This window comes from Rana temporaria, chromosome 4 (genome assembly GCF_905171775.1).
Source record: "Rana temporaria chromosome 4, aRanTem1.1, whole genome shotgun sequence".
Classification (NCBI taxonomy): Eukaryota; Metazoa; Chordata; class Amphibia; order Anura; family Ranidae; genus Rana; species Rana temporaria.
In genome coordinates, this window is record NC_053492.1 from 351,362,759 (window position 1) to 351,434,847 (window position 72,089).

General features: G+C 45.5%; 1 protein-coding gene across 1 annotated transcript; it reads left to right on the forward strand.

Moving 5' to 3' along the window:
• Positions 1-20,553: 20,553 nt before the first annotated feature.
• On the forward strand, positions 20,554-50,977 carry YIPF4 (Yip1 domain family member 4). Its single transcript, XM_040350815.1, has 6 exons — positions 20,554-20,877; positions 32,256-32,418; positions 36,859-37,030; positions 44,620-44,697; positions 46,973-47,086; positions 49,860-50,977. Exons 1-6 carry the CDS (start codon positions 20,793-20,795, stop codon positions 49,995-49,997), a joined length of 750 nt encoding a protein of 249 aa, XP_040206749.1. The 5' UTR covers positions 20,554-20,792; the 3' UTR covers positions 49,998-50,977.
• Positions 50,978-72,089: the final 21,112 nt, after the last annotated feature.

The following is a 72,089-nucleotide window of genomic DNA, read 5'->3' on the forward strand; positions in this document are numbered from 1 at the left end:
CAGTATCCTCTTCCGAGCTAAGCTTAGGGTGGTGGACGGGGAGACAGCCCGTTTTTTTTCCACACAAGGGATGCTACTGCTGGAATCCCTGCCGCCGCGGGGGTGATAATGATTCTCCTGACAGAGGCTTTCTGCTTTAATTAACACTGATATTTGTTACCTGTCATTACCTTTTATGGTTGCTGCACCCTGAAGTGGAACTTCTGCCATCTTGCTACCTGTTTGAATCAGCCCTTTATTTTTACCTCCTTTGCTTGTAGGGGGAGATGGCTGCACTAGGGGCTTCTGATGACTGTACTGTATGGAAGTCTACATGTTTAAGTTTGTGCCCCTGGCTTCGGCCAGGTGATTGCTGTGACTACTGTTCTCTTCAGTATTTCTACGGTTGGAAACACAGAATCAGATGTCCTAAAATGGGGTGTTTCCTATGTACAAATTAACATATATAAATAGGAATTGCCCATGGAAATATGAAAAAATCTGGCAACCATGGTTGGAGTGCTAAATGTTTGTCCCCGCATGGGATGAGTCTATACTTGTTTTCTTTTCTTTGCTGGTAATTTGTAGGTCTGTGTTTCTTATGTATTTCCTTGTGATGCACCACTATGCCTTAATTGATGGGATGACTTCCCCTCTTTGATATGTTTTATTATCTGGATACCTGTTATCTTTGTATCACTTACTGTATGTGCTCAACAAAGAGCAATGCTGCTTGTTAAAAAAATGCAGCTAGGAGGTTGTGATTATAGGTGATGCACTTTTTGGGATTCTGGAAAGGGGGTCACTGCTGTTATGCATCACTTATTTTACAAAAAAGCGGTTTGGCTGACTTAGGAATTCTGAACAACATGGCTGTCCTGGGCCCTATTGCACAACTTTTTGGGGTGCCCAGTGCGCATTATCATCACAGTGTCAGGAAAGGGTTCACCCGTTGGGGGGCACTGTCGGTTCGGTGGATCGCTGTACCGGTGTCCACCAGCAGGTGTCTTCTAACACTCAGGATCTGTAGTGGAAGGATTCACCTGCTGGTGGCACTGTTAGATTTCAAGTCCTGCGCTACTAGCCAGGCCTTAAGGGTTACTCGCCACCAGTTGACCCAACCAATCCCTACCCTGCACCACCCCTAATTCTGCCCCTAAACACGCCCTCAAATTATCTCATGAAATGACATGTACATGTTTTATGGCAAATTAAGTTACAAACTTTATCAGTGCAGCCACACCTGTGCCCACCATTGCAGCCTCTGTCCACTGTGCCCACCATTGCAGCCTGTGCCCACCATTGCAGCTTGTGCCCACTGTGCCCACCATTGGAGCCTCTGCCCACCATTGCAGCCTCTGCCCACCATAGCAGCCTCTGCCCACTGTGCCCACCATAGCAGCCTCTGCCCACTGTGCCCACCATTGCAGCCTCTGCCCACTTTGCCCACCATTGCAGCCTCTGCCCACTGTGCCCACCATTGCAGCCTCTGTCCACTGTGCCCACCATTGCAGCCTCTGCCCACTGTGCCCACCATTGCAGCCTGTGCCCACCATTGCAGCCTGTGCCCACCATTGCAGCCTCTGCCCACTGTGCCCACCATTGCAGCCTTTGCCCACCATTGCAGCCTCTGCCCACTGTGCCCACCATTGCAGCCTCTGCCCACTGTGCCCACCATTGCAGCCTTTACAAACCGTGCCCACCATTGCAGCCTTTACGCACTGTGCCAACCATTTCAGCTTTTGCTCACTGTGCCCACGATTGTAGCCTCTGCTCACCTGTGCAGAGGATAGCCCCAGGGGAAGAGGAACTGGGAGTGGGGGGGAGCGCGGGAACCGCCGGCATGCAGGGATTGATTGGGAGCCCTTCTCCCATCGATCAAGAGGGAAGAGAAAAGCCGCAGGATTACATAGCTGATAACCCGCTGTTACAGCTTACTTTACATTGCAGCTCCCTCCGCTCCGCGTGTGGTTACACAGCCCCGCCTCCTGATCCCGTGCCTGTATCAGATTGACAGAATGCCAGTCCAATGCTGGGATGTGTTCTGTCTATATGATACAGGCACGGGGTCAGGAGGCGGGGCTGTGTGTAACCGCGAGTGGAGCAATGTAAAGTAAACTGTAACAGCGGGTTATCAGCTATGTAATCCCGCGGCTTTTCTCTTCCCCAGGGTGATTGATGGGAGAACGGCTCCCGATCAATCCCTGCATGCCGGCGGTACCCACGCTCCCCCCCCCACTCCCAGCTCCTCGCCAGAAACGATTTTGCACTCGCAAAATGCAAGTAGGCGAGTGGAAATATTGAGGCCTGCACTAGTGGGTGTCTCCCGGCAGTGTGGAGCAGACAGCACCTCCTGCAATCAGGTGTCACTTGAGGCTAATTACAGGCATGCATATAAATATCCGGCAAGCACTCACATGCTTGCCTTGGTATCGTTCTTGCGCCCTGACCTGCTAGCCTGTTATCTGAGCCTGTACCCGATCCTGATCCTGATCCTATCCTGATCCTGTCCCTCCTGTGTTCCTGCTCCCTGGCATCCCTGCTCTGTAGCCTGATCACGTCCACCTTCCCCCACTCCTGTCCTGCCCTTTGTTCATCTGCTGATCTCTGTGTATAACCCTGGCCTGGCTAAAGTTTTATGATTCTGGAACTGCCCTTTGTTCATCTGCTCATAAGCGTAATGCTGCATGGTTAGTGACTTTATAACTTTGTTATCCCCTGACAGAGTCGTTGTAACAATATTAGCAATCGCTTAACGTGGTTTTGTTCCCACGGGGCATGAAAATCCCTAAGAGGGGTCATTTATATCCCAAAGCACATTTATTTTAGGCTGGTGTACGTTTGGATGCTGGAACATGCATTTCATAGCAAACCACACCTGTTAGTAAATTCAGCTTATATACACTGTACAGTAACCTGTGTACGTGTCTGCATGCAATGCAGGCACACAGTAAATGTCATTTGTTTGTCCTCACATGATTGATGCCTGTCTTTTGCACACAAGCTTTAATAAACCATGCCAATGTCTCTGACGTTGATTTTAATAGAAATTTGACATGGTACATTATGATTTCCCAAAAACAATTTCACAAAGAAAAAGTAAGGAATATGTCACATATTGTCTGTGAAATATTTGCACAAATTAAAAGAAAATTTTTTTAATGCCCAAAAAATGCTCTCTGATATGTTAAGGAATATAGTTTGTAGAAGTATTTATTTTTTGCCATTCTATAAAATAATTTATTATTTTCCTACTGATTTAAAAAAATTGTGAGGTCAGCATTTAAAGAGACAGAAAAGTAAAAAAGTAACATTGCTGCACACTTGTGGGCATGCATTGTAGTGTGCGTTCACACATGCTTTCAATGCAGCATCAGTGTAGCATAAGGCTACTTTCACACTGGGGCGCTATAGAGCTAAAAATAGCACCTGCAAAGCGCCCTGAAAGAGACGCTCCTCTCACTCCAGTGTGAAAGCCAGAGGGCTCTCCAGTGTTCTCCAGGCTCTCCAGTGTGAAAGTAGCCTCAAGTATGCAATAAGAACTGGCAAAAATAAGCTGGCTTTTTTTGTGGGGACATGCATTGAGGCCTCATTGCAAATTAATTGGTTTGCTCAATGTAATGGACATCAAAGAACTAGAAAAAGCCTGAGCCTGAGCCTTTGAAGAGGGGGCTGATTTTAAGAAATTAAGACAAAAAGTAAAGCTTTGCATGAAGGTGAAGGGCAGGATTAGTCTTAAATTGGAGGAAATAGGGGAGTAGGCAGAGGTGTTATAGGGTAAGGAGAAGGAAGAGATAGAGATGGCGGAGGTGAAGTAAAAGAAGGTAGTGTAGAAGGAGGAAAAGGAGAAAAGTCAGTCATACATGGATCGAAATTTGTCCGTTTCGTCAGGGACTGGCCAAATTTCAATCTATTTATGGGCAAGGGAGCTGATCAATTAGTAGATCGACTTCTGTACAACCGCCCTGTCGGATATTCCCTGCTCAATCAGCACTGCAGGGTATAGCCTGCAATGCTTATCAGTGTATTCTGACATCGGAGAAGCCTCCCCGCTGTCAGAATACAAAAGCTCAGCAGGGTGGACCACCCTGCAATATTGTTTTGACCCCTGATGAGGAGATGGTCGCCCGGTGTATACAGAGGGAACAGTTGGAGGGCGTTGAGGGCTTTGATTCCCGTGATGATGCCTCGAGGACAGGTAAGTGTTTTATATCCCCTATCCGGTGTGTAGCATGTGAGGGGGTGGAAGGGAACATGTGACAAGTGTGTGGGTCCCCCAACATGTGACTGCTTTGTGTCCACAGATGTGCAGGAGGGAGCGGGCCCATCTGCTGCCAGTGGCCGTCCCACCACATCGTCCCCGGAGCAGCCTCAGCAAGACGCCCAAGATCCAGCGGGGGAGGGGAGTGCCCACACCTCTCCTCTCGAGGAGGTGGTGGAGGAGTCGGTGGACCTAGGGCAGATAGGCCTGATTATAGAGGAGTCCATTGTTCTGCCTGGGCCCTCTCACAACACCCCCCCCCCATCAGGGGAGGCCCCTCTGTGTCTGCCACCAGCAGGGGAACCCCCTCAAGGGGCTCACCATACACCCGCTCGCAAGAGTCTTCTGCCCCAAGAAAGGCGGCAAGGAAGACCAGGTGTGTATCTATCGGTGTCCAGGACCAAATAGCCCTGGACCAGGGCCAACATACCCGGCATATGGGGGATATAGCCGCAGCGGATGGCACATAACAGTGGCCAATCACCTGCCAGGAGTGGCACACCCGGGGATGAGCCACCTCCAGATGTCCCACCCCCCACCCCAGGCTCCCCCCAGGCAGCTGAGGAGCCAGAAACCTGCCACCAGGCACAGCCCCCGTCAGCCCAAATAAGTGGCTTTATTTTTTTTTTTTAAGCACACAGTGAGGAGTGCTGGCTACAGTGTGACTAGTGTTTGAATGGGGGGGTGACACTCCTGCCAGTAAGGGGTGTCACCCTCGGTCGTTGGGGAGAAGTTATCCCCACGACCCGTGTGAATGTGGTATGAGTGTACAGCGACATAATTGGAGCCTTGGCGTGGCGTTGCTGCTCCCAAGTCCTGCATGGTGGACTTGGGCTAATCCAATGTGATGTGGATGTGATGTGTGTGTGCTAGGGACCACAGTGGTGTGCATGCGTGCATTCTCCTTGTGCCATGATGAATGTGTGTGTTTAACATGCAAACATGTCTTCTGTGAGTTGTCTCCTGACTGCTGCTCCCTCAGCAGACGGGCCACCCTCGGTTAGGGGGGGACTGTGTGGTTCGGGGGTCAGGTCATCACGTAGGTCAATCTCCAGGCCCTTTCTCATGGCGTAGTTGTGCAGCACGCAACATGCACCAATGATCTGGCACACAAAGTTTGGGGAATACAACAGGGTCCCCCCAGACTTATCCAGGCATCGGAAACGGGTCTTCAGGAGGCCAAAGGTGCGTTCAACCACTGCACGGTACGTATGTGTGCAGCATTGTAGTTTTGCTCTCCTGTGGTTTGGGGAGTCCGGTATGGAGTCAGGAGATGGGGTCCAAGTGCATATGCAGAGTCACCTGGAAGGGAAAAGACAGGAGGATGTTAGTCATGCATGTGCCCCTTGTGATGTCTGCATCATGGGGTCGGACAGTCATGCCTGACACCCATGTCACTCACCAACCAGCCAGCTGTCCCCATACACGTTCTGTTCAAAATCCGTTGGGATGGTGCTTTGACTGTATATGTAGCTGTCGTGACTGGACCCTGGGTGTTTGGCACGGACATGCCATATGAGGCATTGGGCATCGGCTATCACCTGTACGTTGATGGAATGCCAATGCTTACGATTGCGGTATATGTGCTCTGTGTCACGGGGGGGCCGTAGTGCCACATGTGTGCAATCAATGGCCCCCACAGTGCCTGGGAATCTGCCAATTCTGTAGAAATCCTCCATTGCCTTTTGCTGCAGATGCTCATGGGTGGGTCTGATGATGTGGTGGGACATGCATTTGAGGATTGCGGGGACAACCTGGTGCACACATCTGCTTATGGTGGATTGTGACATCCCAGCCACTACTCCACTTGTACGCTGAAAAGATCCACTTGCAAGGAAATGCAGTGTTGCCAGGACCTTGACCAGTGGCTGCACTGCATGTGCACGATGTGTCTTGCTAGTGATCATGCAGGGTTGTGGCTAATTCTAGGATGGCATCAGGGCTGAATCTGAAGATGCGATACACCTCTGAATCACCCATGCCAAAGACGTCCATGCGTGTGCGGTATATCCTCTACCGTGCCCTCCTACGAGTCGGTGGACCCATTAGTAGTGCTAGGACCACGGCTGCCCCTGGCATGTTGGCACACAGATGTGTTGTCCTGCAAGTGTGGGTGCTTAGCTTGCTCAGCTCGTCCGTAACGGTGCTGCTGTACCTGCTCTCCAGCTGACCTGTGCACGCCTGGTGCAAAGATATTCCAGCTTTTTGATGGAATAACTTTAGGCCTGATGTACGACTTACGCGCACCGCGCGTAGCCTGCGTCGGGCGCACTTACATGCGTGAATCGGCGTATCTCCCTCATTTGCATATTTGAATAGGAAATCAATGTGAGCGCAAGACGCGTCGAGCGTAAATACGCGCCCACGATACGCCGGTGTAGGAAAGTGTAGTCGGTCGGAGGAAGCCTATTTTCAGGCGTATCTTGTTCTGTGGGTACGGAACATAAATGCACCGGTGCATATTTACACTTACGCCGCGTATCTGTAGATACGCCAGCGTAAGTCTTTCTGATTCTGGCTATCTGTCACCAAATATGAGCCCTACTCTACAGGGCTCCCTACTCTGACATGTACCGAAACTCAATCCAGGGTAACACCCTTGAGCAGGCTTGAAGCGTTACACAGTACAGAATAGCCAGACCTGCTTCAGCTGGGTTTGTCATCTAATCAGCTCCCTCACTTAACCACTTAAGCCCCGGACCATTTTGCTGGACAAAAACCATGCCACTTTTTGCGATTTGGCACTGCGTCGCTTTAACTGACAATTGCACGTGGCTCCCAAACAAAATTTACGTCCTTTTTTCCCCACAAATGGAGCTTTCTTTTGGTGGTATTTGATCACCTCGTGATGATCTGCGGTTTTTATTTTTTGCACTATAAACAAAAATAGAGCGTCAATTTTTAAAAAAAATCTATATTTTTTTACTTTTTGCTATAATAAATATCCCCCAAAAATATATAAAAAAACGTTTTTCCTCAGTTTAGGCGGATACGTATTCATCTACATATTTTTGGTAAAAAATCGCAATAAGCATATTGATTGGTTTGCGCAAAAGTTATAGCGTCTACAAAATAGGTGATAGAATTATGGCAATTTTATTATTATTATTTTTTTTTTACTAGTAATAGCGGTGATCTGAGATTTTTATTGTGACTGGGACCATTGTCATTTTTACAGCGATCAGTGTTATAAAAATGCACTGATAACTGTGAAAATTACACTGGCAGTGAAGGGGGTTAACCACTAGGTGGCGCTGAGGGGGTTAAGTGTGCCTAGCGATGTGTTCTAACTGTAGGGGGGTGGGCTATGTGTGACACAACAGTGATCACAGCTTCAGATTACAGGAAGCTGTGTACACTGTCCTGTCACTAGGAAGACTCTAAATAGCCTTCACCCATCCCGGCGGGTAGTGTTGTGCCAACCTTCAGGTTTATGGGTTCCTTCTTAGGATCCACTTACCTGGACCTGTAGAAGACTCTGCCAGAACTTTTCGTGCCACTGTTGTATTAGTACACCAAAGCCTGGATCCCAGAGCCCAGACCTCCGAACCTTGTTTCTTCTTTACACGAGGCCCGGGTACCACCCATCTTAGGCGTTTAGTATTGGCCTGAGGTATGGATCCGGTTGTATGGCTCCTAGGTCTCCGCAGAAACCATCAACAGAGCCCTCTTCTTAGCACATGTTCAATGTGACCTACCACCTTAGATACTGGCGAAAAAACTGAGGTGCTCTCCATATGGGAGGGGTTATATAGGGGAGGAACTTGCCTTGTAATTAGGGTCGCCAGTGTCCAATCACCTGTGGTGACTATATAACCCACTAAGTAATTATCAATGGCTCTGTGTCCCGTGATGTATGAACAAAAATTGCTTGTTTACATAAGCATTTCCCCCTTCTTCCTCACCGTGATGTCCGCGCCGCGGGCATACCCGTGATTGTGTCGAGTCTATGGGACCTGCGGTCAGAGTCACGGAGCTCCCGGCGGGCACGTACGAACCCACAATGCCGGCTTCTTATAGGGGACATATATATACGTCCTTCTGCCTGTCCGTGCCATGCTGTCGATGTAAATAGTCATGCACTGGTCGGCAAGCAGTTAAGCAAAGAAAAATAAAATTATTACGCAAACTGTCATAATCTGAGATAATTTCCATCATGGAAACAACCAATATTTTTTTTTTAAAAGCCTTTTGTCACATACCTGTTTTTCTTGTTTCAAACTTGGGGTTGGAATACAGGTTATAAGACACACATGAATCAGGGATAAGGCATCTGTAATCCTTGCCTGCTTTACTGTAAAGCTGAAATTACTCCTATTGGTGTCTTTGTTTCTGGCCATCCTCTTTAATGGATCGGCATCAGTTATCAGATGCAAATGTCTACTCAACAGGTATTATCTGAGGGATTCTAAAGCCCACTTTACAGCTAAGCACTGGTTTTCATTGCCATTACTTAAAGGATCACTAAAGAATTTTTTTTTTTTAGCTAAATAGCTTCCTTTACCTTACTGCAGTCCTGGTTTCATGTCCTTATTGTTCGTTTTTGCTTTGAAGTTGCTGTAATTCTGCTCTGATCTCCACACTTCCGGCTTGTCTGGCTCCTTATGAAAAATCTGTGGTCCAAGCTGTGTGTCTAAAACTCCTCAGAACCAATCAGATTCATTTTAAAAACAAAACACTGCCCTGGATTTGTTTGTTTTTGTTCTGTGGGTCTCTCTACTTCACAGAAACATTAAACCAGTTTAAAAACGAAAGTGAAACTAGAGGCACATTATATGATTGAATTTAATAAATTGTTAATCATTTATAAAAGGAATCAGTTAACTTTTATGTCTCTATACCCTGTAAACAGTAATTTCAGCAAAACATTTTTTTCCTTTAGTGACCCTTTAACTCACAAAACTTTAATTTCCCACTGAGGTAGACAAGGAGGCGTTCTTCCCCATTCCAAACCTGGCACAATACAGCTCCCAAGATCTGACGCATTGGTCTTTACTATGAAGTCCTTGGTGAATTCAAGAAAGTACAACACTGGCTTACCAAACAAGGGCACTTTTAAAGATTCTTTGGGAGGGGGCGGGGGGAATAATCAGGACAGACTTCTTCCTATTTGTCAAATTGGTAAGGGGAGCCGCCTGTGAAGCCAAATAATGAATGAAATATTGGGGAAAGCCATTGATCCCTAACAGTGCTCGAACTTGCTTCTTGGTGGGATGTAGCCAGTTTTAGACAGCCTCGACTCTGTTTACCTGGGGATTTCTTATACCCCTCCCAATTGTACACTCCAATTATTTTGCCTCCTCTAGACCAATAAAAACCATTTGAACATTTATACTGCAGAAATTGGTATTGGTACTCCTTGTGCCTGAAGTTGACTCAGGGCACCCTGTAAGTCTGCCTGTCTTTGAGATGAAGCTGGCAGATTGGAGGTTAGGAATTGAGGAGGAGGCAGGGATAGAAATTCTATTGTGTAGCCCCTGGCAATGACAGACTGGACCCAGAGGTCCAGGACTTCTGATCCAGACTAGTCCAAAGGAAAAATAGATGCCCCCCCCCCACTCTGAAGAGCTTCTGGGTAGGCTTGGAGGGTTTTGGGGCCTAAGGCTTTCAAAAAAAGAATTGACTTGTCTTTGAGGATGGATGCCTGGGAGAAATTAAAAGGCTCCATTCAGTGAGGAGAGATAGTAGCTATAGCAGCAGTAGGCTTAGGCTGTTTTTTGTGGGGTAAAAGTACTTTCCCCCATAACTTCCTTGATAAATATATCAAGTGATTCACCAAACAGCATCGAAAGGCATGTGTGGTGCCTGGTTACTTCCCAGTACCGGTGCTGTTTAAATTTAGAGTGGGATCAGAGTGTTAATTGACTCTGATCAGATTAATGTGTTCAAAACAGGGTCTCTGTCTCAGCTTGGCTGTGCTGTGGGCTCATTCTGTTGTTTTTGGGGTGTTGTTCCACCCCAGGACGACAGGTGGCAGCAGTGGAGTCGAGACTTGGGTGCTCTTTCCTAGCAGCCAACCAGGAGGGAGTTTCCTCGCTGGACATGTGGGGAGAGGGTATTTATGGGGCAGACGCCATTAAGCCGGGGTTGTCTTCTTCACCACGTGCGGCACCGACCTTTAGGGTGACTGCACCATGGCGTTATGGCCTACTTGGCCGGGGCGCGCGTGCCACGCGGTGTTCCTAGACCATGTTGGTCCGGAACATCTGAGCTGTGGCGGGAGCCCAGTGGTCGACTGGGTTCCCATTTCTGAAGATCCCAAGCGGTATAGCTGTTCGGTGAGGAGTCCATCTGCGGAGAGCCAATGAGAGGCTGATGATCCAAAAGGATCTCGACAAACCACCGGGGATTAAGGTAGCCGGACACTGAAGGATTGATCACCTGTCAGTTGGTACCTGAGCGTCTAGAAGAAGGGGATCCAGGTGTAATTCTTTCAAGGAGGATCGTCTCCGTTAGCACAATCAGTGAGGGCCTGTGGCAGAGGTTTCTCCCTGAGTTCATTCCAGGAGGGTCTGTGGCAGAGACTTTACCTTACAAAAGGTTTGAGTGATACTCCGGCTGCCAGGTCAATGAGGGAGGCCTGTCCGGGTACACTAAGCCCACTCAGGCAGGAGTGGCGCAGAAAGTGTTACATATGTGAGCAGGACTTTTCCTATACTACGCCTGAATCTGCTGTTCTCCTTCTTCCTTCAACTCTTTCACTTTCACCACCAGTTTATTGTTTTTATCTGGCTGGGTAATAAAGAGCACAGAAAAGAAACTTGTCGTGGACATTCCATTACTATTGCCATATGGTAAATGTGCCACCCAAATCAAACCAGCAGCTCCTCCGGCGGTAGTGCTACACATGTGTAAAAGATTCCTGTTAAAAGAAGGCTCAGCAGACCAAGGGCCAAATCAACAGCCAGCGGCGGAAATTACGTTTTTCTAAACTTATGTCATTTAAGTTACGGCGCCCTAAGTTGGTCTCGTAAGTGCCGTATCCACAGCGCATTTGCGCACAAAATTGCGCTTACGTAACTTAAATTCCGAGGCGTAAGGCGGGGTTATTGCAAGTGGGAAGGAAGTGGGCGTGCTTCATTGTAATGAGCCGTGACCCCATGCAAATGAAGGGCCGGCTGTACTGCGCATGCGCGCACGAATCTGCTGCTCACTGGGCATGTGCAGAACTTTGCTCGGCGCAATCAGTGAGATAGGTAAAAGGCCAAGCATACTTAGTTTGAGGATCGCCCTGTGTGTAAATAGCCCCAGTCAAACACACTTCCCTTGCAAAAGTATTTCCCTGTGTTTCCCTTCCTAGAGCAAGTTGCTTCTGCTCTAAACGTTTGTCAGTGTTTGTTGGTGAGTTGTGTGTGATAGAGAAGTTTTGGAGGAGTATTAGATAGTAGTTGTTGTTTGTTTCTGATAAGTGTATTTTTTGTTTGATTGTTTCTGCTAAGTGTTATTTTTTTTCTGCTTGTATTTTGTGTTTGTTTTTTCCTGCTTGTATTTTGTGTTTGTTTTTTTCTGCTTGGATTTTGTGTTTGTTTTTTGTGTGTTTGTTTTTGACTTTGTAGTAGCTGTCTGCTTGTGTGTTTTGATTTTTGTTTCTTTGTTGTGTGTGATTTTTTGTTTGTTTGTCCTGTGAGTTTCTTGTTGCTGAGTGGTGTCTGTGATGGCACCCAAGCGCAGGAAGCTTAATTTTACCCATGTGGAGAAGCAAATCCTTGTTAGGTCCATCGTCCGATATGGGCGATATTTACATGGGCCTGAGAGCCGGAACACCTCCCCGGCCCAAAGGAAGAAGATATACCAAAAAATTACAGATCAGATTAATTCGGCGGGGGGGGGGGGGAGACGAGGACCCCCGCTGGCATACAGAAAAAGATCAATGATCTGAAGAGCGTGGTCCGCACTAAGGTGGCCAAGCTCACTGCCCATAGGAGGGGCACTGGAGGAGGGGGACCATGCCCCATCCGGCTGACTGAGGAGGAATGGGCAGTGGCCCGGTGTTTCCAGCCAGAGCAGGTGGTGGGCCTGCGTGGCTTTGACTCTGATGTTCCTGTGGGGCCAGGTAAGTTTTGTTTTTTCTATCTGGTGATTAGCATGTGTGGGTGGGGGAAGGGAAGATGTGCCAAGTGTGTGGATCCTCAAACCTGTGATTGTTTGGTGTCCTCCACAGATGACCAGGAGATTGCTGGCCCATCAGGCCAGGAGGTTGCCGGCCCATCAGCCCAGGAGGATGCTGGGCCATCAGGCCAGGCTGCTGCACCACCTCAAGGACAGGAGGCTGCTGAGGATTCCCCAGGGGAGGGGAGTGGCCAAACCTCCCCTCATGAGGAGGATGAGGGGGAGGAGGATGAGGGGGAGGGGGAGGAGGATGAGGGGGAGGAAGAAGAAAACCTGCAGCTTGGCAGGGAAATCCTTCTGGCCTCAGAGCTAATGACATTTGAGGATACCCTTGAGGCTACCCCAGAGGCTACCCCAGAGGCTGGCAGCAGTCAGGCCACCATCAGGGGTAGCCCCTCCCACTACTCCCCCAACAGGCTGCAACCCGCAAGGGTCACTCTCTCCCCTCCTCCAGAGCCACAAGCCTCAGGGGCAGGCAGGATGGCGACCCAGGAGACCAGGGGGGTGTTTGAGCGTCTGCCGGCCAGTCTGCAGAAGGACAATGCCCGGCAGACCCGCAGTCTGGGTGAGATACAAAAAAGTATCAACTAGATGGAGCACAGCCTGGGTGCAATGAGGGAGTCACTTGGTGATGTGGCCATAAACTCTTTGGGGGTCATCACCTGTTTGTGGGACCTGAAGACCGCCACAACAGGCGTGGCCCAGGAGGTGACTGCCCTGACCCAGGCTGTGCAGGACAATACCCGGGCTGGCCAGGCCAATACGGCTGCCATCACTGGCTGTCTGAACAGAATAGCAGTGGCCTTGGAGGGCAGGCCAGCAGGAGGACAGACACCAGGGGAGGCTCCTTCTTCCCCTGCTCACTCACCGCCCCATGAAGATACTCCCTCCCCTGCTCACACCCCCCCCCCCCGTGAAAATCCTCCAGTTGGCCGTGCCCGTGCCCTTGGGCAGCCCAGACGGAGCACTCGCCGCAGGAATTAATAAGCAGGGGTACTTTTTATTTTTTTTTGTTTTATTTTTTTTTATGATTTAGTTTATTATACTGTACTTATGATTTGGTTTATTTGTGTGAATGATGTGTGAATGTGGGGGGGTGGCATTCCTGATAAAATAAGGGTGTCACCCTCAGTTTTGGTGGAGAAGGGATCCCCAGGACCAGGGAGAAGTGATCCCAGGTTCCTGAATGGTGTATGAATGCACAGTGACATAATTGGAGCCGTGGCGTGGCGTTACTGCTCCCAAGTACCAAAGGGGGGGGGGGTACTTGGATCTAATCCAATTCGATGTGCATGTGATGTGTCTGTGCTAGGGACCACAGTGGTGTGCATTCATGCATTCTCATTGTGACATAATTAATCTGCGTTTACTAGGAATAAAAAACATTCTCATTGTGACATTATTCATGTGCGTTTACTGTGAAAACAAATATTATCATTGTGCCATTATTCATGTGCGTTTACTGTGAAAAGAAACATTCTCATTGTGACATAATTAATGTGTGTTTACTGTGAAAACAAATATTATCATTGTGACATTATTAATGTGCGTTTACTGTGAAAAAATGCCTTCTGCGAGGCGTCTCCTGGCTGCTGTGCCCTCAGCAGACCGGGTAGAGTGGGTTAGGGGGGGAATGCCTGGGTGGGGGGTCAGGTCAGCACGTATGTCAATCTGCAGTCCCCTTCTCATGGCAAAGTTGTGCAGCACGCAACATGCACCGATGATCTGGCACACAAAGTCTGGGGAATACAACAATGTACCCCCAGACTTATCCAGGCATCTGAAGCGGGACTTCAGCAGCCCAAATGTGCGTTCCACAACTGCCCGGGTGCGAATATGAGCCTCGTTGTAGCGTTGCTCTCCTGGGGTTTGGGGGTTCCTGAATGGGGTCATCATATGTGGTCCCAGGGCATATCCAGAGTCACCTGGAAGGGAAAAGACAGAAGGATATTAGTCATGCATGTGCCCCTTGTGATGTCTGCATCATGGGGGGGAACATACCTAACACCCATGTCACTCACCAATCAGCCAGCTGTCTCCATACATGTTCTGTTCCAAATCTCTGGAGATTTTGGTCTGCCGGAATATATAGCTGTCATGGCAGGATCCCGGGAATTTGGCACAGACATGCCAGATGAGGCCATGGGCATCCACGATTACCTGGACATTTATGGAATGCCAGTGCTTCCGATTCCGGAACAGGTGCTCTGTCTCATGGGGGGGCTGGAGTGCCACATGGGTACAATCAATGGCCCCGATGGTCCGTGGGAATCGGGCAATGTTGTAAAAGTCCGTCATGGTTTGCAATCGCTGGTCCTCCTGGGTGGGTTTTTGAAATTGATTGGCCATGCGTCTCAGTATTGCAGGGACTACTTGATGGACACACCTGCTCATGGAGGATTGTGCCATCCCAGCCAGACCTCCACTTGTGCGTTGGAAAGACCCAGTGGCAAGAAACTGCAGTGTTGCCATTACTTTGATGAGAGGTGGCAGGGCATGGGATCGTTGGGTTGGGGTGGTGAGATCATCCTGCAGGATTATGGTTAATTCCAGGATGGCTTCCCGGTTAAAACGGAAGTTGCCATAGACCTCAGAAGCAGGCATGCCAAAGAGATCTCGGCGTGGGCGGTATACCCTCTCCTGTGCCCTCCTCCTCCTCTGTGCCCTCCTCCTTCTTTGTGCCTCTAAAGTAGCGAGTGCTGCTAGGATCATGGATGGCCCGGGCATGTTGGCAGACAGTTTGAAGTCCAGCAAATAAGTGTTCTCAGCTTTTCCTCAATGCTGTTGCTTCAGCAGACCTTTACACAGCATGTGTAAAATTAGGGCTGCTTTTATAACGTGTAAATTTGCGCAGGGAAACTAACAGGTGCGCACAGGGCATAATCTACGGCGCACACACTTAATTATGTGGATCGCCCTATCTCCCTCATTTGCATCTTTGCCTATTAAAAACAGCGGCGTGACTAGCGTAATTTGCATCCGAGGATGCGCCGGTGTAATCATTTTAGGTAGGACGGAAAATCCGGATTTTAATGCGTAACTCGTTTTGAGGATCGGGCGCAAAGATACGCGCGGAGTAAAATTAGAAATCTCGAGTTAAGTCGGCGCATCTGCTTTGTGGATTTGGCCCCAAGTCTTTAACCTCAAAATCCTATGCATGTGCACAGAGAACAATATCATTCTAGAGACATGGCGAATTACATTCTGTAGGGCATCAACACAAATAGCAGCCCCAAAGAATTTTTTGAATTGTTCTAGGAGAACAGGACATATAATCATCAAGAACTTGTATTGATATAATGCAGAGACAGTTCACAAATGACCCGGTGAGAAGGCAGCCCAACCGGGAACACGCACAGTTCCAACAGTGTGTAGAGAACATGATTCAGCCGAACTGACAGTTCCCTTCTCATCAGGAACCTTTCCTTGCTGCTAGTTCTGTCCCTACCAAGCGGAGTACCTGTCCCTACTCTACCAACTCGCAAAATGTGCATCAAACCTGGGAGTCAGGGTCTTAAAAAGGCTCTGTTTGACTCAAGATGGCTGCCAGAGTCACATGGGGCAGCAGCATCCAATGGGATAGCTTCCCCTGGGACCCAGGAAACCATAGAGGAACCACATTTTTCCTGACTTCCTCTGCAGCTACAATGCCCCTGCGAAAGAGCACCACCTGCAGTGGAGAAAGTAGACTGCACCTGCTTACAGACATGGCCTAAATGGCAGGACCAGCGAGAGCAAAGGATGCCTTCAATAAGGTTTTAAATATTTAACAGGAGCAAGTGAGATGACAGGATCAACTACCAGTACCAGCCATTTTTTCATAAACTCTTTTTCCATAAGGTATAACTCCACAGAGAGTTCTGGAGGAATAAATACCTTGTCAGGAGCTGGCCAATCCTAATGTAAAGCGCAGTTAAAGTGGTTGTGAAGCCTCAAGACCTTTCTTTCCTGAACCCGATCCGATTCAGCAATGTACATGAGCACAGATGCTCCAGCTGCTGTCTGTCTTCTCATTGGACAGATTGGTAGCAGCTCCCGCTGCTGTCAATCAAATCCAGTGTCAACAGACGCAGCAGTGCACCACACGGGTGGGAGTGGCTTTCCGTGGGGGCACCCGATGAAGGGGAGGGGCCAGGAGTTTCAGCTGGCCAGCCCAGAAGAGGATAGGGGCTGCTCTGTAAAAAACGATTGCACAGAGCAGGTAAGTATAGGCATGTTTGGTATTTTTATTTAAAAAGAACAAAGAAAAAAAAAAAGTTTACAACCCCTTTAAGAATAGGTTTACCTTTAGGAAAAAAATCGTAAATGCACATATATTTTTGCAGGAAAAAAATTTGCATTTTTCACTACAGGAGCTTTCAACGCATTGCACCCACAATCAGTCTCTTCTCCGACAATGGCCAATCTGCTTGCAGTCTTCCGTTAAAGAGGAACTGCAGTCTGATCACATAATTTGTAATAAAAACATCTTTGCCATTCTGAAGCTTCCCTCCAACCACTTTGCATATTATTTTATATATACTGTGATTCTGTACTTGCCAAAATATGATATAAGATTGGCCTCTACAGGATACATATGGTGTAAAGTTAGTTAAAAGTACCATCATCCAGGATTCTAAGTTGAATAAAGATTGGAATTTGGGTCCCAAACCAAAAACCAGGGAGATTGTGGGTGATTGGACTATTGCGGTACGGTAAACAAATGTAAAAAATGCACATGTAAAGAAAAATAAAATTTTTATTAATATTGATGTAAAACAATAAAATACAAACAAACATGTAAATTAAAAAAGTGACACTCCATATGTATCACCACAGTAATCGACCCTTAATGCCGGGTACACACGAGAGGATTTATCCGCGGAAACGGTCCTCCGGACCGTATCCGCGGATAAATCCTCTGGCGGATTTTGATCTCCTGGTTGTACTAACCAGGAGATCAAAATCCCCGCGGAATTCCGTCCGCGGTGACGTGTCGCGCCGTCACCGCGATGATGACACGGCGACGTGCGAGACGCTGTCATATAAGTATATCCACGCATGCGTCGAATCATTACGACGCATGCGAGGGATGTGTTCGGACGGATCGATCCGGTGAGTCTGTACAGACCACCGGATCGATCCGCTGGAGCCGATTCCAGCGGATAGATTTCTTAGCATGCTAAGAAATTTTTATCCGCTGGAAATCGGTCGGCCCGAAATATATCCGCGGATAAATATCCGCTGGATCGTACACACCAGCGGATCTATCCGCTGAAACCGATCTGCGGATCAACTTCAGCGGATCAATCCTCTCGTGTGTACGGGGCCTAAGAGGGGGAAGGTCATAGTGGGAGTAGAGGTCACTAGGAGTTTCTCTACTAGTTTCGCAGACAATGCCGCTTCTTCAGGAGAACAGTCTGGAATAAATTAACAAACAATCAATAACTAAACAGATAACAGGCATAGAGATACAATCAAGCCTGACTTACATTAGATAGGGGGGAAACAAGGGTTGAGCTGCTTACCTACGACCCCCACCATCCGCGGGGGCAGGAGTGACCAGGTGAGGTCTCCTGCGGCGACCAGCGGGGGACATATGTGTGGATGGACTTGAAATCTAGGCAGGGTAACAATTGGAAACGTGTAAGGTGACCGTGAAAATTATGTGGCAATTGACAAAGAAACTCCAGAGGGAGGTGCAGGACATGGTGATAAATCAATAAAAAATAAATGAGTGAGGATGGTGAGAGTGCAGGGTGAGGCAATAAAAGGAGAAAAGAGAGGAGGGGGACGGTGGCGAGAGGGAAGGGAAGGGGGGAGGGGGAGGAGGAAGAAAGGGGAGGGAAACACAAAAGGGAAGGGGGATACAAAGGGGAGGGGGGGAGCCAGGGATGAGGACAGGAAAGGGAGGGGAAAAAGGGGAGGGAAGGAACGAGGAAAGAAGGGGGGGGGGGAGAGGAGGTGACGGAGGGAAGGGCAGGGGAGTGAATGTTGGGAGCACAGCAATGTGTAAGGGGGGAGTACCTGTACTGGTAAGTGACAGGAATAAGGGGTCCCTGGGAAAGGGACCCAGCCGGAACTGGTGCTTGGACAACATGGTGGTTGAAGGCAGCAAGGGCACTGCTTGGTGCATGGATGAAGAACACAAACAATTGCACCTGGGACTGGACATTATAGCCAGGGTAACCTAGATACATAGGGGGAGAAGGAGGAATTAGTCCCCTGAATACATGAGCCGGGTTAAGGGCTAGTATGTGATGGAAAACGTCCACGGGATAAGAAGAGTACAACTTACTGGGCACTGGGTAAAGTGGCAGCAATCCGGGACCGGGCGTTCGTCACACACAGAGCAGACTGTGTCTGCTTAAATGTCTCCCGCTTGAGTGACGTCAGTGCACGGCAGACTTCGCCGGCGCACATGATGTGGTTTGCGAGGGAATCGCAACCACGCATGCGCCCGTGTACTGCAACCAAGGCGTAGCCTTGTCAGTCCAGGGTGGGTGGGACAAAGAGACCTCACCTGGTCACTCCTGCCCCCACGGATGGTGGGGGTCGTAGGTAAGCAGCTCAACCCTTGTTTCCCCCCTATCTAATGTAAGTCAGGCTTGATTGTATCTCTATGCCTGTTATCTGTTTAGTTATTGATTGTTTGTTAATTTATTCCAGACTGTTCTACTGAAGAAGCGGCAATGTCCGCAAAACTAGTAGAGAAACTCCTAGTGGCCTCTACTCCCACTATGACCTTCCCCCTCTTAGGGGTCGATTACTGTCGTGATACATATGGAGTGTCACTTTTTTAAATTACATGTTTGTTTGTATTTTATTGTTTTACATTAATAAAAAAAAATGTTTTCTTTACTTGTGCATTTTTTACATTTGTTTACCGTACCGCAATACTCCAATCGCTCTCAATCTCCCTGGTTTTTGGTTTGGGACCCAAATTCCAATCTTTATTCAACTTGCCAAAATATGCAGCAGAAATCTCCCTGCACCGAGTCTTGCTGCAACCATTATAACTGTGGGCAGGATTTACACAGACTCACACCTCCAGCTGTGCAGCTCTCATTGGTCGTCTTATGACTCATCCCGCCTCCCTTCCTAGCAAACTCACATGCCGTTTCCACACGACCGTTATTCATGTCACACAAAAAACAGTTTTTCTCTACGTGATTTGTCGTGATTCCTCTCAAGCCTGCCTTGCATACAGAAGTTCGTGAAAAAAATGCACGTACAACGTGTACGACGGCACTATAAAGGGGAAGTTCCATTCGAATAGCGCCACCCTTTGGGCTGCTTTTGCTAATTTCCCCGTCTCATAACTTGCTTCTGAGCATGAGCGTTTTTTTCCCCCCTCGTAAAAGCGTACACACGACCGTTTTTCACAACGAGAAAAAATAGAGCAGATTCTAAAAAAGAAATTGGCCATTTTTCTCGTCGGGAAAAATGCTCTGGAGCATACACAGGTTTTTCACTACCAATTAAAAAAATTGCATTTTTCTCGTCATGAAAAGCGGTTGTGTGTACGCGGCATCAGAGTGAGAGAGAGAGAGGCGACCAGTTTCCTCTGCAGAATTCAGCTTCCGACCGAGTTTCTGGCTGAATTCTGCCGAGAAACCCGGCCGTGTGTACAATTTCGCCGAGGAAGCCGACGAGGAGCTCGACGAGGAAATAGAGAACATGTTCTCTATTTCCTCGTTGTTCTATGGGAGCTCTCGGCCCGCCGAGCTCCTCGGCGGCTTCAGGGCTGAACTGGCCGAGGAACTCGATGTGTTTGGCACGTCGAGTTCCTCAGCCGTGTGTACGGGGCCAGAGCTGTGCATGATGTCATAAGCCTAGGCTAATGACCAGACAAGAAACAGGAAGTGAGTTGTATGAGGTTTTTACTGGCAGAAAAAAAACATTTTACTATCCAAAGTAAAAACAACAAGGGGAGAGGATTTAATAGATGGAAAGATGAAAATATGACTGAAGTTCCTTAAACGCCTTCACTTCACGTTTTTTTTTTCTTATAGATTTTAGAATAAAAAGGCTGAACTAGTGACAGAATAAAACACGTGATTGTTAAAGGTATTTATGTGTCACAAACAAAGTGTGTCATTTCAGCCTTGTAATACTTGTATACTGATCCTGTACTACCTCTGCTTTCCTGATATATTTTTTTTTTACTGAAAGAACTTTATTTAAAACCCCCAGTAAAGCAGAACAAAACAAACACGATAATCCAGGAAGCTAGCCGGATATCCACCGTCTCACAAGCTTCGTGGCGGTGGGTGGGGAGTCGTGCATACCTTCCCTTGTTTATCTCACCCAAGCACTGACAACCGGGCGCTCAGCCTGTGTTGCCCGGCGCTAGGAGGAGCTGGAGTCGTGACATCATCGCGCTTGCCCTCATCACCGAAGCGGGTTTGAGACGTCACTAGCGTCACCGCCATCAGCAGCTTGTAGCGCTGGGGGCAGTAGGATGCAGCAGCCGGGCCCCGCTGTACGCCTGCACAGCAACAACCCACCCGGAGACTTCACCTTCGTCTCCTCCACCGAGGCAGATGGTAAGGCCTGTGTTCTCACCCGTACAGTCATGTCATCGGTGCCCGGCCAGTGTTTACATTGTCATAGACTCTGAGGCCTGCTACATTGTTATTGACAGCTGAGAGGGGCTGTGTTCTTCCAGTGCTGTGCTTCTAGTGCTCTAACGTGGCCAATCAGGCTCTGGCATTTAACGCAAAGTTGCCAACTGTTTGCGTGACATAAAAAGTACACAATTGTGCTTTGTATAATCACACAACTTTATCAATAGGATGAGCATAAAGTGTGATCTTGCTGCTTTTATAAACATTAGGCGCTGCGTTGTCTCTGCTTACTTTAGAAAGGCGCTCTCTGTACCTTTTTCCGACACCGCACGTGAACGCACTGCCCTTACGAGACGCAACCAGGTGCCAATTGTTGGGTCTCGTGCTCACTGGATGTTTTTGCTACCTCTCCTAGTTGCCTTAACTTGTTTAGGTGCTTCAGTCACTTGGGCGTTAAAGCGGGGGTTCACCCAAAAAAATGTTTTAACGTTACATTCAGGCGAGGTATGATAATGACATTACGCTGTTTTTTTTTAAAATCCTTGCCGTACATACCGTGTATGTGTATATATGTTCACCGCGGCTTCCGGGTATAATCTGCGGGACTGGGCGTTCCTAATTGATTGACAGGCTTCCGACCGGCGCATACAGCGCGTCACGAGTTGCCGAAAGAAGCTGGACTGCGAGTCGGCTCTATACGGCGCCTGCGCACCGACGTTTGGTGACGCGCTGTATGCGCCGGTCAGAAGCATGTCAATCAATTAGGAACGCCCAGTCCCGCAGAAGACCTACCCGGAAGCCGCGGTGAATATATATATATATATATATATATATATATATATATATATATATATATATATATATATAACGGTATGTATGGCAAGGATTTAAAAAAAAAAAAAAACGGCGTAATGTCATTATTATACCTCGCCTGAATGTAATGTTAAAACTTTTTTTTTTTTTTTTGGGTGAACCCCCGCTTTAAGTCATTTCATTAGTGCTTAGTTCGCTTACACGCGTGCAGAGTTAATTTTTTTTGGCCCCCCAATCTAAGCCCAGGTTTTCATTGGTGCGATTTGACATGTCAAATTGGCCATTGCCGGCAATGGCACCGTCCGTAACGGTGCAGCGCCTCACCAATTCCCAAAAGTAGTTCCTATGTTGGGGGGGCGATTTGTATAGACTTCTGCGCAGGAACCAGCACAGATGGCTGTCAAATCGCCCCCGAAGTCGGACTCTGCATTGCCGGGTTGAAGCCTTACAAGTTCAGCTGAACTCGCACAATTTCTAACCTGCAGTAAAGTGAACCTAGGCTAAACCACATCGGCCCTCCAGCTGATGTGAAACAAAAAAATCGCTTGAGGCATTGCAAGGCTGGCAGTTACTAGCATTACTCTATCAGGCAGAGCCATGATGGTACTTGTAGTTCCACAACAGCTGGAGAACCGCCAGTTTCACACCCCTGCTCTAAATGCCTATATGTGTGTGTGTGTGTGTGTGTGTGTGTGTGTGTGTGTGTGTGTGTACACGTCTATAGACACCAGGTGGCTGAGCTCTGCCCTCACTCCCTCCTCACAGGTTTTGATTGACAGCAGCAGACGCTAATGGATTCCCCCTGCTGCCTCTGTGTCCTGTGAGAAAAGAGAGAGCAGCGCTGCTGCTTTCAGGCACAGTGCTGGATCAACATGAGACTCGGGCCAGTATTTGGTGGGGGAGTGAGCCTTTACAACCACCTTAAAGCGGGAGTTCACCTGAAAAAAATTTAACAGTAGATTGAGGCTAATTACGGGAAGCACAATCGGGTGTTTTTTTTTTTTTTTTTTTAAATCAATGCAGTACTTACCGTTTTTGAGATAGATGTTCTCCGCCGCTTCCGGGTATGGTCTTCGGGACTGGGCGTTCCTATTTGATTGACAGCCTTCCGACGGTCGCATACAGCGCGTCACGCGTTGCCGAAAGAAGCCGAACGTCTGTGCGGCTCTATACGGCGCCTGCGCACCGACGTTCGGCTACTTTCGGAAACTCGTGGCGCGCTGTATGCGACCGTCGGAAGGCTGTCAATCAAATAGGAACGCCCAGTCCCGCAGACCATACCCAGAAGCGGCGGGAGAACATCTATCTCTAAAACGGTAAGTACTGCATTGATTAAAAAAAAACACCCGATTGTGCTTCCCACAATTGGCCTCAATCTACTGTAAAAATTTTGTTTTTCGGGTGAACCTCCACTTTAAATAGGTTGTTTACCTTTCTTTATGATTTTGTACCTAATGGGTAAGTGTTGCCTATAGGTGCTGTAAATATGTCTAAATGTGAGCCGTTTAGGAGATATTTACTGTATACCGCGCCGATGATTTCATTGGCGCATGCGCTCTGAAGGAACGGCCGCCCGTGCCATTTCTTCAGGAGCGTGTGCCGTTACTGACGGCTCCTGCGCGCATGCGAGGGAGTGACGTCACCCGACTCTGGCCGGTCACAGAGCTAAAGTCCACGACTCTGAAAGGAAGACAGACGTAAATGGATGCGGCCTGCGGCGGGGACAACGCGTGCTAAGTTTGCTGGTAAGTGTGTCATAATGTGCTAGTATGTGATACTAGCACATTATGCCTTTTACTTTGCATGGAAGAAAAGAAGGCATTTGCCTTTCATGTCTGGCTGTTTTTGGGTATTGGTCATATCTCTGGGCAGCATAAAAATGATTTTATTTTTTTATTGGACTATTGTACTGAGAGAGTATTATAGAGGTGCTTAATTCTGATTTCCTTCTCAATGTACTTATCCTGGTATGAATTCTTTGGGTCATTGACCTGAAACAAGCAGACGTCATAGTGAAATCTGAATTCTTAATCTGGATTTATTTTCTGGGTCAGTATATCAAAGTATTGCCATAGTGAATCCAAGAAGCTAGCACATCTAGAAGGGCAAGTTGGCAATGGCAGTTTCCATATTTTCTCAACACAGGTTTCCTTTATGAAACTTCTTATAGACATTAAAGGGTGGTGCGTTGTGTGATCCTGGCACCCTCAATCTAACTGTAGCAAGTTCTGTTATTTTACTGGCTTAGCTCTGTTTACAAGAATTAAACAAACGCGGAAATAGTTACCAGGGTTAGAGCCGGTTCACACTGGGCCGACTTGTCAGGCGACTCAGCCGCCTGACAAGTCCTGTCCCATTCTATTCAATTGAACCGTTCTAATAGGAGCGACGCAAGTCGCTCTGCCTTAGAAAAAGGTTCTTGTATGACTTTGGGGGCGACTTGCATTGACTTCTATACAGAAGTCATTTTGCAAGTCGCCTCTGAAGTCGTTTTTTTTTTTTTTTTTTTAATTCTTTATTTTATTAGTTTTTTCAGGTTATCCACATCATGTTAATTCATTTACACACAAATATGCCTTCTGTATGTAACAACATAACTAAAAACATTCCACTTCTCTTTTTCTTACATTCTTTCTGTAAGTGTTTATAGTAGTAACTATAGTTCCTGAATAACCCATACATATACCTCCCGTCCCCCCTTCCCCCTCCCCCAAAAACAAAAAACAAAAAAAAAAAGGCGAATCTCTCCAGGTTATTGTCGCCAGTGCCCCCCCTCTCCCCTCCCCCTTCCTTCACGGGTCTCTCTCTCTATATCTTATATAGGGAGTCCATGTCATTCTGTACTTATCTTCTTGCTCTCTTATGCCCATGGTAAGTTTCTCCATCTGTTGGATTTCCGATATTCTACCTAACCATTGTTGTTTATTTGGGGTGTTTACACTTTTCCATAGAATTGGGATACAAGCCCTTGCTGCCACCAATAGGTGTCTGATCAGAGACCCTTTGAACCTGGCCAACGAAATTGGTATATCCAATAAAAGGTATGTGGCCGTGCTATCTCCCAAATCCACCTCCAAGATATCTTTAACTGTATCCCTGACCGTTTTCCAAAAGTCTTTTAGCTTTACACACGACCAGAAAACATGTAGCATTGTGCCACATCGCCAACATCTATTTGAAACTTCCGGAAATATCCGGTTTAATGCTACGGGAGTTTTATACCATCTGGTAAGGATTTTATATCCTCCCTCTTGGTATCTGGTCGCCAATGAGGCTTTATGTGTAAAGTCAAAAATCTTTTTTATCTGATTCTCTGAAAACTCGACGTCCAACTCTCTTTCCCAGGTACGTATGAACGGTAAGTCCTTTGGTGCTCCCATCTCCACCCAGATGCTATACATCACTGAAAGACCATGTCTCAACTCCTCTCCCTTCAGACATATTTCCTCGAATCCTGTGAGATCTCTGAGCGGTCTTAGTTTTAATGCTTTAATAGCCGTCTTTAGTTGATTTTGTCTCATTACATCTAGTTCTTTTTTTATTGCCTCGTCCCTTTCCTCTCTTCTTGCCCTTGAAATATCTCCCTCAAAGTGTATTACTCTACTCCAGCCTAAGCGTTTTACTATCTTAAAAGTAAGGGTCTAAGAGTCCTATTTGAAATTTAGGGTTTCCTAGTACCGGGGTCAGTGGGCTTGGGTATGTCGCTAGCTTATTTTTCTTGAAAAGGTTTTTCATGACACGTAGAGTTGCGCCTACTGTAGGATGTTTCTTAACCTCCCCTGGAATTTCTATTTCTTGTATCCAGACCATGCCTTCAAGGGGGATATTTGTGATTTTTTGCTCTAGAGACATCGATGGTCTGTGGTTTTCCTGGTTACACCATTCAACCACCCTGAACATATGTGATGCCTCATAGTATCCCACTGGATCCGGGAAGCCCACTCCTCCCCTCTCCTTGGGTAATGTTAAAATTTCCCTGCGTAATCTCGCCGTTTTTCCTGCCCATATGAACTTCGCGAACCTAGATCTTAGATCCTTAAGAAAGCTCAAAGGGATCTTTACTGGCAGGGTCTGGAATAGGTACAGTAGTCTTGGTAACACATTCATTTTTAGGATGCTAATCCGCCCAAACCAAGAGTAGGTCTCCTTTTCCCATCTCGTGAAATCAGATTTAATTTGCCTTGCTAACGGCGCAAAGTTTAGTTCAAAAATTCTGTTTAGGTTTTTTGATATTTTTGTCCCCAAGTACAATATGTGGGAATCCGACCATTTAAACGGGAAATTCTCTATTAGTTGATCTTTTATTTGTTTGTTTACTTCTATCCCCATCGCCTCTGATTTGCCGTAATTGACCTTGAAATTGCAGAGGTCTCCAAATTCCCCTATCTTCTTCATCAAGGGGGGCAATGATAATTCTGGAGCCACCACTGAGAACAACAGATCATCTGCGAAAGCCGCTACTTTATACTCATTTCCTTTGATCCGAAAACCTCTTATATCTGGATTTGATCGGATTGTCCTCAGTAGAGGCTCCAGTGTTAGGATAAAAATGATCGGAGAAAGCGGGCAACCTTGTCTATTCCCGTTCCAAATTGGGAATGGGTCCGAAAGAGCCTCATTTACCTTCACTCTAGCAGAAGGACACGAGTAGAGGCTGGCAATCCAGTTCTGCATGCCCACCCCATGGCCTATAAATTTCAATGTTGCGTTCAAAAAAATCCAGTCCACCCTATCGAAGGCTTTCTCCGCATCTGTTGAAATAAGTGCTACTGGCATATGATAAAATTGGGCCAGGTAGATGGTACTTAGCACTCTGTGCGTGTTCTCTCTCCCTTCCCTTCCAGGGACAAACCCTACCTGGTCTGGGTGTATGAGAGAGGGGATATATCTTACTAGTCTGTTATTAGAGGAGAAACAATATCAAGCAAGTGGACATTGATGGTCAGACTTTAAGGCCAAGGAAGTATGGTTTTGTAAAAATATATAATTTAATAGCATATAAATAAATTGTACATAAAATAAATAAATACAGGAAAAATTGTCACAAATTCATCAACAGCAGGTGACCACTGTACATTCCTCCGAAGTCGCCAACACACGTTTCGCCGTGGGGCTTCTTCAGGGCGAGGATGAGGAATATAAAGTTAGCAGAGAGATAGAAACTTATCTGCAATGATACAGTGTGGCACATTAGTAAAACAAAAATATTAATCAAAATACAGAATAAAAATGAAATGAATAAAGGTGTCATAGTGTGTATTTACATGGCTGGTGGTCCCTCGATGGGTGCGTCCACGGGGCATATAAGATACAGATGGAGATATAACAGGTCGGGAGATAGGCTTAGGCACAAGCTTCCATATATCGAAAATCTGGTTGACAAAAATGTGTGTGTGTGTATATATATATATATATATATATATATATATATATATATATATATATATATATATATATATATATATATATATATATATATATATATATATATATAGCAGTAATTAGATATAATATATGAATTCTTATTAAAGCTGCTGTCAACGCGCAGACGCAGATACCATATAAGAAATGAGAATGGAGTAAATAAAGATGAGGAATAAGGCGAGGAGAACAATATTCCTCATCCTCGCCCTGAAGAAGCCCCACGGCGAAACGTGCGTTGGCGACTTCGGAGGAATGTACAGTGGTCACCTGCTGTTGATGAATTTGTGACAATTTTTCCTGTATTTATTTATTTTATGTACAATTTATTTATATGCTATTAAATTATATATTTTTACAAAACCATACTTCCTTGGCCTTAAAGTCTGACCATCAATGTCCACTTGCTTGATATTGTTTCTCCTCTAATATTATTACAGATGTGGCCCATGTGAGTGCTATCCCCGTGTTTCCACTTTAATTCCCCCCTTTTTCTTTTCCTCCTTCGCCTTTCTCTCTCCTTCTCTTCTCTTCCCCCTTTTTTCTTCCCATTCCTCTTTTCTTTCCTCTTTTCTTCTCTCTCTTCTACTCTTCCCCCAGGTTCTCTAACCTAACCCCTCCCCTCCTTGAATCATTATTACTAGTCTGTTAGCGATTATCTTTGATTATCTTCAGGACGCCTTGCCAAGTCGCCCCCAAAGTCGTGCCGCCCCAGTGTGAACCGGCTCTTAGGGCCCTTTCACACAGGGCGTATCAGTAGTCATCTGCCCCATGAACCTCCGTTTGCTCAGCGGGGATCGCTCCGTTGATCCCCGCTGAGCTGGCGGATGACAGGGCGGTCCCCAAGTGTGGAAGGGGCCTTATTAAAACATACCATACTTGCCTGCACTGTGCAGTTTGTTTTGCACAGAGTCTTCTGGGGTCCCTTGGCGGTTATCTCGGCTCCTCTCCGCAAGAGCTAACCCCCTTCTGGGAAGCGCTTTCCCAAGGGGGTTAGCTTGCGGGCACGCACCTGTGTGATACTCGCTCTGCCCCGCCACGTCATTGATTTGATTGACAGCAGTGGGAGCCAATGGCTGCACTGCTATCAATCATCCAATGAAGAGTCGAGAAGACCAGGCCGAAAAGCCAGCGCGTTCACGACACGGGACTTTCCAGGGCTCAGGTAAGTAAACAGGGGGTGCTTGTAAGCATCGGATGTTTTTTCACCTTGCTGCATAAAAAAAAGTCCCTTTAAGAGCATTGGGCGGAAGTGACCTTTTGACGTTGCTTCCGACCTGCAATGATATGGAGATGGGTGGGGGCCATCTTCCCCCTCACTTGTCTCCATGTTAGCCCAGGGACAGGACCCGATCACCTCCTCTGATACCAACGGCTCTGGTAAGTGGCGGAGGGCACCGGAGAGCGGTAGGACACTTTTATCTGAAAGCGGACCGCCCGCTCTTTAAGAGGGTACCATGGTTATGATAGCTAGCTGCTCTTACAAGTATCAAGGTATTACTGTTTTGGGGGGTGTGTGGGTGGTTGTTTTTACCATTTCAACTCCGGAAGGATTTACCCTCTTTCTGACCAGGCCTTTTTTTTTTCGATACGGCACTGCTTTGCTTTAACTTAAAATTGCGCAGTTGTGCCACGCTGTACCCAGACAAAATTTGAATGTCCTTCCCTTTTTTTTTTTCACATAGAGCTTTCTTTTGGTGGTATTTGATCACCTCCTGCGTTTGAATTGGAATTTATTCATCAATTTAGTAATGTCAGCGATCGGTTGTGTGTGTGTGTGTGTGTGTGTGTGTGTGTGTGTGTGTGTGTGTGTGTGTGTTTGTGTTTTTTGCGGGATCGAACACCTAACTGACATTTTTGGGAACCAAGTGACATTATTCTAGTAATCAGTGCTAAAAAATATTTACTGTTATTGTACGAATGAAACTGTCAGGAAAGGGGTTAACATTGTACAGTCAAAGGGTTAAATGTGTTCCCTGTTTGTGTTTTCTAACTGTATGGGGGGGGGGTGTGACTGGGGAAATGCACAGATCCATCTTCCTGCCTAGCAAAAAGACAAGATCTGTGCGATCTACCCTGTCAGAACAGACATTTTGCCTTGTTTACACAGACAGATCCCCATTCTGTCTCTGTGGGGAACACTTGTGGATGACCAGCGGACCCGCTGATTGGCTCTCCCGCTGGCCAATGGGAGCATGCGCCCACAAAATTCAGTTCATGAGCAGACGTACACCTACAGTGATTTGCGGGAACAAGACAACCTGCCACAGTATAATTTTGGCTGGTCGGAAAGCGGTTAAACAACAAACGTGTCATAATTGCCTGCTCTGTGTAATGGTTTTGCACAGAGCAGCCATAATTCTCCTCTTCTGGTGTCCCCCACCGATGCACTTGGCTCCTCCTGCCTTCATAGTTCCCCAATAGCAAGCTGCAAACTATAGTATAGAGTGCCCCCTATAGCAAGGTAACAAACTTCTGCCTTTTAGAACCACTCACTTCCTGCCTAGGACTACATGTCCCATGAGACATTGCTCCTCGCATATTCAAAAGTTCTCAGGCACTTATTGACACGTATAGACGGTGTACTAACCTGTATGTGTGGTTCACTGTATTTTCTGATATTTAAGCCTATTTATGACATTTGTCGCTTGCAAGTTAAAATCTGTATTTTTTTTGCTAGAAAATGACTTGGAACCCCCAAACTATATAGATAGATCCATCTCAGAGAATCTAGAGAATAAAATGGCGGTCGTTGCAATATTTTATGTCGCACTGTATTTGTGCAGCGGTCTTTCAAATGCAATTTTTTTTTTTTTTATTATTGAAAAACAAACAGTAAAGTTAGCCCCAATTTAATTTTTTTTTTTTGTATAATGTGAATAAATAGATACCCGATTTTTTTTTTTTTTTTTTTCCCTTAATGCTGGTTCGCACAGGGGCTGCTTTAAAGTCATCAGACTCCGAAGCCGCTTTGTAAAGCGTGACTTTAGTGCGGCTTGCAAAACAACATCTGTATAGAGTCAATGCAAACCGCTCCCAATTAGCCCCAAAGTAGTACAGGAACATTTTTTTTTTTTTCTAGGTCGAATGGTTCCATTGCAATGCAGGGAGCATGACATGTCAGGCGGTTAAGTCGCTTGACCAGTCAACCCTGTGTAAACCAGCACTTGGACCCCATTCACACCTGACCGTTTTGTAGCTTGAAGCCTAAAGCTACAAAACGCTGGAGGGGAAAAAAATCTATTATTCTCTATGGAGATGTTTCACATCTCCACTCCAAAACAAGTTCTGGGACTTTTTATTTTTTAGGCAGATTTGGGCGTTTTTCTGCTTTTTACATTGGTGACCTGTACAAATACGCTGCAAAAATCGTGGTAAATTTGCGCGACTTTCTGCCTAAAAATGCTATGCTCAGGTGTGAATAGGGCATTAGGTTTTCAGTAAACTTGTCAAGCAATGGAGTTTTGCAACATTGTATCAATTCTGTAAGCAGTTCACTCTCTGCTGTCAGTGTGTGTGTGGGGGGGGGGGGGGGGGGTTCAGGGGCTAGGAGAGGTTTGGGAGCTCACAGAGGACTGTAAGGGCTTATGTACACACAGACTAGGTTGACCTCCCAGCTGCGGGGAAAAAAAACACAACCCTAGCAGAGAGTGGTCGAAACTTTCCTTTCCACAGCAGCTTCTAAACGCTTGTAAAAGCATATATGGACATATAGGCTTTTATGGAGTTGATGAGCTATGGCAAAAATTGCTAAAGGCTTCTAAACTCCAGTTTAGAAGCTGTAGTGTACATGAGCCCTTGCAAGGAGGCAGAAAAACACAGTAAGAAGTGATTTAATTGGAAATGTTTCTTCAGCGCGCATGCGATGATGTCAGCGCAAGTGTATATGGTAAATATCTCCTAAACCTTGCAGGTTTAGGAGATATTTACAGTACCTACAGGTAAGCCTTATAGGCTTACCTGTAGGTACAAGTGGGATAAGTGGTTTTACAACCACTTTAATAAAACTCATTGGCTACTCCAGGGTTTGACAAATTTGCTTGGAATCAAGGAGCCAGCTAAAAAAGTTAGGAGCCAGAAAACACGCCCTGTCCCGCCAAGCTCGCGCGCAGAAGCGAATGCATACATGAGTAGTGCCCGCATATGTAAACGGTATTCAAACCACACATGTGAGGTATCGCCGCGATTGGTAGAGCGAGAGCAACAATTCTAGCCCTAGACCTCCTCTGTAACTTAAAACATGCAACCTGTAGAATTTTTTTAAACGTCGCCTATGGAGATTTTAAAGGGTAAAAGTTTGTCGCCATTCCACGAGCGGACGCAATTTTGAAGCGTGACATATTGGGTATCAATTTACTCGGCGTAACATTAGCTTTCACAATATAAGAAAATATTGGGCTAACTTTACTGTTGGAAAAAAGTGTATTATTTCCCCCCAAAAAAGTGCGCTTGTAAGGCCGCTGCGCAAATACGGTGTGACAGAAATTATTGCAATGACTGCCATTTTATTCTCTAGGGTGTTGGAATAAAAAATATATATAATGTTTGGGGGTTCTAATTAGAGGGAAGGAGATGGCAGTGAAAAAAGCATTTACTTGTAATGCCAACGACCACCACAAGATGGCGCCAGATCACAGAAGGAAGCTTAGGCCTGCGGAAGGCCGCAAAGCCGCAGCCTCAATTAACGGCGGGCGCAGACTGCCGTGATCGCGGGGCGGGAGGTTGGGGTGCACGGAAACACAGGATCTTGTGTCCCCGCGCCAGGACACGATCTCTTGTCGCAATTGCGACCAGGCTCCCGAATTTTGTTGGGCCCTGGGATACTCTAATTGGGTTTTACCCAAATATGCTGCATTGAACAGTAGTCAAGCATAGAGTGCTTTAACATGAATTTTGCCATTTGAGCAAACCAAATTTATACTTCAAAAAACTAAGCCTATGTGTAAATGCATGTCGGCATGTACATGAATGCGTCCGTTCTGGTGTTTTTATCTTTTGCAAGCAGAATTGGTTTTATTGTTGGGTTCTTGTGTATATTAGCCAGATCTGTTTACTGGTTTTAAGAATTTATCGTGTGTGTGTAATAATATTTTTTTTTTTTTTTTTTTTTTTTTTTTTTATAGATCAAACAGACCTGACTGGGTCAATAGCAGCACCTGATGTTAAGTTAAACCTTGGTGGAGACTTCACCAAAGAGTCAACAGCCACCACATTTCTTCGCCAAAGAGGTTATGGTTGGTTACTGGAAGTAGAGGAAAATGACCCTGAAGATAATAAGCCTTTACTGTATGTGTTTGCATTGAATGTTTTTCATTCATTATTTGTATGATATATATATTTTTTTTTTTTTTTTTTTTTTTACAGTGGACCTGTTTTATAACTTACAATGCGCAAAAATGCAGTAAATCCTGTTTTAGCATAGCTGTAAGGTTTGAACTACATGACCATATATATTTTCTCATGATCTCATAAAAATATGGGGGGGGGGGCTAAAACAAAAAAAGTATTACATTGCAGCATGGTTATGCCCTTAAAGTGTTACTAAACCCAGTAATATGAAAATAGTTTATTCCCCCCCCCCCTTTGCAATGCCCACAGCTTATTAATCTTCTTTTTTATATTAAACTACTGCCACTTTATACCTTTTTGGCTGATCTGTATACCACGGTCATGTAATAAACTGCAGGGTCTGCCCAAGTGCTGAGTGTTCAGATAGGAGGAGATTTCCACTACAGCCTGTGTCCTCATGCTGTAATAGGAGGCAGATAATCCATCAATCAAGACATGACACTCCACCCACTGTCCTTTTTTTATTTTTTTTATTTTAAGTTACTGGCCATGGAGGAGGGGGGGAGGGACTAGACTGTCATTGTTATTTAGGATCTGTATACACACCCACGTGTGATGTCAATATCATTTGACCTGAAAAACTCAACAAGGAAATATGCTCTCCAGCAATAGAGACTAAACTGAGCATGTGCAGGGGGACCACTCTGACGGTGTATTATCTGGCCTTGCCCAGAAAGCCCCTGCAGGAGGGGGAGGATATATGCATATAGGATCAAAGACTTTTTAATCTCATTTTGACTGCTCTTTGCAAGCATTCAAATATTTAACTTCTACCACTCTGGCTTTTCCATGTTTGCCTGTTTTTCTCAGGACTGTGAAAGAACTTGGGGAGAAGCCAGGTTATGTGGAATATGTGCTCTTATAAAATTGTGCTCGAAACAAGGATTGTTCTGCACTATTTAACCACTTGCTGTAAATGTAGTGTGGACAGGTGGCAGTGCCAGGCTAAGTGACATATGAGTATGTTGCAGGTTACTTCTTTGGTTTTCAGGCGCTCCCTTCTAAATGGTGCTGTGATTGGTCACAGCCAATCCACAGGTTTACAGCCAAAATCATTGGCTTTAACCTGACAAACGGGTGCTGTGGCCAATCGCAGCACAGACTTCTGTGTATTTGTAAACCGAACACTCGGGGATCTGGCAGGTTTCTTCCTCCCAGAGCTCTTTTCATTCAGAAAGGGAAGTCGGACAGATTCTGTGAGTACAATCGGCATGCTTACAGTATACTTGCATGCACTTGTTAGGCACATTTAACCCTGCGATTGCCCTCCACATTTAACCTTTTGATTTCCCTATCACCCAGCCAGTGACAGCGTACAGTATTGATTACTGTATTAGTGTCACTAGCAAAGTCGGTGTTCTTCCCAGCCAGTGTGAGTTAATGGCAGATTGCCCACCAGTTACACTATTGGTAGCAGATCAATGCAATTACAGTATACTGTCTGTACAGATCAATATCATGATCCAAACTATACTAGTGTCCCCAAAAAGGCAGTTTGGCTTTTACCAAAGATATGTACAGAATACATTTTGGCTTAATTTTATGAAGAAATTCGATTTTATTGGACATGTTTATTTTTTTTATAACAAAGTAGAGAATATATATTTGGTGATCAAATACAGGGTGTCCCCTACTTGCAAACCTCGGACTTGCAAACGACTCCTACTTACAAATGGAGGGAAACGACAGGAAGTGAGACGAAATTCTCTCCTGTAAGAGTTAATATGGGGGAAAAGCTGTCTCCACTGATGCTTTATCACCAATCCTTGTTTCCCTAATAACCCTAAATTTTCAAAATCCATTTGTCATTGGGACAGAAAGTGAGGTGAAATCTTCTGAACAGGGGCACAGACAGCAAAACAAATGTTACAGGGGTGATGACCCTTCCCCATGCTATCCAAAAAGCTTAAAAACTATTTTGGCTGGAGCTACACTTAAAAATTACCTGTTCCGAATTACAAACAGATTCAACTTGAGAACAAACCTACAGAACTTGTTTGTAACCCGGGGACCCCCTGTACCACCAAAAGAAAGCTTTATTTGTGTGAAATAATTATATACATTGCATTTTAGATACAGTGTTGCATGACCAAGCAATTTCCAGTTAAATTAGTGATGAATAGAAAAAAAATTGCCTTGGTCATGAAGGGGGTAAAATATTTTGGAGGTCAATTGGTTAAAAAGACACCTGGGCAGAAGAGCTTTAGGCCTCATTCACACTTAGGGCCGTTCGGGTCCGTCTGTCACAGACCTGAACGGCCGCTCCATGCATCGCTATGGAGCGTCGGATGTCAGCGGAGACATGTTCGCTGACATCCGACACGCTAAAAACAGACGTATGGGGGCCACATCCCCATCCGTCCACGCGGATCAGATCGGGTAAGATCTGATGAAAACGGACATGCTGTCTGTTTTCATCAGATCGCTCCATAGGACACAGCGGTGCCCGACAAGCCCCTCCCCGCTCAGTGAGCAGAGAGGAGCTTGTCATCCATCGGCTCAGCGAAGATCTGCAGACTGATCTCCTGCTGAGCCGACAGGAGCAGGCAGACTCTGTAGCTACTGGGACTACCCAGTGAAGTGAATAGCCTCAGATAAAACAAATCTCCCTACATAAGTTTTATTTGTATATCTGCTGTCTTCAGCATCATATACGGTTTAGAAAGTGAACACTGTTACATTTTTTTTTTCCCTGTTTCAGCAGGGGAAGGGGAGTCTTGGCATGCACTGTTTGACCGCTGATTTGAGGCAAGGCACACACAACTCCCCCCCCCCCCCTCCACATAGGCAGAGAAGGGAAGGAATGTGCAGAGCTGTGCTGTGAATAGACAAGCCCTCTGCTAATCTAATTAAAGCACCCACCTCAGCACATTTCCAGCTGCTTTTATCTCATGTCTCGGATAACTTGTCAGAAGTTATGCTGATAACAGAAGAACGGAGCAGCAGAAAGACACGGGAATTAGGGCTTTGGAGAAAGATAAGTAAACACTACAGATATAGGCACAATGGGGCAGATCCACAAAGAAATTACGCCGGCGTATCTATTGATACGCCGGCGTAATTTCCAAATTTCCTCAAAACAAGATACAACGGCATCTCGGCTAGATCCGACAGCCGTACGTCTTCGTACGCCGTTGGATCTAAGCTGCAATTTTTCGGTGGCCGCTAAGTGGCGTTCCCGTCGAAATCCGCGTCCAGTATGCAAATTATTTACGCGATCCATGAACGTACATCCGGCGCATTTTTTTCCGTCATTTCCGTTCGGCTTTTTCCGGCGTATAGTTAAAGCTGCTATTATGAGGCGTACTCAATGTTAAGTATGGCCGTCCTTCCCGCGTACAATTTGGGTACAATGACGTCACCGTCGTCAGCATTGGCTGGTTCCGGTTTAATTTTGAGCATGCGCACTGGAATACCCCCAGGGACATGCGCAGTTAAAAAAAAAAAAAAACGTTGTTTACGTCGGGTCACGACGTATTAACATTAAAATACGCCCCCATCACAGCCATTTGAATTCCGTGCCCTTACGCCGCGAGAGATACACTACGCTGCCATAACTTACGGCGCGGATTCTTTGTGGATTCAATTTAAAAAAGATAAGTTACGGCGGCGTAGCGTATCTTAGGTGTGCCCAGGTCAAATTTCATGAATCAGGTTTCAATCCACTTTAACTATAAGGCAGTTGCACCCAGCCCTGAGAGCAAATGGAGTAACCTTCACTTTGTGTGGACTGTGCGTAGGGCATATTTTGCAGTAGGACATGACTGTATACATATGATTTTTTTATTTCATTGTGCCTGCTTATTACTCCTATTCCTACTTGAAAGATGGTGTAGTTTGAAGTGGCTTTTAAAGAGGAGGTCCAGCCCCCCCATGAAAAATTAAAAGTTGGCAGCTACAAACTTTTAATATATGGTCACTTGCCTGTCCAGGGAGCCCACAATGTCGGCATTCCCACCCGATCTTCGTGATCCGCTGTCGGGTGCAGCCGCCACCATTCCTGGCAAGGGAACCCGGCAGTGAAGCCGAAAAGCTTCACAGCCAGTTCTCTGCAGCGCACGCGTAAAGCTTGCTGCGTCTTCTAGTTGGTCCAGCGGAAGAGGAAGGAGATGGAGGGCGAACTTCCAAGAGACCGAGCCGCAGTCCCGTTCCCGGGAAGCGGTACCTGTCAAACTCATCACCACCCCCCCCCCCCCCCCCCCCCCCAAGGTGCCAAGTGTCGGACTGAAGGGGGGAGGAGACGGATAAGTGGAAGTTCCACTTTTAAATGGGACTCCGCTTTAAATTCACTGGCATGCCAATTTTGAGTTGTGGTTCACTTTCTTATGTGTGCATATCTTTACATTTGTTTGTGTTCTTTCTTTCCTTTAATTATAGGGAGGAGTTGGACATAGATCTTAAAGACATTTACTACAAAATCCGATGTGTTCTGATGCCGATGCCATCTCTTGGATTCAACAGACAAGTAGTTCGAGACAATCCTGACTTTTGGGGACCACTTGCAGTTGTTTTATTCTTTTCAATGATCTCACTCTATGGCCAGTTTAGAGTAAGTGCAATTCTGTTGGTGCATGTAGAAAATTAGTGGAAAGTTCCCCACTTGGCAGTTAGAGACCAACTCCAGAAATCTTAAATTCTTCCTTGCAGTGGGGCTGTGCCTGCACTACAAGGGTTAACTGTTCATTTTACTTTTAGGGGGCATGGAAATTATCAGGTCTTGCTCAACAAAAATTACTTTTTTTTTTTTTTTTTTCCAATTTATTTACAGAGGTGGTTGTCAACTTTATTTGTACTTCCATCTTCCTCAACATGCATATTCCAGTAGATAATCAAATACTGCCTGCAGACATTTCTGCACACTGTCCCAACATTTTTAACTAATCCTGTTGTCTGGTTATTGTTATCTGATCTCGCACATGTGCAGTCAAATTTGTCACTTACACCATGGTCACACCAATCCCGACATTGAAATTGTGCTACTTCTCTTCCAAGTAGCACTAATTTGAAACTGTGCTACTTCAAGTTATCTGTGCAACTACTTCATGCACACATGTCTATGCAAGTCGCACCTGAACTTTCATGAACTACTTCTACTTTCGATGCAGTCGCACCGACTTGACCACTTCTATTGTGGACAATAGGGTGCGACTTAGAGCTGCACGATTCTGGGCAAAATGAGAATCACGATTTTTTTGCTTAGAATAAAGATCACGATTCTCTCACAATTCTCACGGCGTAAAATCAGCCTTTTCATAGCCACAAAGCAGGGCTTTTCCTGAAGCCCACAGCCGCCCATTCTGTTCACAGGTTGGCTGAGGGGCAGAGACTAGAGATCAGCTGACTGGTGAGGAATGTGAAGTGGGTCCCTATCTTCTGATTTCGACATAGGTGTCACTGCTATGAGACACCACAAAGCCAGAGAGACAGTGAGTCTCTCTAATAATAGTTGCTATTATTAGTCCCCACTATTCTCAGTAGATGACCTTGATCAAGAACACCTGAGTTGGCCGATCAGAACGCCCCCCAGCACTGCCACTCATCCCAACTCTCTGCCAGCACTGCCACTCACCCCCCCCCCCCCCCCCCACCAAGGAGTAAGAGAAGTAAAAAAAAAATGGCAAATACATGGAAGGGAGAGGAAAAGAGAGGGTGGAACAAAGAAAAAGCACAGAAAGAACTAAAAGGATGGCTAGAGAGAGAGATGGATGGATGGGGGGATAAAAAAATAGGACGGCAATAGATGAAAGGGAAAGAAAGGAGAACAAATAGCGTTTGGGGCATCCTAAAATGCACCAGAAGGGGTTTTAATACTGTACAAGTGGAAGGGTCTCAGCGAGTGCTAAACGTCCGTGGGTTGGGGGTGCAAATTAAGTCTTGCCTTGGGTGCTGACAACCCACGCTACAAAAATAATTTTACTGTTGGGGGTCCCCACAACTTTGGAAATTTTATCAAGGGGTCACGGCACTAGATGGTTGAGAACCACTGCTTTAGACCGTGTTTTACCTAGTGTCTTTTGTAGGGCTGAAGTTCCAGCAGTGCATTGGAGAGATAGGCAGCCTCTGTAAATGTATGGTGTGAATGAGTACATTTTGACCTATAGAAGTTAAAAATCCTCCATTAATATTGTTTCCTGCTAACTTTATTTTCTTTATCGTACATCACGGGACACAGAGCGGCATTCATTACTATATGGGTTATATGGAGTACCTTCAGGTGTAGACACTGGCAATCTCAAACAGGAAATGCCCCTCCTTATATAACCCCCTCCCATAGGAGGAGTACCTCAGTTTTTACGCCAGTGTCTTAGGTGTTAGTCATGGTTTAGCTTGCCTCCGCATCCTTGGGATTAGGTGAGCTACCGGTTCTGTCCAAAAAAGCCTCAGCGCTAAAGTGGTCAGTAACCGGACCCCAAACCCTTGGGGTATAGCCCATAATGCTTTTCTTTTTAGAGAGCTGGACCCTGGGCCCAGAACTTAGAAACCTTTGCGTACCTAAAGTTTTCTGTTGCCAGGGTGCTATATGGGCCCAGGACAGTGGATCCTTCATAGGAACCCAGGGCCTGAAGGTCTAGACATCCCCACGGAGATGGGGGAAGATTGGGCCTCTTGCTTGGCAAAGTCCTGCGGCATGGAGCAGGTAAGTGAGGGGAAAACTTGCGGAACTTGGTTCTTAGCAGGTTTTTTTCTGGGGGGTCACAGGGGACATGCCTAAAGTTATGCACTGCATCTGGCAAACTAGTCACATATCATAAAGATAGGATGGCTCTCTATGTATTATTCCCCATAAGATGTGACCTCCCTTGTAGTGTTGGAAAAGCATTGAGTGGGGCCTGTGTTATATAAAAATATATGTGTGTGTGTCAGAGAGCTTTGCTTACCTGCAGGCCTCCAGGCGATGCTCCATTCAGTCTTCCTCCTCAGAGCCTGCAAGCAGGCAAAACGCTGGCCTCCTCATGGTTCCAGGCTGCAGGCTGCAGTTTGCTGGAACAGAGAGGTCCCTTCCTCCCAAAATCCCCCCCCCCTCCCCCTGTCGGGAGGGGCATTTCCTGTTTGAGGTTGCTGGGGGGGAAGGGCGGGTCAGTGGCTTAAAGGAAGGGGCGGCCCTTCCTTGTTTGTTCCATCAATACTTTGGAACTGAGGAGAAAGACCAGAGCGGCAGCACGGGGCGCCGAGGACACACAGTGGCCAGAAAGGATATTGCAGTCTTCAGAGGACTGTTTTGTCAAGCCTAGAAATAGGCTGTTTCTTTTCCATCTCATAGTTTTTCTTTGCAATACTACTCAGGGGGACAGAATGTTTTTTCTTTCCTGGATTTGAAACAAAAACGAAAAAAAAAAAAAAAAAGTCATCTAGGGGAGAGGAAGCATTTTTTTATCCCCCAAACAGGTGTTTGGACAATTAACTTTTATAGTTCCAAATACCAATAGGTAGCAGGTGTACCTCGGTATTGTACCATGGTATGCCGCTGTTTTCCCTACAGGGAGCCTTGGGGCCATCGGGATCTGGGGCTGGAGCTGACGCGGGTCAGTCCAACCCTAAGATGGTCACGGAGGAGGTATTACTCACCTCTTTAAAAGAGATGCAGAAAAGCATGGGAAAAATGATATCCGCAGCTATGCGGGGCAGTAAGCGGAATAGATCTCCGTCGCCCGAGCGCGGACCCTCAGAAGAGGAGGTCCTTTCCTCAGGGGAATTGGACGACCTCTTGGACACGGACCAAGTAGGTTCAGGGATCGAAGACCCGGATACAGAGGAGTCTGGGGCAGTCTCCCTGAGGGAGAGCTGGTGGATTCAAGGATTGTCGGACTTGGTCCATAGGACATTCAACTTGCCAGTACCAGATCTCCAGGTATCGACGGTTTCAGCTTTGGGCTCACTGAGGGCGCCTCAAAGCAATGCTGTGTTTCCGATCCATCCTCTATTAGAGGGAATTTTGTTCCAAGATTGGAACAAGCCAGATAAGATCTTCTTACCACCTAAAAGGTTCTCTGTCCTATATCCTATGGAAGAAAAATTTTCCAAAAGATGGGCTACTCCTGCAGTGGACGCAGCCATCTCATGTGTTAACAGATCGTTAACATGCCCTGTAGAAAACATACAGGTGTTCAAGGATCCAGTTGATAAGCGCTTGGAAGCACTACTTAAGAACTCCTTCACTACTGCAGGGGCAGTAGTACAGCCAGCTGTGGCTGCGATTGGGGTCGCTCAAGCATTATCGGATCAATTTAAGCAGATGCTTAAACTTATTCCGGCCCAGCAGGCAGAAAAATTTTCGGATGTCCCTAAGGCCATATGTTTTACGGTAGACGCAATCAAGGATTCTATCCAGCAAGCGTCACGTTTATCGTTATCCCTTATCCATATGAGAAGACTCTTATGGTTAAAAAGCTGGGAGGCTGAGCCCCCATGCAAGAAGCTCCTGGTAGGGTTCCCCTTCCATGGAGGACGACTCTTCGGAGAAGACCTAGATAAATACATTCAGACCATTTCAAACGGCAAGAGTACTCTCTTGCCAACTAAGAAGAAGGTTCAGGGACCTGCGTTTAAACGACAGTATTCCCCTGGGCAGGGGCCCTCTAATGCCAAGCAGTATCGACGGCCTCCTGCAAAAGCAAACTTCGGCTTCAACAGCAGATCACAAGGACAGGCTGTTAGAGGCAAAAGGCAGTGGTTTCGCAAACCAGCAAGACCAGCCCCCAAGCCAACCTTATGAAGGGGCGCCCCCACCCACGAAGGTGGGGGGAAGGCTGCGACTCTTTTCAGAGATTTGGGAAGCCAGCATTCCCGACGAGTGGGTACGGTCTTCCGTGGCCACAGGCTACAAATTAGATTTCCTAAGGTTTCCTCCTCCTCATTTCCAGAAGTCGAGGATTCCAAACGATCCGGAAAAGGGAGCCGCATTAAGATCGGCATTAGATCATCTACTTTCCCAGGAAGTAATAGTAGAGGTACCAGTCCTGGAACAGGGGCTGGGTTTCTACTCCAACCTATTCATCATCCCAAAATCCAATGGAGATGTCAGGCCAATTTTGGACCTAAAGATGGTAAATGCATATCTAAAGATCCGCTCATTCGGATGGAATCCGTGCGGTCAGCAGCTGCCACACTCCAGAAGGACGACTTCATGGCGTCCATAGACATAAAGGATGCCTACCTTCATGTTCCAATTTATCAGCCACATCAAAGATATCTACGCTTCATGGTGGCTTCGCGTCACTTCCAATTCGTGGCGCTTCCCTTCGGGTTGGCTACGGCCCCCCGGGTGTTCACGAAGGTCCTAGCTCCAATCCTAGCCAAACTAAGGATCCAAGGGGTCACGATCCTAGCATACCTGGACGACCTCCTAGTCATAGATCACTCGTCTCCCGGCTTGGAGCGAGCAGTGGCCCTCACGGTCCAATACCTCGAGAGGTTCGGCTGGGTCCTAAATCGAGAAAAGTCAGCTTTCCAGCCCACAAAGCAGTTGGAATATCTCGGCATGAGATTAGACACAGAACAACAAGGAGTGTTCCTACCTCTGAGGAAGGTAAAAGCCATCAAGGAATTAATCCTACTGGTTCTAAGCAAGAAAGAACCGACTATTCGCCTATGTATGAGGTTACTAGGCAAGATGGTGGCCACATTCGAGGCGGTACCATACGCCCAGAGCCACACTCGCATCCTACAGGCAGCCATCCTGTCAGCATGGAGCAGAAGGCCACAGGCCTTGGATATCCCGTTGCCGCTCTCATCAAGAGTCCGACAAAGTCTGTGTTGGTGGTTAGACCCTCAGAATCTACTGAAGGGGAGGTCTTTCAGCCCAGTGGCTTGGAAGATAGTGACCACAGACGCCAGCCTGACGGGCTGGGGAGCAATTTTGGATGGTTGCACTCGCCAAGGTACTTGGGCAAAGCCAGAGAAGCAGTTGCCCATCAACATCTTGGAGCTCAGAGCTGCTCGACTAGCCCTCAGGGCTTGGACGTCAAAATTGCAGGGGTTCCCGGTGAGAATTCAATCAGACAATGCCACGGCCGTGGCACACATAAATCACCAAGGGGGAACCAGGAGTCAAGCCGCTCAGAGAGAGGTGAGCTTGATTCTTCTATGGGCAGAGGCTCATGTGCCCTGCATATCGGCAATATTCATTCCAGGAGTGGACAACTTTCAGGCGGACTTCTTAAGCCGCCAGACTCTATGGCCGGGGGAATGGTCTCTGCATCCACTAGTCTTTCAAGCACTCTGCCAAAGATGGGGAGTGCCGGACGTGGATATCATGGCATCGAGACTCAACAAGAAACTAGACAGGTTCATGTCCCGCTCAAGGGATCCGATGGCCTGCGGAACCGATGCGTTGGTTTGCCCTTGGCATCAGTTCAAACTTCTTTATGCGTTTCCCCCGCTCCAGTTACTACCCCGCCTGCTGCGCAGGATCCGGGTGGAGCACATACCAGTCATCCTGGTAGCTCCAGCATGGCCCAGAAGGGCATGGTACTCACTAATCTTAAGGATGGTAGTGGGAGACCCTTGGACTCTTCCTCTACGGCCAGACCTGCTATCGCAAGGTCCGATCCTCCACCCTGCCTTACGGCATCTAAATTTGACGGCCTGGAAGCTGAATCCCTGATTCTCAGGGGTAGAGGTCTGTCTCAGAAAGTAATCTCTACCCTAATCAGAGCCAGGAAACCGGTCTCTAGGGTGATTTATTACAGGGTCTGGAAGGCCTATGTAGGCTGGTGTGAGTCCAAGCGATGGCTTTCTCGCAAATTTACCATCGATAGAGTATTAAGTTTTCTCCAGCTAGGAGTGGATAAAGGATTGGCATTAAGCACAATCAAAGGACAGATTTCTGCTCTGTCAGTGTGGTTTCAGCGGCCGCTGGCCACCCACTCGCTGGTTAAGACCTTCCTTCAAGGGGTCTTACGTATTAGACCTCCAGTTAAATCCCCGCTTTGCCCGTGGGATTTAAATCTTGTTCTGTCAAGTTTACAGAAACAACCGTTTGAGCCGTTGGCTGATATTCCTTTGGTTCTACTGACAAGGAAGTTAGTATTTTTGGTTGCCATAGTTTCCGCAAGAAGAGTTTCGGAGCTGGCAGCCTTATCCTGTAAGGAACCATATCTTGTTTTTCATAAGGACAGGGTCGTTCTCCGCCCTCATCCTTCCTTCCTTCCGAAGGTCATATCCAGTTTTCATTTGAACCAGGATTTGGTATTACCATCCTTCTTCCCTAAACCTACTTCCAGAAAGGAAGGGTTGCTGCATACCTTGGATATTGTCAGGGCCATGAAGGCCTATCTTAAAGCTACAAAGAAGATCCGGAAGACAGATGTGCTGTTCATTCTACCGGATGGGCCCAAGAAGGGGCAGGCAGCTGCAAAGTCCACCATTTCTAGGTGGATTAAGCAATTAATCACTCAGGCCTACGGCTTGAAAGGGTTGCCTCCTCCAGTATCATTAAAGGCTCATTCTACTAGAGCCATGGGCGCCTCCTGGGCAGCACACCACCAGATCTCTATGGCTCAAGTTTGCAAGGCGGCAACCTGGTCTTCTGTCCACACGTTTACAAAATTCTACAAGTTGGACGTAAGAAGGAATACTGATACTGCCTTCGGGCAGGCAGTGCTGCAGGCTGCAGTTTGAGACCCTCGGATTCCGGGGGCTCCTCTTGTTCGAGTTAAATTTAAAAATTTTATTTTTCTCAACTAAGTTGGATTTATTATGATTTGAGTATATCTCTAAATTAAATCCTTTTGTCTTGGAGATGTTCTCCCTCCCCTCATTGTAAGCATTGCTTTGGGACATCCCATATAGTAATGAATGCCGCTCTGTGTCCCGTGATGTACGATAAAGAAAAAGAGATTTTTAATACAGCTTACCTGTAAAATCTTTTTCTTGGAGTACATCACGGGACACAGAGCTCCCACCCCTCTTTTTTGAGGACCATTTTGGGAGGCATACTGCTTGCTACAAAACTGAGGTACTCCTCCTATGGGAGGGGGTTATATAAGGAGGGGCATTTCCTGTTTGAGATTGCCAGTGTCTACACCTGAAGGTACTCCATATAACCCATATAGTAATGAATGCCGCTCTGTGTCCCGTGATGTACTCCAAGAAAAAGATTTTACAGGTAAGCTGTATTAAAAATCTCTTTTTTCCCAGGTAGTGTCCTGGATTATCACAATTTGGATATTTGGATCACTGACCATTTTCCTGCTTGCTAGGGTACTTGGTGGAGATGTAAGTGACCTGTTCATTACTATTTGATATTGCTAATACTTTTTTGTTGGTGGGAATGCTAAAAATAATGCACTTAAACTGTCGGATTTGCCTAAAGTGCAAGTATGGGTTTCCAGCCATGTTTACAAAAAAAAAAAAAAGTTTGTATTACTGTACTAGCTCCCGACTTGACCCCCTTAAAATAAAAGGGAATTATATTTTACAGAATGTTGCCTTTTTAGATATAAGCTGATGGTCTGAACATATAAAGGCTTAAAACAAAAACATATTTTTTTGTAAAACACTCTGAAATCATTTTTGACTTATGCTCCATTCACACTAGTGTCACACGTCTGAAGGGGTCCTGCGAGGCTCCGTAACACTGCACTTGCTCTTGTTATGTGATCTTTCTGCAATAAAAACCTTAGGTCGACATTTGGGTATCCTTGGTGTGCATACAATGTGCTTGGGGGTTTTTTATTTATTTTTATTCACACTAGTGTGACTCCAAAGTCAGTTTTTTTTTTTTTTTTTTTTTTTTCATTGCAACTTTGATCCTACTTTACACTCTCTGGATCCAAGTTGCATCAAAGTAGTACAGTCACTTTTTCAAAGTCGCTGCAGCTTTGTCGCACCAATTTGAACAGATGCCACTGTAAACCGTGGGCTGCCTCTTTTGATGTCCAAAGTCCGATGACAAGTTGCACAAGTGTGAATGGAACCTTACTTGTATTTCATTTTATCCATTCATTTTAGTCTTAATGCCTAGTTTGTTAGCATTCATGGGAGGTGTTGAAAAGATGATATTGTCTGATTTGTGTGGTGTGTGTGTGTGCGTTTTTTTTTTTTTTTTTTTTTTTTTTTTTTTAGTTCTTTGCCAGGTACTGGAGGTGTATTGGTGCAATTCTATCCCCACCCAATCATCTCTGTCTTGCTCTTTTTCAATCCATGTGTTACCTGTTTTAGAAAAATGTCCACAAATGAAAAGGGAGAACACAGGATAGGAGTCTGAGCTTTGCGCAGCCATGGTCTTTGCCTCCTTATGCAAGTTTAGGAGCATAATGACATATTGGGGAGGTGTGGAATGTCTATGCACCACTGAGGCATAGAGGGTCTCGGGTGCTGCAGTGTGCCGCAAGGTGTAACGTTTTGCAAGTGTGCATGTATGCACTATTTTAGTTTGAAATTTCAGCGTGAATTTTATTTAATTTTTTTTTTCTGCTAATCTCATGTTGGTGGTTTAAAAAAAAAATTGTGCTAGAAAAGATTGAATAGTCAAACTGTACAGAATGCAGATTTAAAGATGATCCTCAAGTCAGTAGCAGTCAGATTTAGGGTGACCCTTTCATGCCTGTCTATTATGCTGGACTGCATATGATGTCCAGGCCTTACACATGATGGTAGGAGAGGGGCAGGAGGATTGGTGTGGGAGCAATCTGACTTGTTACATGATTTTACCTGGAGGGGTGTGTAGACAGAGGGAGGTGGAATGAAGCAGAGGCAAAATAAGCTGGGACTTAATGAATGTAACTTGGCTGGAACGAACGTGGAGTGGCCTGGGAAGGAGAGCAGATTGATTGAAGTGGAGAGGGAATAATTTGTTGCAGTAAGTAGGAGAGCTAACACCATTGGATCGGCTGGAATGGAGCAGATGGAGACTGACTGACTGACAAGCACTCCTGTTAGTGGGGCAGGGGAAGCTCCCAGCAAGCCCTCCTCATCGCATATTACCAGTTCGTCCAGGGCTCGTGCCCTTTCTGGCCACCCCTTACCCGTCCCTGGCAAGATTTGGGATTGCAAGTGGTGCCAACATCTCGGTCTGGTTGCCGCCATACACTGAGAGGGGGAGATCGAGATCCAGTAGTCTGATGAGACCAAGATAAACTTATTTGGTTCAGATGGCATCAAGCATGGTGGTGGAAGTGTCATGGTCTGGGGCTGCATGAGTGCTGCTGGCACTGGGGAGCTATAGTTCATTAAGGGAACCATTAATGCCAGCATGTACTGTGACATACTGAAGGGTGTCCGGACGCCGTCCCTCAACGGTCATGTGATACCTGCAGCCAATAATTCCTTTAATTTTTTGAGCAGTGTATTTCCTCTCATAGTTGTACATAAAATGCTGTCAACATTTATATCATAGCTCACTGGTTGATTGTTTAGACCACCTTTTTAGATTATCTGTTTTAATGCTGTCATAATAAAACTGCAGCTTATTGTTTTTTTTTTTTCCTACAAAAGGTTCCGGTTATAATTCATTATTTTTTATGTTTTTTGTTTTTCTGTTTTTTTACAGGTGGCTTATGGACAGGTCCTTGGTGTCATAGGATATTCACTGCTTCCATTAATAGTAATTGCCCCTGCGCTTCTAGTGGTTGGATCATTCGAAATTGTTTCCACAGTAATAAAAGTATGTGTTTTTTTGTTTTTTTTTGTTTTGCATTGTTGTAAGTGTAGTTACACAGGGCCAGATTCATAGAAGAAATACGCCGGAGTATCTACTGATTCTCCGGCGTATTTTCAAATTTGCCGCGTCGTATCTTAATTTGTGATTCACAAACAAGATACGACGGCATTTGGCTAAGATCCGACAGGCTTACGGCTTCGTACGCCTTCGGATCTTAGGCTGCAATACTTCGGCCGCCGCTGGGTGGAGTTTGCGTCGTTTTCCAGCGTCAGGTAAGCAAATTAGCATTTACGACGATCCACGAAGTTACTCGCGTGCGTTACGTCGTCGCAAGTCGGTTTTTCCCGTCGCAAAGTTAAGCCTGCTTTTTCAAGGCTTAACTTTACACCAGCCATGATAAAGTATGGCCGTCTTTCCCCATCGGGAAATTTCCAAACGGAGAATGCGCAGAATGTTCGGCGCGGGAGCGCGCCTAATTTAAATGGTACACGCCCCATTTGAATTAGCCGGGCTTGTGCCGGACATCTTTACGATACACCGCCGTAAGTTTACACGCAAGTGCTTGGTGAATCAGGCACTTGCGCTGAAAACTTGCGGCGGTGTAACGTAAAGACGATACGTTACGCCGCCGCAGTTATTGCTGAATCTGGCCCACAGTATCTAGTCTGACTATTTAGGTTGTTTGAGCATTATAGGTCTGTTCCTTTCTTTTTTGTGCCAGGGAGCAACTTATTTTCTCTATGCTGCCACGGGTATCTGGTGAAGGGATAAACCTTCTTGGATAGGGGTCCCTGCACATTTTGCTGGAAAGCAAATATGTAAATCTGGGCTAGATTTTGGGCAGTATCATGCAGCCTGGGTGACTCCTTTCTCTTGCAACATTCAATCAGTGTTGCCAACCTACCAGATTGAAATTTTACTGGCACGACACCCGAAATTTACTGGCATTTCACAAGTTACTAAATTACATTTTTTTTAGGCTACAAACAATTACGCTAGGCAAATGGCAATGTGCTTTAAGGTAGATATTAAGGTAAACATATTTTTGTTATTTTCGATACAATAAGGGCAAATTATTTAGTCGCATCACCCCCTGCCTCCATCTTCCTCTGCCACCAACACCCCCTGCCTTTACCCTCCTCTGGGGTGCCACAATCTCCCCCTGCCTCCAATCACCCCCTGCCTCCATCCCCCCCCGTCTGCGGTGCCACCAACAACCCCTGTCTCTATCCCCCTCTGCGGTGCCACCATCACCCACTAACACCCCCGGCCTCCAATCTCCCCCTGCCTCCTTTGCCCCCTGCCTCCACCCCCCTCTGTAGTGCCACCGCAGCCACCATCATCTCATGCCTCCAATTACCCCCTGCCTCCAATCTCCATGCACAGTTCCAAGCCGAACCGATCTCGGCTATTTTTACTGGCACATTCCCGCAACCACGGACACTTATGAATGGGGGAAAAAAGTGCCAGTTTTTACAAACTGTCCGTAAAAATACAGATGGTTGGCAACACTGAATTCAATGGAGCCACTCTTGCATGCAAGGACTAGAGCTTTTCCTTTCTATGCTGTGTGCATCCCAAATCTCAATAGAAACACACAGCCTTAGGCCTAGACTGGCAAGGCACGTCTCCCCTCTCCTTTTTTTTTTTTTTTTTCCCCCCAAGCTAACAAACTGGTTAGAGACTGCACTGTTAACCCTTTCCAGTGAAGACTAGAATTCCAGCAAGAAAGCCCTGAGAGAAATTGCAGGGGTAAGAATTGTAATAAATACAGGGGAATGTTTATTTTATTATGTGTATCAATATGTTTAAAATAAAAAAAATTAAAATGCTGAGTGTTTTTAATACTATAACAGTGAAGTGTGAAATTTGGAAAACAAATACACATTCCTACTTTGATCAGATGCTGCAGCTGTCCCTGCTAGCTCTACACAAAGAACTAAGCTATCGAAGACCACTGATCGCTCAGTTCTCAGGTCTGCTCTAAACACAGAGTGGTGACTGTCAGTTGCAGCTCTGTACTTTGCCCCTCTGCACTCATTGAAGTTCCAGACTGTGAAGGGGGCAGGATCGGCTGGTTCAGGCTTTCAGCGGCACACTTGGGCACGTGGGTGGATCCCGACATTGAATTGTCGGCATCTCTGAAGAGGGCATCTCTGAAGAGCCTGGACCAGCTCTGTGACATCTGCCGATGATGGGATTCAGCCTGCTGTTGGCTGAATCTGGGTCACAGGAGTGCAGAACTAGGTGCACTCCAGTGGCCCACAGGACAAGCATGACCAAAAGAGCTTTGGCCATATTTCTCCTCCCCCCCCCCCCCCCCCCCTTTTTTTTTTATTTTTCTTAAGATTCCGAAGCGAGTGTCTCTTAAAAGTCAGATATTTAAAAATCTTCTAAACTTTATTTTTTATTTTTAAGTGTGTGTATGTGTATATGTATATATGTGTATATGTATATGTGTGTGTGTGTGTGTGTGTGTGTGTGTGTATATATGTATGTATGTATGTGTGTGTGTGTGTGTGTATGTATATATATATATATATATATATATATATATATATATATATATATATATATATATATATATATATATATATATATATATATATATATATATTCTCTCATTTCTTGTGTCTGTGCCTTGTCATCCAATGTTCATACTCTAAAACTATCTGCACATATTTCTTGTTTTTAGCTGGAACGTGTATAAATGTGAGAGTGTCAATGCTTTAGCTGTTTGGAGACCGTATTAATGTTATGTTTTTCTCTGTTGCAGCTCTTTGGTGTGTTCTGGGCTGCCTACAGTGCTGCATCCTTATTGGCTGGAGAAGAGTTTAAGACGAAGAAGCCTCTTTTAATTTATCCCATCTTTTTATTGTACATTTATTTTCTATCTTTGTACACAGGAGTGTGATGACAGTTTTTTTTAGACCGTTCATTTATTTGGTACATTGGTAAAAAGTATAATGCTGGTTGGGTTGGGAGTAGCCTTTTCATGGTTATAGTCCTTTCTGGATATTTGGAATGTATCAAGGCTGTATGTGTGTATATATCACCCCTAAGTTCAGTACAAGGGGCTTCCTCTGTAAATGGCAATATGGTGCAGGCCCCTCAAGTCAGGGATCAACAAAAGCAATTAAAATTCTGTAACTTATTATTTTTATTTTTTTTGTATTAGCAGTTTATATTGTCTTAAGTTGATCTTATCTGAACACCTACAGAAAGAGCGCAGCATTTAACCAATCATTTCAACGTGGTTGGTAGGATCTACTGTTTGGTATATGCATTAAATATGGATACAGCACATGACTGTTATCAAATGTGGAACACATATTGTTGGTTTTCCAAATCTGTATGTTTAACTTATATGCTGAGATTTCAATACTGACCAGCCTGATGTTCTATGAAATAGTTTTTTGGATGCCTAAATAACAGGTAACCCGATAACAGATATTCTATTCCTATTATCTTTTCAGTTTTGATAGACCTATGGTGCACCTTTTTAATCTGTTTATCTTTGTTATGTGGGAGTAAGGTGTGTGTGTGTATATATAGAGTCTAAAATATTTGTTTTTACATGTTTTAATTTAGCAAATTCTGTAAAATAGCACTAAAGCAAGGGGTTATATTCTCATTTGGGAATAGCTTCAGAAATACAAATTTTTTTTTTTCCCATGTAAATTGTTAATTTGTTGTACATTTTAAGTTTAGGCAAGATGGTATGTCAATGTAATTGGATAGCTTCTTTGGAGGTTTGTGGAATAAAGTGCCAGATTAAGAAATATTTGCACAGTGGGGATGTGCCAGATTAAAAACTGTGGTGAAAGTGCAGAGTTCGAAGCATCACGTTCTGCATGATTGCCTGGACCTTTTTAGTCCTACTCGTATCAGCAGGAGAAATCTTACCGAAATGTCAAGATTTTGAATCGTGTGGAAAACTGTACTGTATAAAGTGGATTCGAGTGGAGAATGATTAAGAAACTTATGTAAGCATGGCTTGGAAAATCCTAAATTTCCCTTGCATTCTCTTCTCTGTTCACGCTTTTGTCTCCCGTTGTTGCTCCTTTTCTAGGTGAAGCCATCGGGGTTTGCAAAAATTTGTAGGTGGGCAGAGACAGGTTAAGCCATGGGTCTTCAAACTATGGCCCTCCAGGTGTTCAGGAACTACAATTCCCATCATGCCTAGTCATGTCTGTGAATGTCAGAGTTTTACAATGCCCCATGGGAGGTGTAGTTATGCAACAGCTGGAGGGCCGTAGTTTGAGGATCCCTGGGTTAAGCAGTTGGGATATCGGTGGGGAAACGCCATCACACTGAAGTTACATAATGCATTTTACGTATTGGAAAGCCTTCTTGGCCTATAACGATAACTACATTTATAAGTTGTTCTCCTAGACAAATATGTCATCATTGCTTGATCATCCAAATGCCCAAACAAGAACCATGTGATTTTACTTCCCTTTTTTTTTTTTTTTTTATATAAATTTTGTGGACTCAATGACTAGCTTTAATCTAATGTATAAATCCTCAGTGGTAATATTGGCAGGAGGAGTGGAAGTTACACTATTTTCCTTTTCTCCTATGCATTGTTGGGAGACTGACCTCTAGGGTGTCCCAATGTACACGACGAGAAAAGGAAATTACAGTGGGTAAACAATATTATCCAAGGTTTGTAAAATGTTTAAAGCTGATCGCGTGTCCTGTAGTGAAATAAAGAGCTGCTCTAAAAGAAAACAAATAACAGATTCAAGTGCAATTCATTTAGGAGGGTTTACTATTTGTCTGTGAAAGTTTGAATTTTTTTTTTTATATATTGCAATCTATTCTGTAGGTATGATTAATAAATATTTATGAAAGTTGATGGCTTTCCACAGATATAATGGTTTTGATGTGATGCCCATCATTTCCTTAATTTTTCTGTTATATATGCGACTTTTTTTATAGATTTAATTTTCAGGTTCAATGCAAAAATAAAAACAAAAAAATACATTGCAAAGAATCAACATACCGTGTATTGCTTGTCTTTTCTGTGTCTCATTTTCTTTTGTGTTGGTTTAGGTTTTATATGATATGGTAATATGAAAAGATCTGGTAGAGTTTTAATGTGGTATTAAAACCAAAAGCAAACCTTTATTACATTGCAGATTATCAATTCTTAGATGTGAAGGCTGTATTGGTTTCCTTTTTAGGCTTGCTTGCTTCTGTTTTGATCTGGTGACCCAGCTAGCAAGTCTATTTTTTTTCAAAAGCGCAAGCTCTCCTGCCGAATATCAGTTTACATGGATGAGACCAACCACTTAACTGCTGTGTGCTCTGCCTTCTGTGCTCATTTATCCAGAATAACATCTCTCTAATACAGAAGGTGTTACTGGCCAGATCACCAGGTGAAAACATAGAGTGTGTAAGCTGAAGAGAATAAAACTGATGCGGCCACCACATCTGTTTGCTAAGCTGCAATTTAATACATTTTTGGTTTGGGATTTATCAATGCGTTAACTAATGTATGCAAACGGAATCATGCTAATTTTCAAAATTTTTAAATCTGCAACTTTCATTAACCCCTTCCATACAGGGCATTTTCACCCCCTTCCTGCCCAGACCAATTTTTAGTTTTCAGCGCTGTTGCACTTTGAATGACAATTGCGTGGTCATGCAACACTGTACCCAAACAAAACAGGAGGTGGATCTGTGTGTTTACACACACACACACACACAGAGATCCACACTCCTGCTGAGATCACCGGCAATCGCGGGTTCCTGGCGGCAATCACAGCTGCCGGGTGACTAGCGGTGCCACGTGCACCCTATGACGCCGGTAATACAGGACGTCATATGACGTCCACCCAGATCGAGGAAGATCAATTGACAATGCGTCTGTAGGGAAGTGGTTAAAATAATCCCTGGTGCTTCTGCCATGTCATTGTTCAGGCATTTCTGTAATAGGCTAATGGTGTTCTTTCCTTGTCTCCCAATTACGCTGCTGTGTTGTAACAGGTCACATGCAGATAAAGAATGAAGATGGAGGATCCTTGTGCAGAATAAGAAAAAAGTTTTAATATACCGATCACAGATACAGAAAGTGGAGAGGGTGAAAGGGTTAAAATCCCTTGCCTCATTCCTCCAATCCCTTCATTCATAACATCTTCTTAAATACTACTTTCTCCCTTTCCTCTGTTGCAAGAGAAAGGGCAGGCCTTTGAAATTTATAAACTAAAGTGTTTACATATGTGATTGTTCATAAAAGTGATCACAAGGTACAGATCCATTATGATTGGTTCTGTACATTGTGTTTTTGATCTGAGCTGACTGGTGATGGCTCAGATCTCATGCTATTCAGGAGTGCAGTTGCTGCTCGTGTGCGGTTTCTTTTTTAAAGATGTTTATAAATGGCATTACAGAAGTACACGGCCACCACTCTGATGTTTTAATATGTACAGTGGCAGAGAAGTGGTTCATGGCAAATGTAAATAGTTTTCAGTGTGTCAAAACTCATTATGTAGAAAAAGAAACATAGGTCTGATACTAGCCATAGCCTACCTCCATCCCTAAATAATGCAACAAAAAAGAAAATGGCCCATTGGCCATTTTGACACATTTTTGGGACCATTGGCATTTTTATAGCGATCAGTGCTATAAAAAAAATGCATTGATTACTGTAAAAATGCCACTGGCAGGAAAGGGGGTTAACACTAGGGGGGGAGAGAAAAGGGTTAATTATGTTCCCTAGGTGTTTTCTAACTGAAGGGGGGGGGTGGGACTGACTAGGGGAAATGACAGATCCCTGTTCATACATTGTATGAACGGACGAACAGTCATTTCTCCCCCTGACAGGACTGGGAGCTGTGTGTTTACACACACACAGCTCCCGGTTCTCGCTCTGTACGAGCGATCGCGGGTGCCCGACGGTGATCGTGCCTGCTAGACACGCACGTTGGCACCTAATGGCTGAAATGTAAAATGACGTATACCTACGTGATTTCGCGCAGCCGACCTGCCGCCGTATAACTGTGGTGGCTGGTCGGCTAGTGGTTAATAAACCATGTTACTATGTTTTACTCTACTTTGTTGGCTCCCATGCTTGCCTCATTTAAACTCCCATGGGCTATTGTCTTTTTTTTTGTTAAACTCATTATATAGAATATTAATTTCAGCCAGGATTGAAAACTTATGGGATAAAATATCCTACGGCCCAGCGCGTCTGTTTCCCATGTAGTGCTCAAGGCAATTGCAATGTTTAAATCACCTTGGGTTCCCAAGCTAATGTTCATAAATGAGCTGTATACTATACCACAGACCAAGAGCTGTGGTGCAATTACAGGACCATTGAAGCAGTAGCGAGGACTTGACCGTGTTTATTACTTCCTGAAAACTTGACACAAATCATTCTTCTCCCAAAGAGGGGACAGGCTTTGGCAAGAAAATCATAATTGCATAAGCTACCTTTTTATTCGGTCACAAACATCCAGGATGAAGTTCAAACTACATTTGGCACTTGTAGCAGAACGTCCCACACTCCGCTTGAGTGCTTTCGTCATATACCGCTTCCTATCAGTCTGGATATAGATATTCCAGCTGCTCACAACGCGACGAGACTTGTTTGTCTGCTGAACATGGAGTGTTTTTTAGAACCAAGAATACAATCTTATATACAGTTAAAGAGGAAGTAGCCAGAACATAAATTAACTAATCATTTACCCAGACTAGGTGACTCATAGATATGACCTTTCAGGGTAGACGTCCCGTCTCCTCGCTCACCTGCTATACAATACACATTATCATAAGTGTAAACACATCTTCACACAAGAGCAGGGTCAATTGGCACAGAGAACAGACAGATGGCTGGAGGTGATGGCATTAGCATCTCCTTACACTATATGTCCCAACAGTATGAATCAGTCACTCTAATATGGCATGTACAGGGTCCCCAGGCATACAGCTCACAAAGAATACCATACTCCCAAATGCCAGGGCCCATGATCGCAAGGCAAGAGGCTAGCATTTAGTCCCCTCCAAAAGTCTCTGTCCCGGGTGAGTCTGTCACATTTCTCCACCATCAAAAGTCGACTAACAAGGTCCCAGACCTCTACCTGGTCTGGGCATGCATTAGTCTGGCAAAGTGAACTCACATAGTCTGTCCGCATGACCTCCAATCTTGGCTGCAAGGAGTAGTTGACACCAGTAGGTGTGGGGCAGAGGTCGTTGCCAGCGCTTTAGCTGGGTGGTTTAATAACATTTCAGGGCTCGGTCTGCTGCTGGGCAGAGGGGCTAACCACCCCAGCTTTCTGAAGCTGTAGAGACACTGTAGGCAGAGGCCAGCGGAATTCTGCCCTGTTGCCAGTGATTCAATTGAGAGTAGCAGCTTCACTACATCAGCTTGTCACTGGAGAGTGGGACCGACTGCCCCGGCTCTCTGGAACTCCAAAGTTGTTGCCGGTGCTGGGCAGAGGTTGGTAGCACTCTGCCCTGTTGCCAGCACTTCTGCTTGGGACTCCACAGCATCCGCTCCGGCTAACCGTTGGGGAATACACCAAAAAGGAAAACTCTGCGCTCCTGAAAGTTCACCAATTATAAATCCACTTAATGTTTGTGAAGAAAAAAACATACATTAACACTTTAATTTTCGGAAGATCCAGTCCTTTATATGGTTAAAAAAGGGAAAGTTTCCACAATGTACACAATATAATAAAAAAAGTATAAAAAAAAAAAAAAAAAAAAATATAAAAAAAAAAAAACTTTCCAAATGTCTGCATCAGACCAGCACCCTCTTCAGACGTCAAATGGTTAAAGCTTGCGGTTTTAGTTTGTGGGCTGTCTAGCAAGACATCATTAGTGCAAATGGTGAGCACAGTACATTACCCAGCCAGATGTACACATCGATCGAATGTCCTTCTCCTGGCTGATGTAACAATGTCCGGGATCCTAAGCTCTCTCCTATGCGGGTATGGAAGCTTCACAGACCCGATAAATGTGACTGCTGGAGACACAGGGTGGATCAGCCTATCAGAAAGGACGCTCTCCCTGGGTGAACATGCAAGCGTCCCACGTCTGAGACACTGTTTCAGTAAACCAGCTGTACTGCAGGGAGAAGTTTAGGCGCCCTCCAGTGGGCAAATTGCAGTATGCGCTTGTTGAAAAATCAACAGCGTTGCATGGCGATTAAAATAATCGGATATAAAAGTTCTTATGCATGAATAGGATCTTCCATCATAAAAGGGGGATATTAAGAGGGGTCCTAGACTGTCTAGGACCCCTCTTAATATCCCCCTTTTATGATGGAAGATCCTATTCATGCATAAGAACTTTTATATCCGATTATTTTAATCGCCATGCAACGCTGTTGATTTTTCAACAAGCGCATACTGCAATTTGCCCACTGGAGGGCGCCTAAACTTCTCCCTGCAGTACAGCTGGTTTACTGAAACAGTGTCTCAGACGTGGGACGCTTGCATGTTCACCCAGGGAGAGCGTCCTTTCTGATAGGCTGATCCACCCTGTGTCTCCAGCAGTCACATTTATCGGGTCTGTGAAGCTTCCATACCCGCATAGGAGAGAGCTTAGGATCCCGGACATTGTTACATCAGCCAGGAGAAGGACATTCGATCGATGTGTACATCTGGCTGGGTAATGTACTGTGCTCACCATTTGCACTAATGATGTCTTGCTAGACAGCCCACAAACTAAAACCGCAAGCTTTAACCATTTGACGTCTGAAGAGGGTGCTGGTCTGATGCAGACATTTGGAAAGTTTTTTTTTTTTTATATTTTTTTTTTTTTTTTTTTTTTTTTATACTTTTTTTATTATATTGTGTACATTGTGGAAACTTTCCCTTTTTTAACCATATAAAGGACTGGATCTTCCGAAAATTAAAGTGTTAATGTATGTTTTTTTCTTCACAAACATTAAGTGGATTTATAATTGGTGAACTTTCAGGAGCGCAGAGTTTTCCTTTTTGGTGTATTTGTGTATTTGTGGTACTTCAGGGTATCCGGATCTCTGCAGCACGGACTGTTCTCAGCCCATACGAGGGTTTTAAGTATTTCATGGGATATTAGTTATTTCCCATTGAGCGCCAGTGATTTTTTTGTATCAATATAACCGTTGGGGAAGGAGGCTGGATTCCTCCACTCCCAAACTGTGTAGCTGCCATTGGGGAGGTGAGCTGGCTGCTTCATTTTCCATTCCCTCATCTGGCTGCTGGGACAACATGTCTGTAGTACTGTCTCCCAGGTACATGGATCTTTGCTGGTGGGGAAAGTCTGCGTTCTCCACCCTGGCCTAAAGTTGGGAAGGGACGATGGACACTTCCTCTCCCTTCTCCCCCTGTATCTGCTGCTGGGAAGTGATCGCCACCTTCTCACCCTGAGCCTCTGGAACTGCCACAGGTGTGGGGCAGAGGTCTTGAACCCTCTGTCCGGTGACCAGCGCTTCAGCTGGGGAAGTTCCTTGTAACTCCACAGATACTGTCCTTGGTGCCGAGCAGAGCACAGTGAAGTTTGGCCCTGATACCAGCTCTTCTGCTGGAAGCTCATCAGGTTGTTCTTCCTCAGCAGAAAAGTCTATTAAATCCCCTGTCTCTGCAACTGGTGTCTGGGGATAGAGGTTCACCGTCTCTGGTCCATGGAACCCAGAAGATGCTATAGGTACTGGGCAGAGGTTAGCAGAGCTCTGCCCTGCGGTCAGCACTTCAGCTTTGGGAATGGCAATCCCCAGATTTTCCACTGCCGATTCTCTGGCATGCTGCTGGACAGGCACATTCCTCCATTCAAGATCATCCCATGCAGAAACAGGATCATCAAGGTCAGTCAGCACTTGCTGCATCCGCCATAAGACCTCCGTGTCCATAGCTGCGGGGGCAGGTTGGCAAAGCACACTGTTATTCTCCCACATTGCCGACTCTTTTGCCAGGACTTCAGAGTTGTCAACTGGTATTTCCTGATAGTCCCAGGCAAATGGAGCCCAGCCTTGGCGCTGAGCAGAGTCTAGCAGCCGTCTGTAGGCGATCTCCAGCTCCCATTCCTGAACGGCCAGAAGCTCTATATCTTCCAGTGCCCAGTGCACTTCTGAGATGTTCAGTAGCCCTTCTCTGAAATCCATGATTTCGTCCAACTGCCACTCCAAATCATTCCCAAAGTTAGAGTCCCCTGGCAGCTTCACATAAAACAGTCCCATAGTCTCTCTGTATTTAGTCTCGGTGTATAGTCTCTGTGTATACAGTCTCAGTATGGTACAGTCTCGGTATAAAATCCATAGTGAAAAGGGGCGTGGCCTGCATGCATCGTGATGGATGCCTGAGCTAACAGCTCTGACTGGCATCTGGGGATTTCTCGGCCAATCCATCAAAATATCGCTCTGTGAATCGCCTGAGACTGATATTCTGTGAGGGGAGACCACACTCGATGCAGTCACGCAAGCGGATTAAAGAAACTCGCTTTAGAAAGCTGACTGACGACTAGAGAGAGGAACAAGAAGCTACCTTCGAGACGCCATTTTGTGGCCTTTAAGACACCACTGTCTATATTGTGACACAGCACCTATAGGAGGCTCTGAGTTGGATGCCAGGCCCTATATTATTTATGTTCCCTGGTTTTGAATGCTTAAAGACAGACCCAATATCCGCCAGAGGAGTATTGTGTGAAGAAAATGCTATATGTACAAGAGGTAAGAGTCAGCATCTGCAATGTTCCTTAGGCCCTCTGGCTGTGATGATTATTCACCTCACAGCTGATTATTTTACCTCACAATTCGTGCTGCTGGGATGAAGGCTTGTTAAAAGGGGACTTGCCTTACCACTGACCTCTGTCATGGGATGAAATCATACTGACTTTTTATAATACAAAGATACTAGAGTGATATACATAAGAATTGAACATTACCATATTACCATTCTGTGGTAGATATATCCAGAGACTGGTACATGCCTGTTAAATCATATAGGAATAAGAAAAAGGGCAAAGTAAACAATAAGCAAGCTGCTGTTGCAAGGGATCCTTCTAAGATGTCAACAGTACCTCTAACGTATGCTCAATGCACAGCAAATGTGAATTCATCACATATGGATCCTATTCCCTCTATAATACACCACACTTTACCTCAGGAACCGATCCCTGGGAAATCTAATCAACTGTCGTCTATGTTGATTCCCTCATGTGAAACAGTAAATGCTACAACAAATAGTAAACAGGCTCTTGATGTTACCTTTAATGTGTCTGAACTGTATGCTAGAATATCTGAAATGCTGGAAAGAGGATTGGCACAAACTGCTGAAAGGATAACTGGAGAAATTAGAGCTGATTTTCAAAATCTAGGTTCAAGAATTGAAACTATTGAACATAATTTGGATGTTAATGTTGCTAGGACAACTCAAAATGCCGATCACCTACAATACATGCAGGATCAGCTGGAATTAGCACAAGCCAGGATCGATGAACTTGAAAATAGATCACGGAGAGGGAATTTTAGGATCAGAGGCCTTCCTGAATCTGTTCTTGATATTGACTCTGCAGTACAGGATATTATCAAAATGTTGTTGCCGCACATTCCAGCCCACAAGTTGGACTTAGACCGCGCTCATAGGTCACTGGGACCTATACGGAAAGATGGCTTGCCAAGAGATATAGTGATTAAACCTCATTATTTTTCTACTAAGGAGGAGATAATGAAATGTTCGCGTCAAAGGGAACAACTAACCTATCAAGGAGCCAATATTCAAATCTTTTCCGATATCTCTCCTTATACGATACAGAAGAGAAGATCGATGAAACCTCTGTTATCAGCCCTTCTACAGAAAGAGATAAGATATAAATGGGCTTTTCCTTTTGCTCTGAAATTTTCTTATAAAGGCAACCACTATGCAGTCCACAACTTTCAAGAAGGTGAACGTCTACTGATGAGTCTCAATATAATATCTACTGTTCCTGATATGGACACTTCTCCGATCCAGCAGGGCTCGACTAAAAGACAGACCCCTATAAGTCCGACATCATCTACATGGACAAAAGTCAAGTACAGGAAGGTTAAAGATGACTCTGTTACCTGAATGAGGATGGAAGGGGAATTTTTTCATTTTCCTTCTTTCCTTTGTTTATTTATTTATTTTATCTATTTACCTATTTATTTTTTTTGGGTCATTTGCTGGTAACTATGTCTCTACTCTAGAGTATGAGTATATATAAGTATTTTGGATGTGTTAGTCTATGGGGAGTGGGAGAGAGGGAGAGTGAAGATAATTTTCATTTGTTTTCTTTCTCTTCCTCTCCACTCATATACGGAGAACATGCATTTAATGCCATCCCCGATTGATGTGTGAATTATATAGAAGTTGTATTTTTCATTTTTTTCTTCCCCTTTTTTTAAAGGGATTACAATGTTTTATATATCATTAGTCAATAATAGCAGGTCAGTGGTGAGTCGCTAGGCCTCAACTCACTCCTTAGATTGACGTTTGGTCGTCCTGGGGTGTGAGTTTGTAGCCCTCTTTATGGGCTATTCTAAATTTCTGTTTTTGAGTGAAGGGAGGGGGACATTGCCTTCCCTTTACTCAGGGCCATCGTTAGGCCCTATAATGTTCTGGTTAATCCTGATAAATTTATTTTTATATTCTTTTCCTTTGACCTTTTCTGTTTTCCTTGATCTTTCTTGCTCTATAGCCTACCTGCCAATTTATGCTCATATTGGGATGAGGTTAATGATGCGGTTTTATGGCTCATCAAATACTTATTTCTCTTACGGTCTTGATTATGAAACCATCACACCCCTGTTAGACTCAATGCTTGGGATCCATACTATTTTAATACATGGCTGGTTCAGTTAGTTCTCCATCTTCCCTTAGTGTTATTTCTCATAACACACAGGGGTTGAACTCTCCAATCAAAAGGAGAAAAGCATTGCAATACTATAAGACCATTCATGTTGATGTAGTACTTCTTCAAGAAACTCACTTTCCAAGGCGGTACACCCCCTCGTTCTTACATGAAAACTTCCCTACATTTTATTTATCCAAAGCTGAAAATAAAACCAAAGGTGTAGCTGTATTGTTCTCCAAACACTGCAATTTTACCTTGTCTAAAGAGTATGTTGATCCGGAAGGCAGGTTTGTCCTGGTTAAGGGCACGATTGATGGAAACTTATACACTTTCATTTCCTACTATGCCCCAAACAAGGGACAAAAATCTTTTTTTGACAATTTGTTTGGGACACTTCAGTCTTTAATGGAGGGAATCATAATTATGGGTAGTGTTGCTCACGAATATTCGCATTGCGAATATTCGACTCGAATATAGCATATTCGAGAAATCGCGCTATATTTCGAAATTCGCGGTGAATATTCGCAATTCCGAATATTCGATTTTTTACAATTTTTTTTTATAATCAGATCACATCCTAGATATCTCCATCGACGTCTAAAAGCATTGCTGGTATCATTAGAGACCCTGGGCCGAGTAGCTGAAGCGTTCATTGAATTTTCCAGAAAGATCGCAATGCGATTATTCGGCAAACGCAATATCGCGCGATTATTTTCCTCGCCCCGATCTTCCGCATCAGAGCGATTTTTACAGTTTCATTTTTAAAACAGATCACATCCTAGTGATCTCCATAGACGTCTGAAAGCATTGCTGGTATGATTAGAGCCATTGGGCCGAGTAGCTGAAGCGATCATTTTATATTGCCGAATATTCGCAATGCGAATATTCGGCAATAGGAATATTGCGCGATTATTTGCTCCGCCCTTTTGCATCAGAGCCAATCAGAGTTCTCCTTCCACACTCGTCACAGGTTAGCAACCAATAGGAACCTGCCTGCATGGACATTATATAAGCTCACTCCCAGCACCATTTCATTGCAGATTCAGAAGCTGGCTATAGAGTGTGGAGGCTGTTTCTGTGTTCCTGGTTTCCTGTGTCTTTGTTCTTGATTGATTTAGATCATCACCAGCATTGCTATTTAGTGATTCCAGTGGATCTTTTCCAGTATATCAACTGCTTTTTTCAAAGCAATAGACCCAAGAGCTTTTTTCAAAGCTACGTTTTGTGCTGTTTTGTGCTGTTTTTTTCATTTGTGTTACTGTTTGATCCTGCAATCCTCCCTGTTCAGTTATATTTGCAAGAGATTTCAGAACACATTTTGCTGAGCTTTATAAAAGAGCTTTTCTAAAAGCTAAGTTTTGTTCATCTTGTGTTACTGTTAGATCTTGCAGGTTCGCTGTTCAGTGATATTTGATAGGCATCTCAGTTCAAATTTTGTTTAGTTTTCCCTAAAGAGCTTTTATAAAAGCTAAGTTTTGTGTTCAGTTTAGTTAAATTTTGTGTAGTAAGTGTACACACTGTTAGTGTACATTTATTTCATCTAGCTTAGCTTAGTGTGTGTTTAGTGTCTGTGTTTTGTGTTTAAAAAAAAAAAAAAAAAAAAAAGTTAGTGTTTGTTTAGTGCTTTTTTTTTTTTCTTTAATTTTGTAGTCCTTGTCTGGTGTACTACTTTTCTTATAGTTTAGTAGCTGTCTGTGTACGTCTTTGTCTGCGTGCCTGTCTTGTAAAAAAAACACAAAAACACATTTTGTTCACATTTTCCCCCCCCAATAAAGTTTACCCCCCCCACACACATATCAGCAATAATGAGCGGCATCCGTGGCCGTGGCAGCAGGGGTAGGGGAGTTACTCCCAGTGCTGGATCGCTGCCAGCACGGGGTACCTCTCGTGCCCCTACTAGTGGTAGAGGATCGGGTGCAAGGGGAGTACGCCTGATCCGGGAGTTCTTCCCATCGGGCAGCCGCCCGATATTGCCATCTCAGGCTCAAGTAGTGGTGGACTACATGGGGCACAGCAGTGCCACTGAGTCGTCGGTCCCGACTCACAGTAGTACCACCATTACACCGTTGCCTGTACTACCCCCCCCCAGCCCCCAAGAGTCCAGCATCTTACTGTTCGACAGCGATAGTGATAGGGATCTCTTGGGGGAGGCCATGCATCAGGCAGACCTCCAGCTCTGTCCTGATGGTCAGGACCTTTTTGAAGGGATGGATGAGGAGGATGGGATACCTGCTGGCAGTATCCCAGAGACATCCCTTCAAACTGGTGCTGCTGTTTTGGTGCAGGAAACAGCAGCACCTAGTCAGACCCAGGCGTGGGTGAGGGGACAGCGGAGCCAGGCTAGAGGCTCCATGTCACGTGGTTCCCTCAGACCAACACATCTCAGCCCTTGGTCTGACATCTCTGGGGGCGAAGAGGGTGACCCATCATGGTTGCCATCTGATGCGTCGGCTCACTACGTCAGTGACGACGGGGAAGGTAGGCACCCTGGTGAAACGGTGCGCCAGGTCACCACCAGGGAGACCATCGTCAGGGTCTCCACTGGTGATGGCAGCAGGAGGTGTCAGGAGGAGGAGCAGCAGCAGCAGCAGCAGGCAGCTCCACCTGTGCGCACCGAATCCCAGCAGGTGCAAGTAAGCGTCACCCCATCTGACAGGAGGGCGGTGCTGAAGTCACCTGTCTGGAATTTCTTTACCCTGGTGGCAGACAACCCTACCGTGGCCATCTGCCGGATTTGTAAAGTGAGGGTGAAGAGAGGGAAGTGTTTGGCTCGGGTGGGTACCACAGCCCTGAACCAGCACCTGAGGATAAACCACTGGGCGTTGTATGACGAGATGAAGCGTGGTGGTGGTAGCAGCGCCACCACCACAAGTGAGCAGGGTACAGCAGCCCCTGCCACATCTTCATCTGTTTCCAGCAGGTCATGCCCCCCCGCTCCCTCTAGTAGAGGTACTGGTACCGGCAGCCAGACCTCTACTTCCACAGCACCCTCCACGTCTGTGTCCCGCACTGCCGTCCGGCGCCAGGCGTCGATTTCAGACGCCTTTGACCGCACCACTCCCTTCCCCCCTGGAGACCGACGTGTGCGTTCCCTCAATGGGCTCCTGGCAAGGGTTATTGCCCAACATCTGCTGCCCTTCAACATAGTTGACAGCAACCCCTTCAGGCAGATGTTGGAGCAGGCCCAACCCCAATGGCGTGTCCCCAGCCGCCATTTCTTTGCCAGGACTGGTGTCCCTGCCCTACACCAGCACATTGTGCAGAATGTAACCCTGTCGCTGGATCACGCTGTCAGCGACAGGGTTCATCTGACAATGGATGGCTGGACCAGCAGGCATGGGCAGGGACGCTACATCAGCTTCACGGCCCATTGGGTTTCCCTCCGAGGCGTCGGTGAGGGATCGTCGGCAACCGATCTTGTGGTGCCGCCCCGGGGTGTCCAGGGGAGAACTGCTGGTCTCCCTCAAGCCACTGTCTCCGCAGCTGCTGAGCCTCCCAGCAAGCGCCCCCGTAGCTACTCAAGTGTGGGGCACGTGCGCTGTCAGGCCGTGCTCCAGCTTGTTAGTTTAGGGGACCGGAGACACACTGGAGAAGAAGTGCTGAAAGCACTTCAAGCTCAGGTCCAGAAGTGGCTGACACCCCGAAGGCTCCAGCCAGGTATGGTTGTCTGCGATAACGGCAGCAACCTACTCGCCGCCCTCCATGCTGGCAGTCTGACGCACGTGCCCTGTCTGGCACATGTCCTCAACCTGGTGGTGCAGAAGTTCCTGCGCACTTATCCAGGGTTGAGTGACATTGTGGCAAAGGCGCGTAGGATTGCCAGCCACTTCAGGCGCTCCCCAACCGCTACCGCGTCCCTGTCCAAATTGCAGCGGAAGTACAATCTGCCCCTTCACAGGCTGATTGTGGACAGTGTGACGCGGTGGAACTCCACCCTCCACATGCTGAAGAGGTTGTGGGAGCAGCAAAGGGCGGTGAGGGAGTACCTGATGGAACTAGGCACTGAGAGGGCTTCACCACAACTCCCTTTCATCGCCTGTGCGGAGTGGGGGCAGATAAACCAGGTCTGCCAAGTGTTGTCCTCCTTCGAGCAGGCGACCAAGATGGTCAGCAGTGAGCAAATTGGCCTCAATAGCGTGCTGCCAATACTGTTCATGCTGGAGAGGACACTAGATCGCCTGCTCGAGGCTGGGGAGAGTGCCTTGGTGGAGCAGGAGGAGTCAGCAATGCTCCACCGAGACCAGGGCCAGGACGAGGAGGAGGAGGAGGAGGATGATGATGAAGAGGAGGAGGAGGTGGTTGCTGGTGTCGTCCCGGAGTCAGGGCCTGGTCAGGAGGGAGAGCCGGTGTTGGGGGCACCGATAGTCCGGGGGTTGGGCATGTCTGAGTTTGACCAGCAGCGCCTCAGGGAAGAAGAGTCGCACCTCATTCACCTGGCCAGCATTGAGGAGTCACAGCGGGCTGTGCTCTTCCCCATGGCTGCCCACATGCTGAGATGCCTCAGGAGGGACCCCCGGGTTAAGACCATCAAGACGAGGGATGATTTCTGGATGGCCACCCTTTTGGATCCCAGGTGCAAGGGGAAACTGGAGCAGTTCATCCCAGCCAGCCGGAGGCAGCACCGGATGGAGGAACTGCAGGCAGCCATTGTCAGACGGTTGGAGCAGGCAACTCCTCGGCCTCCAGTTGTCCCCCCTCATCTCACCCAGCAGGTGGCTGCACCCAGCTGCAGCCGAGCAGGGGACCTAATGGAAGAGATGAGGATGTTCTTCCAAACCGAGCGACCCAGTACCACCACCAGCAGCAGCAGCAGCAGTCACCACCAGCGGCTGGCCCACATGGTGGCAGACTACATGGCGTCCGTCGGTGCTTCTGACAGTATGAGCACCGACGACCCCATGGAGTACTGGGTTGCCAGATTGGACACCTGCCGCGAGCTCGCTCAGTATGCGCTGGAGTTATTGTCTTGCCCCCCCTCCAGCGTACTATCTGAGCGGACATTCAGCGCGGCAGGTGGGGTGGTCACGGACAAGAGGACCCGTCTGTCCACAGACTCCGTGGACAGACTCACATTCATAAAGATGAATGAGTCCTGGATCGGCGGTGACTTTCTGGCACCCGTCGTCGGTTCAGGGCGCTGAAGGGTCCCTTGCCATGCATTCCCTGATGAAGCCCCGGACCTGATGTATTTACAGTGCTGAATATAACTATTTCAACATCAGAGAAAATCAATGTTAATATTTGGTACAGTAGGCTTTCTTTGCAATTACAGCGGTCAAACATTTCTTGTAGTTTTACACCAGCTTTGCACACACTGGAGGAGGGATTTTGGCCCACTCCTCCACACAGATCTTCTCTACATCAGTCATGTTTCTGGGCTATCGCTGAGAAACACGGAGTTTGAGCTCCCTCCAAAGATTCTCTATTGGGTTTAGGTCTGGAGACTGGCTAGGCCACGCCAGAACCTTGATATGCTCCTTACAGAGCCAATCCTTGGTTATCCTGGCTGTGTGCTTTGGGTCATTCTCATGTTGGAAGACCCAGCCTCGACCCATCTTCAAAGCTCTAACTCAGGGAAGGAGGTTGTTGCCCAAAATCTTGCAATACATGGCCCCGGTCATCCTCTCCTTAATACAGTGCAGTCACCCTGTCCCATGTGCAGAAAAACACCACCAAAGCATGATGCTACCACCCCCATGCTTCACATTAGGGATGGCGTTCTTGGCATGGTACTCATCATTATTCTTCCTCCGAACACGGTTAGTGAAATTATGATCAAAAAATTATATTATAGTCTCATCTGACCACATGATTTTCTCCCATGACTCCTTTGGATCAGTCAAGACAATTATGTCAGAAGTTATTTCACACCCTATATACTCTTATTAAGACTGCTGTACATCATGGCAACTCCTGCCCATGTGATATGACTCTGTATCAACTACTACTGTTAATACTACTACTGCTGCTTCAGCTGCTGCTGCCGCCCAGTCAATACACCTATGTCAGCAGTTGTTTAACACTCTATATACTCTTATTCCTACTGCTGTTCATCATGGCACCTCCTGCCCATGTGATATGACTCTGTATCAACTACTACTGTTAATACTACTGCTGCTGCTTCTGCTGCTGCTGCTGCCCAGTCAAGACACCTATGTCAGCAGTTATTTGACACTCTATATACTCCTATTCCTACTGCTGTTCATCATGGCACCTCCTGCCCATGTGATATGACTCTGTATCAACTACTACTGTTAATACTACTACTGCTGCTTCAGCTGCTGCTGCCGCCCAGTCAATACACCTATGTCAGCAGTTGTTTAACACTCTATATACTCTTATTAAGACTGCTGTACTTCATGGCAACTCCTGCCCATGTGATATGACTCTGTATCAACTACTACTGTTAATACTACTACTGCTGCTTCTGCTGCTGCTGCTGCCGCCCAGTCAATACACCTATGTCAGCAGTTATTTCACACTCTATATACTCTTATTAAGACTGCTGTACATCATGGCAACTCCAGCCCATGTGATATGACTCTGTATCAACTACTACTGTTAATACTACTACTGCTGCTTCAGCTGCTGCTGCCGCCCAGTCAATACACCTATGTCAGCAGTTGTTTAACACTCTATATACTCTTATTAAGACTGCTGTACTTCATGGCAACTCCTGCCCATGTGATATGACTATGTATCAACTACTACTGTTAATACTACTACTGCTGCTTCTGCTGCTGCTGCTGCCGCCCAGTCAATACACCTATGTCAGCAGTTATTTCACACTCTATATACTCTTATTAAGACTGCTGTACATCATGGCAACTCCAGCCCATGTGATATGACTCTGTATCAACTACTACTGTTAATACTACTACTGCTGCTTCAGCTGCTGCTACCGCCCAGTCAATACACCTATGTCAGCAGTTGTTTAACACTCTATATACTCTTATTAAGACTGCTGTACTTCATGGCAACTCCTGCCCATGTGATATGACTCTGTATCAACTACTACTGTTAATACTACTACTGCTGCTTCAGCTGCTGCTGCCGCCCAGTCAATACACCTATGTCAGCAGTTGTTTAACACTCTATATACTCTTATTCCTACTGCTGTTCATCATGGCACCTCCCGCCCATGTGATATGACTCTGTATCAACTACTACTGTTAATACTACTGCTGCTTCTGCTGCTGCTGCCCAGTCAAGACACCTATGTCAGCAGTTATTTGACACTCTATATACTCCTATTCCTACTGCTGTTCATGATGGCACCTCCTGCCCATGTGATATGACTCTGTATCAACTACTACTGTTAATACTACTACTGCTGCTTCTGCTGCTGCTGCCGCCCAGTCAATACACCTATGTCAGCAGTTATTTCACACTCTATATACTCTTATTAAGACTGCTGTACATCATGGCAACTCCTGCCCATGTGATATGACTCTGTATCAACTACTACTGTTAATACTACTACTGCTGCTTCAGCTGCTGCTGCCGCCCAGTCAATACACCTATGTCAGCAGTTGTTTAACACTCTATATACTCTTATTAAGACTGCTGTACTTCATGGCAACTCCTGCCCATGTGATATGACTCTGTATCAACTACTACTGTTAATACTACTACTGCTGCTTCAGCTGCTGCTGCCGCCCAGTCAATACACCTATGTCAGCAGTTGTTTAACACTCTATATACTCTTATTCCTACTGCTGTTCATCATGGCACCTCCTGCCCATGTGATATGACTCTGTATCAACTACTACTGTTAATACTACTGCTGCTGCTTCTGCTGCTGCTGCTGCCCAGTCAAGACACCTATGTCAGCAGTTATTTGACACTCTATATACTCCTATTCCTACTGCTGTTCATCATGGCACCTCCTGCCCATGTGATATGACTCTGTATCAACTACTACTGTTAATACTACTACTGCTGCTTCAGCTGCTGCTGCCGCCCAGTCAATACACCTATGTCAGCAGTTGTTTAACACTCTATATACTCTTATTAAGACTGCTGTACTTCATGGCAACTCCTGCCCATGTGATATGACTCTGTATCAACTACTACTGTTAATACTACTACTGCTGCTTCTGCTGCTGCTGCTGCCGCCCAGTCAATACACCTATGTCAGCAGTTATTTCACACTCTATATACTCTTATTAAGACTGCTGTACATCATGGCAACTCCAGCCCATGTGATATGACTCTGTATCAACTACTACTGTTAATACTACTACTGCTGCTTCAGCTGCTGCTGCCGCCCAGTCAATACACCTATGTCAGCAGTTGTTTAACACTCTATATACTCTTATTAAGACTGCTGTACTTCATGGCAACTCCTGCCCATGTGATATGACTCTGTATCAACTACTACTGTTAATACTACTACTGCTGCTTCTGCTGCTGCTGCTGCCGCCCAGTCAATACACCTATGTCAGCAGTTATTTCACACTCTATATACTCTTATTAAGACTGCTGTACATCATGGCAACTCCAGCCCATGTGATATGACTCTGTATCAACTACTACTGTTAATACTACTACTGCTGCTTCAGCTGCTGCTGCCGCCCAGTCAATACACCTATGTCAGCAGTTGTTTCACACTCTATATACTCTTATTAAGACTGCTGTACTTCATGGCAACTCCTGCCCATGTGATATGACTCTGTATCAACTACTACTGTTAATACTACTACTGCTGCTTCAGCTGCTGCTGCCGCCCAGTCAATACACCTATGTCAGCAGTTGTTTAACACTCTATATACTCTTATTCCTACTGCTGTTCATCATGGCACCTCCTGCCCATGTGATATGACTCTGTATCAACTACTACTGTTAATACTACTGCTGCTGCTTCTGCTGCTGCTGCTGCCCAGTCAAGACACCTATGTCAGCAGTTATTTGACACTCTATATACTCCTATTCCTACTGCTGTTCATCATGGCACCTCCTGCCCATGTGATATGACTCTGTATCAACTACTACTGTTAATACTACTGCTGCTTCTGCTGCTGCTGCCCAGTCAAGACACCTATGTCAGCAGTTATTTGACACTCTATATACTCCTATTCCTACTGCTGTTCATCATGGCACCTCCTGCCCATGTGATATGACTCTGTATCAACTACTACTGTTAATACTACTACTGCTGCTTCTGCTGCCCAGTCAAGACACCTATGTCAGCAGTTATTTCACACCCTATATACTCTTATTAAGACTGCTGTTCATCATGGCACCTCTTGCCCGAGTGATTTGACACTGTATTGTCAATGTCTACTACTACTATTACAGCTCAGTCAAGACACCTGTGTCCCAATTTTTTGGTACACTATTGACTACTATGACCACTACTGATGCTGTAAAGTATTCCCCAAGTGTTTTTATGCTATGTATTACTATTACCACTACTGCTTGTAAATCATGCCTGTGTGATACTTAGTGGGAATGCTTTAATAAGCATTCCTAGTATGGATACCCGTAAATGTATTAATCTTAATTAGTGTGAATGCTTTAATAAACATTTCCAGTATTGATATCCGTAAATTTAGTAATCTTATTATTCCTTACGTTTTTTGGTTCTGCGTAACTTCGGCATACTTTCAGCTATTGAGACCATTCAACTGTAAAAATGTTCGTCTCTTTCAGCAAATGATGGGACTTGTTCAAGTTTTTTCCTACTTTTTACACTTTTATAAATTTTTAGCTTTTAAGACCGTTTTTTTAACAATGAAGTCAATGAGAACATCCTTTTCCCCTTTGAATTCACATGCCCTGCCAAAAGTTTCAGCTACTTCATACTTTCACTTACAGACACTGAAAAAACTGTAAAGCGGTCACAAAATATTTAGCTATCCGGCTATGACTTTTCAGATCGTTATCGTTTACAATTTTTTGGTGAAAACGCAATTTACGTTTTGCGAATTTTTCACAAAAATGCGATAGGTTATAATGTAATCCTATGGAGGGGATTTAGAGTCTGTCATGTGACCTTAACATTCTAGATCTTTGTAATTAAAAATATCTTTACAAAAAGGGGAAACAAATTGGTCTCACGCCCACAAGATCTACTTTTCATACACAATTTTTATATCAAAACGTAGCTATGCTTGTCTGGTTTATGGCAATGTGATCAAGTCTGCGATACGTATTTTAGTTTTAGTTATTGGAGCAACAGCCAGAAATTATGTCTCATAGACTCTCATGTTAAATTATCTAAAAAATGTTGCTGCAGAACTCACAAAGACGCTCTTTTCTAAATCGCAGACATGGCCACATTTTTAAGTTTATCTACATAAATTTCATATCGATGCGTTTACAAGGGCTGTGTATTTCAAACGGTGTAGTCGTTGTATCAATTGCATGTACGTTTGAGGATTTATTAAGCTTTGTTTGGAGGCTTAAATCATGTATTAGATCTGTGAATTAAAAGTGTTTGTAATGTTATTTCTTTCTATAAATCACTTTCCTGACCTCAGTGCAATATTCCTCCTCACTGACCTGGGGGGGAGGGGAAACCTATTGAGGGGGGAGGGGCGACCAGGAAGTCAGCATACGCTATACTTTGCAGATAAAGAAGCTGTGTGTCCTAAAGATAGTGTAGTGGTTATGGTGAATGTCTTTGGCAAGGGGCTCACCAATTAAGCTATTCAGCATTCCCACTCGCATTTTCCTCAGGAAATGCATTGTCTAGTTATATTATATTTTAATACTCCTGCTGCTGCCTCCATGCTGAGTAAAGCTTCATGACCTCTCTGGCACAGCGGATCCACCAACAGCCTCCGCTACAAGCTACCAGACCGGACTACCAGACCGGATCTAAACAGCAAGTGTAACTATAACAATGAACCTTATGTTAAACCCTGTTTTGCGGCATTTATACTGCAACCATTGGGCTGACTGCAAGAGCTCATCTGCATTCTCTCTCTTTCTTGCTCTCCCTCTCTCTCTCTTTGTATATATATATATATTGTTGGTTTTGTTATGTTCATTTTTCAACAGTTTATTTTGTGTTCGTCGTGTCTGTGTCGTGTGCTTTAGTTTGTCCTAGGTTAATGTTAAATAAAATAATAGTATAAAATGTTTTTGCTTATTATGAAGTTAAATGTGTTGATGTTGATTTGTTTGATGTGAAGTTAGATGTGTTGAAAAACCTACAACTCTATCTCAAAAAGAAATGAAACATTTCCAAAAAATA

Bases quoted from the DNA above. Each gene is read 5' to 3' on its own strand.
- YIPF4 (XM_040350815.1), top strand. From the start codon at position 20,793: ATGCAGCAGCCGGGCCCCGCTGTACGCCTGCACAGCAACAACCCACCC. The intron at 20,878-32,255 runs GTAAGGCCTGTG...TTTTTTTTATAG, and splicing joins CTCCTCCACCGAGGCAGATG to ATCAAACAGACCTGACTGGG. The intron at 32,419-36,858 runs GTATGTGTTTGC...CTTTAATTATAG, and splicing joins GAAGATAATAAGCCTTTACT to GGAGGAGTTGGACATAGATC.